General features: G+C 42.7%; 2 pseudogenes; one reads left to right on the top strand and one right to left on the bottom strand.

The window, feature by feature from the left end:
* Positions 1-16,114: 16,114 nt before the first annotated feature.
* Positions 16,115-60,989, top strand: LOC101090513 (annotated as a pseudogene).
* A 5,437-nt stretch (positions 60,990-66,426) lies between these two features.
* On the bottom strand, positions 66,427-66,527 carry LOC111560333 (annotated as a pseudogene).
* Positions 66,528-72,089: the final 5,562 nt, after the last annotated feature.

Raw genomic sequence — 72,089 nt, 5'->3', positions numbered from 1 at the left:
TGTCTCTGTTGTCTCTGGAGACTTCGAAGGTGTTTATACAGCATCACCTCAACTATACAGGGAAGATAACATGCCAGAAAGGGCCTCTTCCTCGTGGGCCAGCTCCTCCTTCCAAGTCTCTTCAAAAAGTCAAGGGATCGGAAACCTAAGAGACAGAACCTGACCGCCGTGCAAAGTGCAGATAGACTGAAGAAAGCGTGCTTTCTTGTTTAAAAAATTTATTCATTATTTTGAGTAGGGATATGAACATGCTCACTGATTTAGAAAGCTTTAAAGGAACATCCAGTGAAAAATAATTCTCTCTTGTACCCCTGCCCCCCACCAAGCCCTGAGTTCCCATATCAGAGGTAAGCATTGTTACCACTTTCCAGAGTATTCTGGAGAGATGCTATGTAGATTATAAACATTCTATACGTGCATATACGTCTCAAAAACACAACTGATTATGCACAACACACATTGTTCTACACTTTGCTTTTTTCACTTAACAATACATCAAAGGGCTCTGTCTTTTTTTTTTTTTTTTTTTTTTTTTTTTTGTGCCTAAAGTGCTATCAGGAGAGAGAAGTCATCCTTCAGTTCAGTGATTTGCATGTGCTTCTGGCTTATCATACTGACAACAAATAAGATGCCAGGTTACACTCTACCTCAGCCTCAGGCCATCTCAGCCTGGAGAAATAGAAATCACATTTAGAACCTTAAAACTCCTAAAGAGTTAAACAACAGGAAGTCTGGGGTGCGTGGAAGAGGAGGGAAAGACGAATTCTGTTCAAAAGAAGGTTGTGTGGCACTGACAGTGGAGCAGAAAGACACTTTGAATGCAATCTTGCAAAACTCAAATCCATTGGTTCCACTGCCTTTGTAAGTAGAACACAAACTTATGCAGTTGTGTCATTTTTGCTAGTTGAGGATCTCTAGAGGCAGCAGAGCATCAATATTCTGGACACAATATGAAAGACTTAGAATCAGACAGACCTGGATGTTAGTACTGGCTAATATGTTAATGATAGTTATTAACTTAAATAAGTTATTTAACCCCACAGAGCCTTGGTTTTCTTTTATGTAAACGAGAAACATGTACCTTACAGAATGGTTATAAGAATTTGTTAAGGGGTGCCTGGGTGGCTCCGTCGGTTGAGCATCCAAGTTCGGCTCAGGTCATGATCTCGCGGTCCGTGAGTTCAAGCCCCGTGTCGGGCTCTGTGCTGACAGCTCAGAGCCTGGAGCCTGCTTCGGATGCTGTGTCTCCCTCTCTCTCTGCCCCTCCCCCGCTCATGCTCTGTCTCTCCCTGTCTCAGAAATAAACAGTTTTAAAAAATTAAGAAACAAGAATTTGTTTTTAAAAAAAGTGAAAAACATCAGCCATCGTAGGCATCCGCTACCACTGTGATGGTGCCACATAACAAACCATCCCCAGTGCTCCATGACTTGAAACAATGTACATCTAGTTCATGTTCATGGGTCTGTCTGCTGTGATTCGGCGGCCCTCAGCTGTGTTTATCTGAACTTGGCTGGACTCGAAGCTTTGGGTCAGGTTCAGGGTGTGTTCCACACGTCTTGGTTGCAGGTCAAAGAGCAAAAATTACCTGGGGGCTTGTTCCCTTCATGGTGGCGGATGGAGCCTCAAGAAGACTGGCAGAACCTCACCAGGTCTCTTATAGCCCCAGCTATAAGTAACTGGCACATTGTTCCTTCTGCCCAGTTCTATTTCCCAAAATACCACAAAGGCCAAAGTCAGTGGAGGAGGAAGAATATTCCACCTACAGTGAACCACAGCAAAGGCAGGCAGGGAAGGAAGAATTGTGAACAAAATGTAGAGGCACCCAGTACAGTCCCAGCCACCTAGAAAGTTCACATAAATGGGAGTTATTATATTTATTCATATTATCTAATAAATATACCTATCATTATTATCATATACTCTTCACATATGAAAGGCATAAGAGATGACATTAAACTTACAATGATTCTAAAATACACCCTAAAGAGTAATGTTTAAAAAAAAAAAATACCTACTTTCAAAAGTCCAACCATTTGTTACCCTGTCATTGATACGCCTGACCAGCACTGGCATTCGCCGGGGCCTCTATGCGAATTTCAAAGAGATGTGTCCCCTCTAAGTAGGTGCGGCCCCAGAGCCAACAGCACGACAAGTACATAACAAAGGGACAAGACACAGCTCTGCCCAAGAGCATGCAGGTTGGCACCTTGGAGAGCTGCCCCCTCGGCCAGGCACAATGTGCAGTGTGGCCTGCACACCACAGACAGCAGCGCTGCTCTAGAAACGGGAAGGCGACTCTGGAATCTCATCATGTACTGGGTTCTGGTTCATTGCCACCATTGCTATAAGCAATTTCCTTGGAGCTTTGATTCACAGCTTCCTTTCTGCTTTTCAGTTCTGACCTGGAAGATAGGAGCTTTGGGAGCCCAGTGGCACCTCTTTCCCAGAGCCCCTAGAGCTTTTCGTGCCTGAACCCAGACCCAGGTGATGTGGCAGCTTGCAGGCGGCTCTAAGGCCCGAAAGCTGGGATCACAGAGAAATGTAGAGACTTACACAACTTAATTTCTTTCATCCTGACTGACAGGATAAGGACAGAAGGGAAGAGGAGAGAAATCTAAAGAAGCTTTATAGGCGCTGACATTCTAAGCTTGTGGGTAGATAAGCTGCTCATCAGGAGTGGGGGTGCAAGGCAGCAAACATGGGGGAGGGGGAGAAGAGTGGGGAGTGGAGGAGAGGGAGAGAGGGAGGGAGGAGAGAGAGAGGGGAGAGGGGAGAGGGATAGGAAGGACGGAGGGAAGACAGGAACTTTGATCCCAGGGTCAAGAGCAGCACCTGACATGGAGGAAGTGCTCCTTAATACCAGAGGGCGTGGGGGAGACAGAAGACAGGAAGGCTTGTGATGTTGACCTTCATGATTTTACTAAAAGCACTGCCCAGCGAATAAAGCGAACATCTGAAGGTCCCACCAATCGATTGTGATATATCTTACGTGGAGAAGCAACGTGCCTCTGTCCAGCATAACTCACCAATCCTCGCCCTGCTTCCTAATCATCTTTCTTGACCTTCTTCTTCTCTCTCCTTCTTGCCCTCCTGCAGACAGAGCAAAGGAAAGCATCCCCCGCTCACTGGCTCGAAGGCTCTCCCTCTCTTCGGTTTTCCTGTTTTCTCTCTTGTAAGAGTCTGTTAGACACTTCCTCTGAGGTTTACTTGCAGTCGGACCTGAGAATCTTGGAAGTAGTCTCTCTCAGGGTCTCTTGCTCCAGTGACATTGTGGGGCCCCCCTCAGCAAGACGTGGGGAACAGCATGGAGATGGTAACAGCCAGGCATTCTCTGCATGCCGACGAGCTGGAGGCTTCTAAAGAGGGCAGAAACACTGAAGGATACTCCTGAGTGAACTCTCCTTGGACACTGGCCAGAATCCAAGCTCGGCTTCCTCTGATCCTTTAAAATGTGGTTGGGCTCTGTTGGGTCTTACCCGCTCAGGAGTGAGTCCCGCCACTGGGCCATCCAGCCTCCTCTCTGGACCTTTCCAAGTCCATTCAGGACCCAGCTGCCGGTGCTGGAATTCAGCATTCGAGGGAGGACGTGTTTATTTCGAAACAATCGTGAGGCTTGATTTGATGTAGTGAAAGAAATTAGTGCTTGCTGAATACGGCCCAATTAGTACTGCATTAATTCATACAGATTAGCAGCTGACATTGGCTGGAAGGCACACATCGGGACATTTCAGTAAGTTTGGCTGAGAGAGCCACCTCTTCATGGTTGCCGAGCCTCCCCTCCCTCACCCCGAAGCTCAGATGATGACTCTATTTGGAATGATTTTCACATCAAGGGTGCATGGTGTCATTTTAGTGTTAGCTGGAAATGGACAAATTGAACCATGGTCAGCAGATGCCCCAAAAGTCAGTCATCAAACTGACACCCTTCTGAGACCTGCTTTCTCCCAAGCCCACATTCTAACCATTAAACAACTCACCCAAGATGGAAGACATTGTCACATGCTACTATGGAAATACAGCAAGGCACCTTGTGGACCATCACACGTGGTATGTGAGTCCACACCTGGTGTGAGCAGCTAAATATGTTCTCACTGCAGTAACAGTGGCTTGAACAAAGACAGGATTATCTGTTCACGGTTACGGGTTGATTGTGTCCCTCCTCCCCCATACGGTGTTGATGCCCTAATCCCTAATACCTCGGAATGTGGCTGCCTTTGAAGATAGGGCCTTTAAAGAGGTGATTAAATTAAAATGGTTCCCTTGGGATGGGCCTGTATGTTAGTCGGGGTTCTCCAGGGAAACCAATCCTGAAGGATATACAGATAGATAGATTTCTTATAAGGCATTGGCTCACAGGATTATGGAGACTGGCAAGTCCCAAGATCTGCAAAGTGAGTCAGCAAGTTGGAGCCCCAGGATGGCTGATGAAGTAGTCCTAGTCTAATCCAAAGACTTGAGACATGATGGTGTAGTTCCAGCAGGAAGCTGGTGGGCCAAAAGCTCAGGAAGAGCTGACGTTTTGGTGGAGCCGGAAGGCAGGAGAAAAGCTGACGTCCTAGTTCAAGGTAGGCAGGGAGAATTCTCTCATCAGGAGGGCCATCTTTTGGGATTCTAGATTCATTCTTTGCTGGTATATTTCCAGGCCCCAAAGACTTACTACCTCAAGGTCCTTCCCTTCATGCATTCGTTCACGTACAAAAGACTATTTCAAATGTTTGGCACGCATTGTGTCCTTGTGCCACTGTGTCACTGAAGTCACCCTGTTGAAAAAAAACCGAGAAGTCCCCCGTGATGTAATTTACAGATTAGAGGAAAGAAACCTGTTCAAGTTATTATAATGAAGTGTGTGCTCAGGATCTGAGAGAGAAGCTCCTAGGAAAGTAGGAACCACACCAGCTGAAAGATCTCATCTATTACCTGTTTGCCAAAACCTTTCCCATTCTACGCGGCCCGGGGCAAATGCTAGCCCTTCACAGCTCAGCCCATGCCTATCAGAACTGCGCCTTTGTGCTTTTATGTACTTAGTAATTTAAAGAGCATTCATGGATGCTAGGCTTTGAGCTAAGTACTAAAGAGAGCTTATATCATTGAGCCTTTACAACAGTCCCATTATGTAAACTATTTCACATTTACAGACAAAGAAACTGAAACTCAGAGACTCAAACTAGCAAACCTTTGCACAAATACGTCCCTCTTCCTAGGATCCTCTTCCTCCAGATGGTCATCTGGCTGCCTCCTTCCCTAGGTCTCAGTTCAAAAGCCACCTCCTCCAAGAAGCCTCCCTTGACTACTCATTCTTAAAGAACTACTGCTCTGAGTCACTCTTACAGATGACTCTTGTTTTTCATAGCCTCTACCAGTCTCTGGAAGCATGGTTTTTGTCTGTTTGTATGCTTATTGTCTGTCTTCCTCCATTAGAATGTGTAAGTTCAAGGAGCCTGGGTGGCTGGTGGACCGTCCGACTTTGGCTCAGGTGACGGTGTTGCAATTCGTGAGTCCGAGCCTCCCGTTGGGCTCGTTGCTGTTGGCGTGAAGCCCGCTTTGCATCCTCTGTCCCCCCACCCCATCTCTGCCCCTCCCCTGCTTGCTCTCTCTCTCTCAAAAATAAACATCTTTTTTTTTTTTTTAATTCTAAGAAAAGAACGTGCAAGTTCTATGGGAGGGAGAATGGCTGCCTCCTCGAGGTTGGGCAACTCTGTACCCTTGGCACTTAGCAGGATACCTGGTGCATAGTAGGCCTCCATTTAATGTTCGCCAGATAATGAATGAATATAACCAAAGTCACAGAGCTAGTAAGGGGTGGAGTTGAGATTTAAACCTAGATGCGTCGTTCCCCAAACTCCGGGATTTCCTTCTTCTTGTAGACTCCCCGCTGTCTCTGCTTCGTGGTTCTGAGGTCAATGCAATCGCATCCTAGACAACTTTGCATCTCTGGTAGCTTCTGCTGGGACACTGCCATGCTCCGTAGACGCTCCACCCGTGTGTGCGCAGATGACTAAGTTTCCATGACAACGCCAGGGGAGGAAGAAGGGCTCTAAGGCCCTGTAGGATTTTCTTTCCTCTCCGCTGAGGTTAGCATCACTGGGAAAGTTCCCTCCTCCGCCCCACTCCAGCCCTATATGTCATTTGCAGCCTTGGGAGGAGGTGGGTCCCGGTGCTGAGCCGACCCGCTCCCCATGGAGGTGCTTTCAACTGAGTGGCCACCTTCAGTGGGCGGAGCTTCCAGCCTAGCCCCCATTTGAGGAGTATGGCCAAGTCCTCAAGTTTCTTAGAAGAGTCTAGTCCTTCTGGCAGAGAAACGTGCTTGTCCCCTGGTACCATGGGCAGGGTTCTTCTCTACCAATGAGAGAGGCTGGGCATTTCAGTGGGCGCAAGGCCATCCTCTCGTGGGTGGGGAGGGGGGTGAATATAGCACAGCACAGAGGCTTCCTGCCTTGAGCCTGATTCAGCTTTTGCAATTTCCCTTCGGTCGAATCTTTTGAAGCTCCCCCTTCAAACCCCTTTATTGGTGCCTATGGAGAGAAAGAGAGTAGTGAAGCCTCTCTCTGGGGTTTGCAAAAAAATTCACTCTGTTGTCATCAGAAAACCCAGAGGAGTAAAGAGGTCAAAGTTGGGCTCCTGTCTGTGCGCAGAGCTGGGCTGGCTACTCTGACTTCAAGGGCGCTCCTGGAACCACATGGCAGGTGTGCCCTAGGTCAGCTCCATGGGGACCAGCTCCAGCCAGGAGAACTGCCTCTCCTTCCCAGTACTTGTGGCTTTAGGAAGGGCTTTAGAAGAGGCAGTCTACTAACTTGGATTAACAGAGAAGACAGCTGCCTATAGGGTATGATTTGACAGCAGTTAGACAAGACTTGATCCTTCACAATAGCTCCCTATTGGGGCATCTGGGTGGTTCAATCAGTTAAGCCTCTGACTCTTGATTTCTACCCAGGTCGTGATCTCATGAGTTGGAGCCCCGCGTTAGGCTCTGTGCTGACAGCATGGATCCCGCGTGGGATTCTGTCTCTTCCTCTCTCTCTGCTCCTCCCCAGCTTGTGAGAGCATGCTCTCCTTCTCTCCCTCTCTCTCTCAAAAAAAAAGCTCCCTATTGCCTGAACTTCTTCCGTTAACATCGTCCCCTTGAGTCTCAGAGTTGGCCTTTATGGAATGCTAATAAAACGCAAACTTCCCTAGAAACACAAATAATCTGCTAGACGGGTGTTGGCAAACTTTCTGCAAAGGATCCGATAGTAGCTACTTTAGGCCATGTGGACCATACAGTCCTTATTGCAACTATTCACCTCTGCAGATATAGCCCCAAACACTGTGTAAGCAGATGGGCATGGCTGCATCCCAGGAACATTCATTTCCAAAACCTGCTGCAGGCTGCACTTGGCCCTTGGGCTGTGATTCCCCAACCCAGCCCTAGGCTGTAAGTCAGTGACATTTCCTGAGCCTCTCTCTGTCCCCAGTGCCTCTCACATGATGCACACAGTGAAGAGATTCAAAATGCTGTTTGTGGAAGTACTTATCAGCTGACAGCAGTTCAAGACAAGTTGTTTGGTGGCCAATTTTACCAGAAGGAGCTTCGGTGTGGGGGAGGGGGGTTACATTCAGAGGCTAAGAATAGAAATCAAACTTGCCAACTTAACAATTTTAACCAAACACATTCCATTAGTTTTAGTCATGAATCTTAAACACAACTGGGCTGAGATTACCGTATCCCCTGTCTGGGGACCAGCAGAAAGTGAAGTTTGGGAGCAATGCAGACCAGTGACAAACAAGGGTCCCTGAGCACAGTCACTCCCTCCAGCTTTGGCTCTGTTGTTATGTTCCTGCACTCAGGAATGGTGTTTCCTCTTATCATTCCAGACAGCGAGCCAAATTCCTACTGTTCTGGCTCAGATAAACCGCTAACACCCCTTGGTAAGGGGTTAGCTGTTCTTTAAACAGCCCTCTCTGCAATCTGGTGTTCTACTTACCTTGTTTTCTCCTCAACCGCAGACACCTCGCTGTGGCAATCAAGGAACCCAAGATGTGCCTGTTGGCCTCCTTCAAGATGGCAGAAGTCATGATGGTGAATCTTAGCATCGATTTTAGGAAATGATAATTACTGTCGCCTTGACTTCAGCTGTTTTCTGGACTACTGTCTTAGTTTCGTAGAGTGTGGAGCACAGAGGCCTGACAGTGTGTATTCGTTGCAATTCTAAACATTCGAAGACCTTATGTCAGCCAGGATAGGTAAGTTTGGGCTGCAATAACAAACAAACTCAAAATTTCAGTTTCTTAACACATCTCAAGCTTATTTCTTGCTGATGTCGCATTTCCAACAAGGGTTTTCAGGCAGGCCGTACTCATAATCATTCGGGGGTGGAGATAATGCCGGCTCCACCATGACACGTGCCTTCATGGTCACCTCATGAGGAGAAAGGGGAGTGATGCGTCATGCCCTGACTCCTTAACTCTCTTCCCAGAAGCGTCATATCCGCTCGCATTTCATTGACCAAACCAGCCCTATGCCAGGGGGCTGGGTAAGTGGAGCAAGAAGGTGGGTAAGTGGACCCTACCAAGTGCCTGAAAGGATGACATAATTGTGAGCAAGCCTAACGACCACTCTAGGACCTGAATAAAGGGCCAGGGGAATCTGTTGGCACGAAGAGTCAACTGTCCCCACCGGAAAGATGCATAATTAGAAGCTGAATGCTGATATGATTCCGAAGGCCCTGGGAACAAGAGTGATTCTGAATATTTTAGATGTGCAGCAGATGAAAACAGCACTCACCAAGGAAAGGCGATTGTCGAGGGCTGAGGTGAAGTAGGCTATGTCAGGACAATGGAATGTTCCGCAACGGGGGAAATAGACCACCTTCTTCCAGGAAGAGGTACCTTTTAATAAGTCTGAGAGAAATACAATGCAGTTATCACGAGATTCTGTATGAGATCAAGGGTTAAGCACAGAGGTGGTTCTGAGAGGGGGTAAGACCGTTGACATGGGAAGAGGAGAGGTCCTCTGATGGAGCAGACAATGGAGACACAAGAAAGAAGCCGGTGTGTCTGCTCCATCCTGACCTGTAAGTAATGCCCTCCCTGGACCACGGTGTCGTCAGTGCCCAAGACAAAAGCAAACCAAACAAACAAAAACAAGCCTCAGAGCATAGCTTGTTCAGTTGTGCAGGTTGGGCAATACACACCTTGAGGGAGGACCCATCACGCTGTGATTTCTGTGAAGGGAGCACATGGGACCTGGCCGTGCATGATGTGAGGCATTCTGGGTGGCAGCCCTGCCTCCAGGCCCTCTGAAGGCAAGATCTTGGACTCGGGGCTCCTGAGCTCATTAGTGTGGTTTCCTGTTTCTGGCATTGCCTTTACCTTCGAATCTGACAACAGACCCGGGTGTTCTGGTCTCAACACTTGGTGTTTACCAGCGCATAGCTTACATATTCCCCAGGAGTGAGGTCACAGGGGGGGAATCCTCAGCCAGGCAAGGTCTGTAATCCTAAAGAGGACAGGGAGAGAAAGACTACTGTCTGCAAGCATGTTGACGCACCCCACAGAACACTTCGAACCGGAAAGAGGGATTAGGATGTGACTGGGATTCCCAGGAACAGAGAAACTAGGGAACTTTTTGTTCCAGTTACTGTCATCCTATGGGGCCACTAACACTGGCCTGACCTGGAAGAATACCCATAACAGAAGTACACTCAGTGTCTAACGCAATTCTGAGCATAAAGGAGGTCCTCGTTACATTTTTGTTGAAAAAAATTCACGAGGATGTATGTTTTTTTAAATTTTATTTATTGTGAGAGGGAGAGAGAGAAAAAGAGAGAATGGGGGGGGAGGGGCAGAGAGAGAGGGGGACAGAGGACCCCAAGCAGGCTCTGCTCTGACAGCAGAGAACCCGACATAGGGCTTGAACTCACAAACCCTGAGATCATGACCTGAGCAGAAGTGAGACCCTTAACCAACTGAGCCAACCAGATGCCCCATGAGTATGTATGTCAAAAGAATATTCAACTTTCTTCTGTCCATAGCCAATAAAGGTGATGAGAATTTGGCCACAACACAAGCTGTTGAAATGTGAAAAAGTCAATCAACCAAAGTGGAGGGAGAGGAGGCGAGTCTTTGTTCTGCAGGAAACTGAGTGACCATCTGGAATTGGATTGATGCTTGGGGACTGTGCCTTGTAGATCCACCTTCCCTTGAGAATTAGTCCTTGTCAGTTCAGCGTGAAAACATTCAATGATGGAGTGAGCTCACAGCTCTTTAAATGCTTGTAAAAACACGAGGCAGGGTTAGTGTTGGATCTGGTAGTGGTACGACCCATTCAAGGCATCACCATCTTGAAAAGTAAACATGAACGATGCTGCCATCACAACGTGAAACGAATAGAGGGAAATCTGCTTAAGTGCTTGGTCCTTTTGAGTAAAAGCAATGCATTTACATACTTCTTCCTCAAAGTAAGCATAAATGTAAATGATAATTGAATGTGTGTAGGTGCAGAATAGCTATTCCTCATGAAATGATACTGCTTAGGGAATTCAGTAGTGATGTTGAGGTCAAGCTGACTTCAGGTGAACATTTGCCTCTAAGTGCATGTAGGACCTCTTCCCTGTTGTCCTTTGTCGTTTTCTTCCGGACAGAGACACAGGTGGACATGTACACATGGTGAAAACCTAACTCACCATCAGTGAGTCTCTTGGCCTGTACAATATCTGTCCTCAAATAAATAGAACATGCCACCTTCAAACAAAGAAGAAAATCTGGAAGAGGGGGAAGGGCAGGACAGAGGGCAGATCTAGATTTTTAGGACACTGTCATCCAATGGATTTTTCTCTGCCAAGATGAGTATTGGCTGTTACAAAACCCATGCTTAACAAAGCTTCCCACCATCACATTTACATAATGCCTTATTCACATGCATAGAATTCCACATAGCATTGCTTCTGACCAAAGAACTCAATTTTCAGGGGGAAAAAAAAATGTGACCTGGGTCCAGGAATCAAAGGTGGAGTGAGAGTGGCTTCTGTCACAATTACACCAAATACCCACTCACAGAACGTTTGCTCTCTGGCTCTGAAATCTACCCCACTGATTTGGGAGTTGCGACTGCCAATCAGCCAGGGGGCGCTCCTCGCCCTGCCGAACTAGCAGGTAGAGGAGGGGTTTCTACACTGGTACTGGCGAAACCTGATAACTAAGGGATGTGGGATTTCTACTATACCAGAAGTCTTTCTGGAACCCAGGGGGCTCTGCACGTTAAGTACCTCCACGTGCAATAGTAAAAGGTAATGGAAATTGGTAGCATCCACAGCCACGGCAAAAAGTTATTATTTTATATGGAATTTCAGATATATTGAGAAAGTGTGTTGAGTAGCTGAGTAGCCAAGGGAGCGAACTGTGCTCAGAAGCTATACCTTGCTATTTTCCGCTCAGTGATGTCTACAGCCCTTTTGACAGTCGACTCTCGGTTATGACCGGCCGGTAGGGGGCACTAGAGCAACGTCAAAAGGCCAGAGCCGAGCTAGGGCCCCGACCAGCAGCTCCTCTTAGCTTTGCCTCACAAGGACCCTTCACCCTGACATTGACTTTCAGCGTTGCCAGGAGTAGTACAAAGGTCGTTCCCCAGAGTGTCTACCTATCAGGAAGACCACCTGCTTGTCTTTGTTCCCTCGGCCCCGAGAGTAGTTGCTACTTCCAGCAGTGGTAGCGTTGATGACTTCAACGGTCGCTTTCTATTCCTTTACCCCCTCTCACCTGTGTAATCAATTCCCCATATTAAACTCCCTCTGTTGATACATCAAGTGTGGGCTTAAAATTTTGTTCTTCCTGAAGGATAGTGGACTCACATGAGTTTCCGGTGTCCCACATAGCGATTCAACACTCCTATACATCGTTCTCTGCTCGCCACAACCGTGGTTTTTGTTTTCCTGACTGGACCCTAACGGACACCCATCATTAGAAGGACACTCAAGATGATTTGACATTTCACTTACTATCAGCTCTTCAGAAAGATCCATTCGGACGCGTAGTTTCAAAACATTAAAAAAAAAAAAGGAGAGAGATAGTTTAAGAAAATTTAATATGGAATGGCTACTTGTCAAATGCCACCATCCAAATAGGAACGGGAGAAATTTCTCTGAATGCTTGCTGGAAAACAAGTTCATTTTGTTAAAAGGTTTCCCTCTTTGTATTTGGAGGTTAAAGAAATGACAGAATTTATTATTCCACCAAACAAACCATTTTGCTTATTTTTGGTAAATTGCACTAAATGTGGTTTAATTACTGTGTCCAGAATAGCATTTCACATCTGTGGCCCCAAAAGCGGTTATTGCAATGGATCTGTGGGATAAAGAAATAGAGCCCTCTTGTGGCTAACTCGAATACTACAACCCCTTGCGGTTCAGCATAGACGGTATTAACCTCCTACCGAGGCCTCAGGATCTTTGGACACAGATCCCTGAGGGACCCTGCCTGGTACTGCAAGAAAACAGACAAGAAGTATACTGTCCAGAGAAGTTATGCCCGTGCTTCTTGGCACTATACAAATACAGGCGTATCTCATTTTATTGCGCTTCGCTTCGCTGTGTTTTTTACAAATGGAAGGTTTGTGACAACCCTGCATCGAGCAAGTCTGTTGGCACCATTTTTCCAAGAGCACTTGCTGACTTCATGTCTCTGAGTCACATTTTGGTAATTCTCACAATATTTCAAACTTGTTCGTTATGATTACATTTGTTGTAGTGATCTGTGATCCGTGATTATGACCCACTGAAAGCTCAAATAGTGGTTAGTATTTTTAGCAATAAAGCGTTGTTAAATGTTTTAATGAAGTAATTTTTAACAATGTACGTTTTTTAATGTTTATTTTTTTTGAGAGAGAGAGAGACAGAGCAAGAGGAGGGGAGGGGCAGAGAGAGAGAGGGAGACACAGAATCTGAAGCAGGCTCCAGGCTCTGAGCTGTCAGCACAGACCCTACACGGGGCTCAAACTCACCAACCGTGAGAGATCATGACATGACCCGAGCCGACGTCAGACGCTTAACCCCCTAAACCATCCAGGCGCCCTCCACCCCAACAATGTACTTTTTAGACATAATGCTACTGCGCACTTAATAGAGTACAGTACGGTGTAAACATAACTTTTATATGCACCGGACAACCAAAAAATTCATTTGACCTTCTTTATTGTGACACTCACTTTAGCACGGTGGTCTGGAACCGAACCTGTAATATCTCCAAAGTGTGCCTGTATAGCATAAACACACTTACAAACCGTGTAAACGAGGTCATTATTAACTACCCAAGTTTTTGAGGTGTACGTAGAGGGCGTGAGAATAGATGTAAGCCAGTCTAGTGTGATCAGTTGAAAGAGACACTTAGATCATCCCTTAGATGGCAGGGGTCTTAACGCAAACCACAATCATTTCTTTCTGAACTGGTTACACACACAGATAAGGTCCCCCAGTGTCACAGCAAGGGAGACTCCATGAATGCACCAAGAGGATGTGCAAGCGGAACGAGCAGGTGGAATGTGTGGAAACGTGCACGTTGATATTTTTGGTCGGCAAAGACAAGATAACCAGCGGAGGGCCGTGTAGAGACTTCACAGGACAACCCGGAGGGAGGGGCTGTGGAAGGGAGAAAGCATTTAAGGATGGCGATTGGATGGTGTTGGGTTCAGATGCCATCTGAGCACATTCCTAGCTGTATGACTTAGGGCAAGTTACCCAACCTCTCTGTTTCTCAGCTTCCTCATCTGTAACATGAATATTACAGCATCTACCTCAAGACAATGTATATAGTGTAGTGGTTGAGGGCACATGCTTCAAGGTCAAGCTACGTGGCTTCCAAACCTGATCCTGCCACTTACTCTGTGACCTTGGGCAAGTTACTCAACCTCACGGTGCCTAATCCATAAAATGGGATAAAATCTACTGACCTTCCTTGGTTGTTTTGAAGATTAAGTGATACATAAAATACTTAGAACAGGAGTCACGGATGAGTTTGCCAACATTACTACTGCTTAAAGAGCCCGACAATGCCTTGTCCATGGTAAACACGCAGTACAGTTACACCTTGGTTTGCGAGCATAATTCGTGCCAGAAACACGCTTGTAATCCAAAGCACGTGTATATCAAAGCGAATTTCCCCATAAGAAATCACGGAAACTCAGATGATTCATTCCACCACTCAAAAATATTCATATAAAAATAATTACAATACTGTAATATAATACAAAATAATAAAGAAAATACAAAATATTTTAAGAAGTAAACAAATTAGCCTACACTTACCTTTGAAAACCTTCATGGCTGGTGTAAGCGAGACAAGAGAGGGGAGGGTTATTATGTAGGACAACTTTCACTATCAGTAACGGAATCACTGCTCTCTATTGGCTCAACGGAATCTTTTTCTGCGTGGGGGCCATTGTATGCGCTCACACAGATGTTGACTGCAGCACAGTATTAAGAAACTCTTGTCATATACTGTGTCTAAGGTAACTGACACTAAGGCAGCAGAGGAAAAGAGTCTATCTGCAGACAGCCTGACCTAGAAGGAAGCAAAGCATTCCTAAGCTTACTCTTGAATGGAAAAGGAAAGGACCGTCCATAGGTGCTTTGAAGTGACAAAAAATATACTAGTGCCAGTTGTGGGCACCTTCCAATGTTCTGAAACATCACTGATTTCTGCCAAACACTGTGGCCTGCGACCAAGCATCCAAGCATGGGAGACGATCACCCACAATCCCACAGGGAGAGAGAGAAGAACCCATTGGCTCAGTTGTGATCATGTGACATTCGGCATCACGTACTACTCGTATTGCAAGACATCACTCATTTATCAAGTTTCAATTTATTAGAGCTGTTTGCGAGTCTTGCGGAACACTTGCGGAACAAGTTACTCGCAATCTGAGGTTTTACTGTGAATATTAGCTTTATTATTGTCTGTAAGTCATCGTGGACACATTTACTTGTCTTTTCCACCTGCTTCATTTTCTCTTAAGGAGAGCCATGTGAAATTGTCATTTTTGTAGCTCAAAAATATTTGAATGAAATAACTTCTTGGCTTAATCTGATACAGACCAATGTTTGTCTCCACATCACATTAAGGGTTGTTGACAAAAGTCTAAGAGGAATAAAATAGAACTTTCTATCCACATTTATGTCAGTGAGCCTAGATCCCCTTTGCCACCTGCAATGACAAATCCCTTGAGCAGTTCAAGTGAGACTAAGTCCGCTGGGAATCCCCTGAGTCCTCCTGTTGGCCCCTAGGAGGCATGGGGAAGCCATGACTGGAGTGTATGTACCAATTAGAGCCTGGTCAGGAAAACAGAACCTATTCCAGGTAGTTCCATAGAGGGAATTTACTATCAAAAACTAGTTACATAGGCACTGGAAAACGTAAAAAGTGGGGGGGGGGGGCACCTGGATGGCTCAGTAGGTTAAACGTCTGACTTCAGGTCATGATAGCACAGTTGGTGAGTTCGAACCCCACGTAGGGCTCTGTGCTGACAGCTCACAGCCTGGAGCCCACTTCAGATTCTGTCTCCCTCTCTCTCTCTGTCCCTCCCCTGCTCATGTTCTCTCTCTCTCTCTCTCTCTCTCTCTCTCTCTCTCTCAATAAATAAATAAATAAATAATTTTAAAAATGAAAGAAAGAAAGAAAGAAAGAAAGAAAGAAAGAAAGAAGAAAGAAAAAGAAAAGGTAAAAATCCATACAGGGGGCATTGAAGCAACCCAGGGATTAGCAACAGCAGAGAGTAGCTACACCCCTGCCTTCTGGAGGGATCAAGGGTAGATGGAGCATTGCCAGAGTCAGTCCCAGGGGCCCCAGCAGGAGAAGGGCCCATGTGGGGCTGCCTGGTCACTCCTAGAACTGCCCCTCACCCTGATAGAGAGGAAGGAGGGGAAATCTCCCTTCCCACTGCTCCCCAATCTGACAGTATCTCCCTTTGGCCGAACCTAATCCTATTCCAGTTGGCAAGGGAGCCTGGGGCACGTAGCTCTCAGGGACTAGCTCCTTGAATGCAGAACATACAGGGGGAAAAAAGGGAAGTAGATTTAAAAGCATGGAGGTAAATGCCTACCCAGGGGAGCAGGAGCTGGGAGGAAAGAGATGGGAAAGGAAAGGGAGATGGCACGACCAAACGGGAAAGCCAGCTGCCGCCATATTGTTTCTCGGGCGCTTGGGAGTATCCTGGACCTTACAGAGGTAGAATCTTGGCACTTAGCTACTCTAGCCAGGTAATTCCAAATGAAGCTGTGAGAACCACACCGATGTCTTTGCTGACTTCATAAGATGGAGAAGGGTGCAGGAAACTCGGATGGGTGGTGCTGGGAACTTCCAGCTGACTGATGACCCTCCAAGAAAGGGAAAGGGGTGTGCTCTGCGCCATCTTGGCCTCTGCCCTTTACTTTGGGCGACAAGTCCAGCAGCCGGGAAGCTGGACTTGGGAAACGATTCCTCATCTTAGAAGTTCTGTCCCGCAAGACTATGGGAACAAAGCAACAGAATGCAGTTTGGGAGCCTGGATTGAATCCTGGAACAGAAAGGGGCAATAGCAGAGACACTGGGTAAAGTCTTAATTTAGTCAATAGGATTGTACCCATGTTAATTTCTTAGGTTTGACAAAATGTGCTATGGATGTTAGAGGTTAACTTTAGAGGAAGCTAGGAGAAGGGTATATGGGAATAGTCTGTATTATTTTCTCTCTAGAAATTTAAATTTATTTCAAAATTATAAAAAGAATTTGTTACCTCCTCTATATTGGTTTCTTCCATTAGCTTCAAGGGGAGGCTCCAGAGGACCTGTGATGCTACTGCCAACCTAATGAGACATCACGCAGGGAAAGCCAACACCTCCCCAAACCACCCTGAAGTCAGTGATCACATCTAGGAGAGGGCCAGAAAGGCCACATCTGGGAAGCGTTTCTGTGGACATTTCATTACTGGTACAAAATACGAATTCATTAACAGTAGCCTACTTACAAAGAAAACGATTAACACTTAGGTTGTCAGCACACCCCTGTCGTTACTCTTATCAATGAGATGTTTGTTACGCCCCTTTGGCTAAAGCAATGAGCTGGCTAATGTTCAAATTTAATGGACAACGTTCACTCTCTAAGGAAGTTCTTTTTTTTTTTTAATTTTTTTTTTAACGTTTATTTATTTTTGAGACAGAGAGAGGCAGAGCATGAACGGTGGAGGGTCAGAGAGAGGGAGACACAGAATCTGAAACAGGCTCCAGGCTCTGAGATGTCAGCACAGAGCCCGACGCGGGGCTCGAACTCACGGACCGCGAGATCGTTACCTGAGCCGAAGTCAGCCACTTAACCGACTGAGCCACCCAGGCGCCCTTCTAAGGAAGTTCTTAACTCAAGATTGGTCAGGGTACTGGTCACAGATGCTCAGAGTTTACATACAATCATCCTTTAAAGTTGGTGGCCTTAAATAATTTTTTTAAAAAAGTAGAGTACAACTATATACACACATATATGCATACGTACATAGATACACATACAGCCAGCAGAGCGAGGAGTCTAACTCATTAGCATCTAAGTGAAAAGTGAGGTTTCTCCCAGTTAGCTGTTCTCATTGTCCTCTGTCAAGGCCCCACTTCCCACTGGGTGGTGACTCCCTTTCAGGCATCTCCATCCAATTCTGTAAACTTTTTATTTACTTTTGGTAATTAAAACAGTGTCATTCTGGCTACCAAGACTCAATCCTGTGTATTTTAAATTTGCAATATTGGGGCACCTGGGTGTCCCAGTCGGTTAAGCATTGACTCTTGATTTCAGCTCAGGTCATGACCTCACAGTTCGTGGGTTCATGAGTTTGAGCCCTGTGCTGACAGCGCAGAGCCTCCTTGGGATTCCCTCTCTCCCTTTCTCTCTGCCCCTCCCCTGCTTGTGCACGCTGTCTCTCTCTTTCTCAAAAACAGATAAATAAGCATTTTAAAAAAGAGAGACATTTGACAACATCAGCTTCTGATCCACAAATGCTGCCCCCCATTCCCATTCCCTTGATAGAACAAGCCTCTTTGGTGGTCCCTCTGGCAGTTCCTGGCAAGCCTGTGCCCCCCCAAGCTCACCTACTACCTTCAGCCCTAATCAAGGGTACAAACTCAGTACACCTTTTGGGACTCAGAAACCAGCACCCAAAATGGTGTTCTTTGACCCTTCTTCCCCATCTGGCTTTGCCCTGCTCAGGTCAGATGAGGTACATCTGGGTGGCCGCTAACCAGGGCAAGGAGCATCTTCCCTCTTTACAGAACCCACAATTCAGTAAGTAATTTGGGGGGTTGCCTTCTCTGGACTTTAGGGATGGGTATCATTCATGCTCACCCTCTCATCCCCCAGAGGGAGAGAAGTGAGGCAATGGCCTCTCTTTATTGTACTCCCCAGTGGAAGTTTGGCCTTGACCTCTACCTTACATCCCCTGACGGTTTAGGACCCCACCCAGTCAGTATCTATTACCTCTGGTACTGGAGAGTCTTACGCCAAAAATTATCTCTTATTTGAATTTGGCACTAGAAAAGGAGAGGCTTCTCCTATTGGGAGACCATCTCCATGGTGTGTAACCTCCAGAGCAGAAAAAGGTCTCAGTTAGGACCTCCCCCCAGACTCCTAGGCACCCATAGGTAAATCTATTCTTAAATGAAACAGTTGACTCCTCCACTGGAGTCAACCTGCTCCCAGATTGACCTCCGCAGCTCCAAGGATACATTCTTTGCGATGGCGGTGTGTGTGCTATAGCTCTGTCCCATCTTGACATTCCTTTGAACTTCATGTGTCCTCTTTGACTCTTTTAACACAATAGTGGCAGGGGACTTGAAAGGTAAACATTACCAGTAGTTGTTTCAAAGCTCCAAGCATCTAAAATCCGGAGCATGCCTCCCTGTGGACCACTCTTTGAGAGAAAGAGAGAGCTGTCTGTGTCAGAGGACAAAGTACTTGGCTAAACTCATCCCAACCACAGCTCCGTATTGGCTGTGTGGAGTGTCTCCGGAGAACTTCCCTCATGTCTCTCTTCCAGGGCCATTTGGATTGATGGCTTACCAGTTAACACCTCTCTGCTGCTCACTTACGTTCTTAGACTATGTTGAAAGGCCATTGCTCCCTGCACTCCATTCCCTTTGCATTGTTCTTCTTAGGGATTTGACTAAAACGGAGCAGTGGAGGCTGAGAGGTGGAAGGAGTCCCTCAAATTCCATCGAGGTGTAATAAATGTTCACAACACTGAACACTCTGTTCTTCGAAACACTTGCGGGTGGCCTACTAAATGCCAAGCGCAAAGTAAGTACTGGGAGATAAAGAAGAGACGTGGTCACAGACTGGCAGCGGAGACAGAGAAAAGCCTTGTTACCTTCTTAACTTGGATAAAGCGTGCCGAGTGTATTCTGGGAGGGACTCGCCTGTCATTCTTGGGTGCCAACATAAGGCTACAGAAAGGAAGCGTCACGTGACTTGGGCTCTTGAAGAATAAGAAACCAGGGGTGGAGATGAAGAGAGGCTTTGCCTGAGGCAAACAGAACAGCTAGGCAGAGGCTTGAGAGCCCATGACATGCGCAGTGGTGGTGCCGTCTGGCAGAGCAAGAGCCAGGAGAGTAGGCCTTTGGGAGCCATTTTCCTAGTAGCCACATGTCAACAGATCCTGAGGGATCAACTGGCTGTCTTGTGTACACGGTGGAGGATTTGGGAACAGAACTGCCCATGGCAGGTCCTTGTTGGGATTCACATTTGTATTAAGCACTTACTCATAGGCCAGACATTCTGCTAAGCATGTGATATGCAGTAAACCTCACTTAATCCTTACAGCTACCCTATGGGTTGGTACTGTGTGTATACACCCCATCTGACAGACGAAGGAACAGGCTTCGCAATTTAAACGATTTATCAAATCATAGAGCAAATATACAAGAGATCCAGGTTTTGAGCCCCAGGGAATATGACTCAAAATCTCATGTTCTAAACTACCTCTCCCTTGCAAGAAGGATGGGGAGATATAGTCTTCCGTTAATGAATCCGAGTATGTGGTTTTACTCAACTGTGTACCCCAAATGGTAGATTGGAGGCCCCAGGACCCTTGCTCCTCAGGATCAGGACATTTTACCCAGTATCACACATGGGATTAACTACCTTAAGCTTAGCACAGGAGCATTTCTCCTAAGAAACAGGAGGATTGAATTTTTTAATTTGGGAGAATGATGTAGGAACTCATACCGGATCAGCAGCGGGTCTCCACGAAGGAGACCTGGACATTGCTTAGAGATCTCCTCCTGTGCCAGCCTCCCCCATTTCTTCTCTCTTCTCATTCAGGCTCTGATCCCTGCTTCAAATGAACAAATGCACATTTTTAAACAAGTCAGGGCTGATCAGGACCTTGGTATAAGGGGGAAAGTCATGTCCCACCTTTAAATGTTACTAGAGCAAGCCAGGAATCTCATTTTGGAAGGCAAACGTATCCTCATTGTCATCAGAATTGCATTCGCCTTTAATTCAAGGTTTTGCCTTCAAATCAGGATTTTTATTATGCTGTCAGATCTTACATAGGGTGGTTAGTTTTGGTAAACACAGCCATTTCAAGACAGGGTATTTTCCTGAGCACAGAAGAAAGCTGAGAGTTTCAAGGAAAAAGATTAGGCTCGCCCTTTCATTTTATTTAGAAAACTGTTTTAACTCATTTATTCATTTCATTGGGCAAATATTGATTGAACGCCCCCATGTGCTAGGTTCAGGGTATACAACGTACTATGAGACCCAGTTTTTGTCCTAGAGGAACCTGCATCTACTGGATGAGAAACAGGTGAGTAGCCCATTGTAATCCTGAATGACAAGAGCTGTGATATACCCGCACCATCCTAAAAAGGCAAAGACGGTGCGACCACCCAGCAGAGAATAGAATTGGAGGAAAGATCGTGGAAGGCTTCTTGGAAGTGGCGAAGTAAATGAGTCCTGAAGGATCAGCCATCAGGAGCATTTTACACACAATCCTCAATTGAAACCAATGAAAGCAAATCATGTGTTAATGCACCCACCTGGACAATAAAAGCATACACAATATGGGTAAGCAAAATCCCAGGTCATGAGCAAATTCAGTTTCAAGGCGAGGATCAAAAGGAAAAATCAACGCAGCTGAGCACACAAAACATACTCTCCTCTCAGCCGACGGCAAAACAAAAAATTAGTGGTCTCTTCCCACATAGCGGTTAACTTCAAAGTTAAACGCTAGGTGGCGTTCTTAGCATAGTTTGCTGTCACATCTCAGGGAAAGAGCCAGCCACGGAAGGTTCACTCTTTCCAGGAAAAACAAAACAAAACAAAACAAAACACACTCTGAGTACAGCCATTATGAAACTGATTTCATAGGAAGAAATAATAGCTTTCTGGTATCCTTTCCCTACAATGAACAATAAATGTACCTTATACTAACAGTAAATGTTTTCCTGTGGTCACATTTTCCTTGCATACTGAGGTGGACCCCTAGCGGGGAAAAATTCTCCCAGGCCCTTTCAGCCCAGCTGTTCTGTAAAGGTAGCAATGCCTCTGTATAATAAAGCCCAAGAGTTCATATTTAAAGGTCCTTCAGGCAACTCTGACCCATCACTCAACTTCATAGTCTCTGGGGAGAAGCTTGCAACTTGGGAAAAGTGGTTAGAAAAACTTCAACACTCAAATCGCCGAGGCTGGGTGATACAGAATGCCTGCCTCCCACTCTGCTAAGGAGAAAAATGCTATATGAGAGGATTAGGGGATACTATGCAAAGCACGTTAAGCTCCTTGAATTAAACAAATTATGAGAACACCAGATGTTAGCAGTAAGTCTCAAAGATGACAAAGATAAGGGGGAGACCTAACCTCTTAAAGCCATTCTCATAAAGCAGCAAGAATCTGATAGCACAAGGAAAAGAAGAACAAAGAGGAAATAATTACAGCTGCAAGTATTTTAGGCAAACAGGTAAATTATAGGGGAGAGGAGTGTAGGTCTCATTGTATGTAAAAGGGATGGGACATTTGTTTAATGCTGCAAACAAGAAGCCAACCAGGCAGAGAATAAATGCAAGACACCAGGCAGAAAATAAAAAAGGAGAACATGTTTTATTCCTGATAATATTTTCGGCAAGCAGGTCAATTCTATGTGGTTTCCAGACATTGGTGTCAGAACCAGTCCTGAACTGTGACAGGGTTTTCACTTGACTGTGATGAAAAGGGATCAAGAAGGACATTGCAAAACGTTTTTTTAAAGACTAAATACTTTATAGGGCTCCTGGGTCGCTCAGTCAGTTGAATGTCCAACTCTTGATTCTGGCTCAGGTTGTGATCCCAGGGTCGTGGGACGGAGCCCCCCCTGGGGCTTTGCAGTGAGCACGGGACCTGCTTGGGATTCTCTTTCTCTCTTTCCCTCTGCCCCTCCCCTACTTGTTCTCTCTCTCTCTTAAAAGACAAAACAAAAAAGCTAAATACACTGAATTTAAATAATGTGCTTTTATTCTTAGATCTTTCCTGTCTTTCTATAATAAAAAAAAAAGTCTTACTTTTATGACGTGGTCATCACAGAGCTGTTTATGTTATTTTATTGGTTTGTAGTTCATCCTCACTCTAAGTTGGGACCATGGGGGCCCTGAAACATATTTTTGGAATTGTTACTGGTCTGAGAAATCTACAAGTCTGAGAACTACTGTGGCAACAACCTGTTTAAGAGAGGAATAGCTAGGTGTTCTTCGTTCATGTATTCAACGAATACTTGCTGAGTCCCTCCTGTGAGTGGGTGTCATCCAGCAAGAAAGGACGAGGCGGGGAGAAGGCTGGAAGTCCCCTGCCAAAGGGAAGGACCATACTAAGGATGATGGGGTCCACAATCCTTGTGGTTGCATGTGGGTTAATTTTTATCATCTTCTGTAAAATTCAGCACTTTATTATTTTTTTTAAGCCAGCTTGGGATGAATGGTGTGTTTTTTTTCTTCCAAAAGGTCGAGTAGGTGAGACCGCCTGGGTGGCTCAGTGAGTTGAGCATCCGACTCTTGATTTCAGCCCAGCTCACGATCCCGGGGTCGTAGGATTCAGTTCCGAATCTGGCTTTGCGCTGAGCGCAGAGCCCACTTAAGATTCTCTCTTGCTGCTCCTCTCCCCTGCTTGCTCTCTCTTTCTCTAAAATAAAAATAAGTAAAAAATAAAAGTTGCATAAGTGAATGTCTTTTACTATTGAATTACTTTAAAAACACATAGCCCTCCCCACCCTGAGCATTGCCAGGGTCTCTGTCCAAGGCGCTGATCGGCTCCCCATGTGTAGTGTACCATAAAATGAAATCGCTCTGAAGACAGAGCTCCAGATAGACTAGGAAAGTTTAGGTGTGGACCAGAAATTCTCCCCCCATCACGGAAAGAGGAAAAGTGTGTTTACAGGATCCATTTCCGATGTGTCTAGGCATCCCTGAAGGAGAAACAGTTCACCTTGATCGCATTGCTTTCCCGGGTGGCATTTCAAGGGTCTCAAGATCACTGGGTTCTATTTGGAGCTCATTCCGGCCACTGCCTGGTCTCCAGTCTTTAACGGTCAAATCAGCAGGAGGATTGTAGATAGAAAAGATTGATAAAATCTGACAGCACTTGCACTGGTTTCCATGGTGATATGCGGAGTACTTACTGGTCCTTAAGACCAACTACATGAATAATTAAAATAAATTATTTCAGGGCTGCCTGGCCTAGATAAAGGGATCTGAGTTAAGAAGAAATGTTAAAGCCTCTGCTTCTGGTACAAAAGTGATAGATATACGACTCTAAAAGGAGGCTCGAAAGGAATATCCAGGCGTGGTTTTGTTTATAGCATAATCAAAATATACAGTGATTGACTCTAAGGATTTGTATATCAGAGGATTGTTTCGATGCATTATCTGGAGCCTTACTTTACAAGACTTTCAGGTCCTTTAGGGAAGTGTTTCAGTACATCTATAACCTTATTAATTCTTTTTACACCTAATTACTTCTCTCAACTGTGCCCCTGTGCACCCAACTTTACATTTTACATTCACTTGGAGTTATTGTTTCTATAATACACCTTTCAGCCTCAGTGTATCTGGCCAGTTTGGGCCCCTCTGCAGCCGCCGTGATTAAGAAGTGCTTTCTGTGCTGCACAGCATCCGCGGAGTTGGCCCCGAGGTGTCTTTCCCGTATCTCTTGACACTTTTCCCAGATCCCACGGATCAACCTTGCACACGTCTCTATCTCAGATCACGCAGGAGCTGCTCTGCTTCTGTCACCTACTTAAATAGGATTTCCAAACTTTGCCCCACTACCTCTCTACACTCGCCTTCTGCTGGACTCTTCTGTGGATAGATCGGCCTCTAATGCCCCTCTTTCAGTTATTTCTTCGACAAACAACTGCCTAGAGGCTGGCCATACGCCTCACTCTGTTTCTCGCTTTTCCACCCAGCGTTCTGGCTTCAAGTTGTCTTCGTGTCGCTACACATCCGTCAAGTCTTGTACAACCGCTTTGTAAATTCCCTGGTAGTAGAAGTACCTCTCTATTCTCTCAGTGGGGGACCCCACATTGCCTCCGCCTCCCTGAAAAACAGTGAACGTCTTCACATAGGTCCCCTTAGAGATTTACGTCAGACTTTCTCTGGGACAGGCACCCAGATACCCTTCCCAACAACAAACCCCTCGACTCCACAGCAGCATGGCTGGTCATAATATCGGCATATTCATAATCTGACCAAATAGGACATTGGCTTTCCAGCACGGGGCACCGTATTTCGCAGTCCACAGGCCCATCAGGAGGGCATGACGATCTTGACACCCCGACCTCTCCACGACACGTGGCCTGAGCTCCAGCTTTGTAATTTGTGCTAATCTCATACGTGGAAAGTCATAATTTTTGTTTTACTTTGCATTCCTTGTAAACCTCAGTGAGTCTGGGCAGCCCATCACTGGCTTGGCACCATTGTAAGTTTTCTCTTTTTATGAGTCAAGTGTTCTTTTCCTGTGGTTATAGTTCTACTTGATAATAATTCCCCATCTGTTCTCTCGGGATTATTTTCACCGAACAGAAAAGCTTATTTGTGATATAATCAAATCCATTTTAGCCTCGGGGTTTGCCCTTTGAGGATCTTGTTTTAGAATTTCATCCCCATCTCTGAGTCACAAAAATATTCTCCTACCTACCCTCTATTAACTTTATGCCTTTACTGTTCATATAGTAGGTCTTAATCCAGCTAGAGACCACTTACGTACGTGGTGGTAGGCAGGAATAATTTTCACTTTGAGTTCCCGGTTGTGTTTCATTGAACTATTTTTCTTTGATCAGAACTGTACTATGTTTATTACTGTTACTCTGTGATAGAGCGAGTCCCTGTTCCCCTACCCTTTGGTCTTCTTTTTCTAAGTTGACTTGGTTCCTAAAGAAGCAGCCTTACATACACGTGTTGAGTTTCTAAAAAGAAAATCTAGCTGGAATTTCAATTGGGATCGCACTGAATTTATAGAATCCACTGAAAGAACTGTCATCTTTATTTTTTTTTAATTTTTTTTAAGGTTTATTTTTGAGACAGAGAGAGACAGAGCATGAATGGGGGAGGGTCAGAGAGAGAGGGAGACACAGAATCGGAAGCAGGATCCAGGCTCTGAGCCATCAGCCTGACGCGGGGCTCGAACCCACGGACCATGAGATCATGACCTGAGCCGAAGTCAGATGCTTAACCGACTGAGCCACCCAGGCGCTCCAACTGTCATCTTTATTATATGAAGTCATCCCATCCAAGAGCATGGAATAATTTTTCATGTATTCATATCTTATCTATATCTCTTAATAGAGTTGCATATTTTCTTCTCTGAGATCTTAAGTCGTTATTTCTTAATCGAATTGTTTCAGTAACTGTTGTTTTAAAATACTTCTTTCTGCTACGTCTAGTTCCCTCTTGTTGTCTTATTTGCTTTCTCTTCAGAATGTTCCTAGCTATTATTTTTTATACTTATTTATTTATACATAACCTCCATATAGAAGAGTGCACTAAATTTTACTTTCACATCTTGATGAATATTCATAAACTGAACCCTACATCGTCATATACCAGAGAGATCATTGCATGTTCTTTGATAAATTAGTCCCCAGGAACTTTTTGGCTTTTGTTTTCATTGTGAAGAGTAACCTATTTTTTAAAAACATATTTAGTAGATAGTTGTCACTGATAGAGCAATGCTACTGCTTGTTTTAAGAAGTATCTGGCTGAACTTACTTGTTCTAATAGTTGGTTGATAATTCTTTTCCTTTACTAAACAGATTCTTTTACCCGTGGAAAATCACAATTATTTCTCTGCCCTTCAAATCCTTTGCCTCTTATTTCGTTTACTTTCTTGCAGTGCACTTGCCCAGGAGCTCCAAAAGTAACATAAGCCATGGCAGGGATGGTGAGTATTCTATCTTGTTCCCAGTCTTAGATGGAATTCTAGAATTTCTCCAGCAAACATATAATGTTTGCTGTAGGTATTTGGCAGATGACCTTTACAAAATTAGGATGTTTCCTTCCACATCTGATTTTCTAAGAATATTTCTTAATTTAATTTTACATGTTTACGTATTCTTGAGAGAGAGAGAGAGAGCATGAGTGGGGGAGGCGCAGAGAGAGAGGGACAGAGGATCAGAAACAAACTCCGCGCTGACAGCAGAGAGCCCAGCGCGGGGCTTGAACCCACGAACCGTGAGATCGCCCCTGAGCCGAAGTTGGACGCTCAACCGGCTGAGCCACCCAGGTGCCCCAAGAGTTTTAATTTTTAATCATAGATAGTTATTGAATTTTGTCAGTACTTTTCCTGATTCTATTACCATAATCATATAGCTTTTCTCCTTTAGTCTATTGGTGTGGTGAGTTACATTAATTGATTTTCTGATATTGAATCATCCTTGCTTTTTGGAGGTAAGAGTTTCTTAATGGTATATTATCATTGTCATAATGTAAATTATTATGATTATTAGTACCATTATTAATAATAATAATATAGTTAGATTGGCCTCACCGATATTCTTCAAAAAAAAAAAATTTGGAGCAGCTTTAGCTTCACAAGAAAACTGAGCAAAAACTACAGAATTCCCATGTATCTCCTCTCTCCACATATGCACAGCTTCCCTCATCCTCAGTGTTCCCCAACCAGAGTAATACATTTGTTGCAACTGATGAACCTACACAGACCCATCATAATCACCCAAAGTCCACGGTTTACATTATAATTCATTCTTGGCGTTGTATATTCTGTGGGTTTGAACAAATGTATAATGACACGTATCCATCATTATAGTATCACACAAGGTATTTTCTTTTTTTTTAATTTAAGTTTATTTATTTATTTTGAGAGAGAGAGAGACAGAGAGTGTCTCTGGGGAGGGGCAGAGAGAGAGAGAGGGAGAGAGAGAGAGAATCCCAAACAGGCCCCTGGCTGTCAGCACAGAGCCCAACTCAGGGTTCAATCTCATGAACCTTAAGACCATGACCTGAGCTGAAATCAAGAGTCAAGTGCTTAACTGACTGAGCCACCCAGGCACCCCTCACACAGGGTATTTTCACTGATCTAAAAATCCCCTATGATCCCCAATTTCCCCCACCCCACAACAACCTCTGAAAACCACTGATCCTTTTACTGTCTCTATAGCTTTGCCTTTTCCAGAATGTCATAAGTTAGAATAATACAGTATGTAGCCTTCTCAGATTTCGATATTCATTTACACTGAGCAATATACATTCCATGGCTTGAAAACACATTTCTTTTTAGTGTTAAATAGTCCATTGTCTGGATATACCACAGTTTATTTATCCATTCACCTTCTGAAAGACATTTTGCTTGCTTCCAAGTTTTGGCCATTATGAATAAAGTTCCTGTAAACATTTGTGTGCAGGTTTCTGTATGGATATTAATTTTCACTTCCTTTAGGGAAATACAAAGAAGTGCAATTGCTAAACTGTATGGTAAGAGTATATTTAATTTCTACGAAACTGCCAAACGATCTTTCCAAGGAGGCTGAATCATTTTGTATTCTACCAGCAACGAATGAGAGTTCCTGTTGCTCTGCACATCCTCACCAACATTTGGTGTTGCCAGTGTTCTGGATTTTGGCCATTCTAATAGGTGTGTGGTAACAATATCTTTTTTGACAAAGGAAATAACACTGCTCCCCTCTTCAAACTCTTCCACTGCCTTCCCATCACAATTATGTCCAAACTCCATAACGAGCGTGGTGGGAACTTGACCATGTAATTTATCTATCCAAGCCAGGCACCTTTGAGACTAACAGAAGGCTCTGCAAGTAATGACATCAGGAAAAGTGACATCACCACTTAAGCCTTCCTTGTTCCCTCAGTTCCAACCACGCTGGCTGTGTTGCTCTTTTTTAATGGTTCCCACATTGAGGCCGTTGCACTAGCAAAAATTCAACAAGGATGTATGAAATGCCTGATATGTATCAGGCACTCTATCTGGGGATATAGTGAACAAAACAAAGTTTCTACTTTAATGGGATTCACATTCTAGATGGTCCTTCTGTCTAGGAGACTCTCCCTGAAGATTCTCACATGGCTCGCTCACTCACATCATTCAGGTATTTGTTCAAATGTCACCTTCTTGGAAACATCTTGCCTGGTTATCGTATCTGCAATAGCCAGCCCCTACCACCGCATCAGTCTCTATCCCCTGGCCCTGATTTATTGTCTTTTATTAGTACTTGAACTTACATTACTATATTGTATGTTCGCTTATAGTTTGTCTCGCCCTAAGAATGCAAGCTTCCAGAAGGCAAGGATTTTGCCTGCCTTCATCACTGCTCTGTCCCCAGCTCTCGGAACACTGCCTGAATCTCAATCAGTATTTGTTTCATAAATAAATAATGAACAGTTCACTGGGGTCATCTAATGTATACAAACCTTTCCTTTGGGAACATTTAACTATATTTTTGAAGAGCATTTAATAACAGTGTCTTCCCCAGGGCTACCTGAAGAGAATATCACTATCACCACCATTTCTCTTGAAAAAAATATTTTCTTACTCATTCACTTAATTGAAATGGCGGTTCTGTCTGCACTAAAAATGGGACTATACACGTAGAATCCACATATAATTCTGAAATCTCTTAGTATCACTGAAACCCAGACTGAGAGCACACACATGAAGGAGTTGGTGAGTCCTTTTTCTGGGGCCTTCCATGGCATATTTATCCACTACTCTCCCTAATGAAATGCTGCACTTTTTAAACTGCAAAGAAAGCCCTAGAAAGGGAACTTTGTCTTTCCTGGATACCTTTAGTGCTGAAGTCTAAGCTGCATGGGCTCCTTAGGGATGTTTCCAGGTCTAGTCAAATCCAACTGACTGGAGTTTTTGCAGGTTGTTGCCTAACTCTCTGTAGATGAATATGTGAACGAGAATAAACTATACAGTTGACACTTGAACCATAAAAGGGTTTGGGGTGCTGACCCCCTCCATGCAGTCAAAAATCTACATATAGGGGCTCCTGGGTGGCTCAGTCGGTTAAGCGTCTGACTTCGGCCCAGGTCACGATCTCCTGGTTTGTGAGTTCGAGCCCCGCGTCGGGCTCTGTGCTGACAGCTCAGAGCCTGGAGCCTGCTTCAGACTCTGTGTCTCCGTCTCTCTCTGCCCCTCCCCCACTTGTGCTCTGTCTCTCTCTGCCTATCAAAAATAAATAAAATGTAAAAAAAATTTTTTTAAATCTACATATAGACTGGACGACTCACTGATAACAGTCAATCAACATGTTTTGTATGTTATATATGTTATACACTGTATTCCTACAATAAAGCAAGCTAGAGAAAAGAAAATGTTATGAAAAAAATAAGGAAGGGAAAATACATTTACAGTACTGTATTTATCGAAAAGAATCTACAAATAAGTGGACTCGCGCAGTTCAAACCCGTGTTGTTCGAGGGTTAACTGTAATTATGAAATAATGAAAACAATTTTTCTGCCGAACTTGCGGATATCATTCCCATGAAGACTGCCAGCCTAGTCAAATGTTTTCTCCTTCGTCCTGCCAAGTGTCTCCGAAATTTAATTAAAAATGGCTTTGGTGGTGTGTATCCAAGGGAAACCAATTCCTGGTTTTAACTAGGGAAGAAATGAATACTTAAAGCAGGTTGCTATGATGGGCTAGGAGAGCACAAGCAGGGTTTCAAGACCCTGAACTGGCTCGCATGCCGCATCCAGCTGACGGCTTTAAGAGCGAGTAAGAAAGGTGGTGGCTCAGAGCAAAGAATATCAAGGAAGCTGGTGATTCGGCAGAATTTTAGAGAGGTGTGGGTCAAGTCCCCCTTGGAAAACAATGGCTTGTACCCCCACCCTCACCCCCCCCCCCCCCCCCCCCCCCCCCCCGGGGCATACTGCTTTGAGCATCCTGAAATCTCCATTTCAATTAGCCTACTCCTTAGAGTGAATTTCATTCCTGTATTGCAATCCATTATAACTGGATTCCTTCTGCTGTCTTTCACATTATTGTCCTGGACTGCAGCTATGTGTTGGTGGAAAGAATGCCGCGTGTGTTCAAATTCGACTTGAACAGGTTTAATTTTTCAATTTAAGGCTTTGGCAAGACGCTTCATCTTTCTGCGGCTCAGTCTCTAAAATGAAGTGAGTGATCCCTACTGTCTCCGGCTGTGTGAGGAGTGAATGTGGTCACACGTGTGAATGTTTGCCCTTCAGTTGCTGTGAGCAAGACCGGGACCAAAGTGAGGGGAGCGAGGAACAAAATTGAAGCCCTCCCCCCCTCCCCCGCACTTCAGCAATCAAGATACATAATATTTTAATGCAATATTTTTTTTATTTTTGAGAGACAGAGAGAGAGAGACAGAGTGTGAGCAGGGTAGGGGCAGAGAGAGAGAGAGAGGGAGACACAGAATCCAAAACAGGCTCCAGGCTCTGAGCTATCAGTACAAAACTCGTCTCGGGGCTCGAACCCATGAGCCGTGAGATCATGACCTGAGCTGAAGTTGGATGCTCAACAGACTGAGCCACCCAGGAGCCCCTTAGTGCAATATGTTTTAAAAGCCAAACCTGATGTAAAAGAAACTCCGTGTGAACATGGGGCACCTGAAAGACTCAGCTCTTGGTCTCCACTCATGTTATGATCTCATGGTTTATGAGTTCAAGCCCTGCGACCGGCTCCATACTGACAGCATGGAACCTGCCTGGGATTCTCTCTCTCCTTCTCTTTCTGCCCCTCCCCTGCTCGTACTTTCTCTATCTCTCTAAAAATAAAGAAGTAAACTTAAAAAAAAAAAATCCGTGTGAACAAAATCTCAAAACTGCTCGCCCTGGGTATGAGAATGTGTTATAATCCTCTATTTGGTAGAGCCATCAAGGACATTGGACCAATGGTCTTTGCACCGTCACACCGTTTTAAGATTGTGTTTTGTTTTCAGCAACGGGTTTTAGAGCCAGGTGGCCATCTGCTTGTGCTTGCTCCCTGCCTGGTCAGCTGGAAGCTGTTCTGAACTTGCCGTGTGCTTGAGCCGGCTCTCTCTTCCCTGTGGTTACACGGTCGCCTTTCTGGCCATTCTTCCCTCCCTCAAGTTTCTCTGCTGTCCTGCAAGGGGCGCTCTGGTTCTTTGAAAAGCCTTTTGTTTTCGCTCAAGATTTGGTGCCAGAGGTTCATTCTTTAAACTTGGTTTTCCCGATGTTAGACTCCTGCACCAAACAGCTGGCTTTTTCTGAGGCTCTCAAGGTGCTGAAATGTTGTCAGAAGAATCGCCTGCTTTAATGTACTCTCACTCTCAGGTGAGTTGTTCACAGAGAGTTATACTCACTGGTCCAGCCAGGTGACTAGTCCATACATACAACTTGCACATTTCATGGAACACAAAAGCTACCAGCGTCTAAATATGCAATGAATGAAGCAAGGTTAGAAGTCTAGGACGTGCATCCCACAGGGAGAATCTACTCAAACTCTCTCCTCCTGAGCAAGCAAGGAGCTATTCACTGATTTATTATTATCACCATCATCAGATTCATATATCTACCGATAATAACTACTCTTTACTGCTTATGTACTAAGTACCGGGTGCTCTTCATACATTATCTCATTCAATCCTTACAACATCCATTTGGAGTAGGAATTAGTGGCCTGTTTATGGATGAAGAAACACAGTCTCAGGTTACTAGAGCTAGCAATAACAGATTCATTCATTTATGTATGCAGCACACACTTACAAATTTCCTGCAATGATTGAGTCCCTGTGTTAGTATCTTTGGAGGCTAAAACAGACTCTGGCTTGAAAAGAGAAAGGGATTCATAAGATTTTTAAGTAGCTCACAGAATCTTGGGGAGATGTGGTTATGCCAACAGGGACAAAGCCTAAAGTCACATCACAGACCGAATCCAGTGAGGAAATTGTCACATGGACTTCACCATCATGGGCAGTGGAAGATGCCACCAACAGCATGACCACTGCTACCCTGGGGACTCAGTCCTGCTGGACTGCCACCTCTGGCAAAGAGAATCTCTCCTGTCCTTGCCAGTTTCTATCATTAGCTGTCCATTCAACGCCTCATTTGGGGCATCTGTTTGGAATAATATGTCACATGTATACATCCTAACTACAAGGAAAGCTGGGGACGTGAGTGTCTGCGAACTTCTACAGTAGAAGGTGGGATAGGTCTTCAACAAAGACTGAATTCTCAAAATAGAGGAAGGGACTTCAGATCCTGGTATATCTAAAACAATAGCGTGTGACCACTACATCGTGTCCTTGACTTCTGGACACTTACAAACTGACGGGAGAAAAGATGCATACAAATGACCACTGTATGTAAAATATGCCACCAAAATGACGAGTGGACAAGGAGTGCCACTCGTGGGGAGAGGTAGGACATCAGTTCTGGCTGGAGATAATGGGACAGACTAGAAGAATTGTCACATTTCTATTGGGTGCTAGAATTGGGATAGATCACAATGGGGGGGTTGGGTCAGATAGGAAAGGCCATTCAGAGACTGAGGCAGCCAAGCAAAAAAAAAAAAAAACCCAAACCCCAGGGGTGTTGGCAAGGATGAGTCCTCAGATTTTGCTGAGAGGGAGAGAGAAGGGGGGCTAAGGCAGAGAGCTTAGCTGCGGGAGGATAAACGTGGCCATGGGGAAGGGAAATAAGGACCAGATTCAGGGGTCATTCTGTAAGAAACAACAACTGAGCTTACTTCTCTCAGCACCTGTATTGGTTAGGACCCCTTATTTGTGTCTGTGATGGTTTAAGTGACGTCTGTCTCCTCTATCAGACAGTGGCCTCCAGGAGGCAGCGATATGTCTGCCATTTCCCCTCCTCACACACCCGGAGCCCTGCCCCGCGCCAGCTAAAGAGGAGCTCAGTGGATATTTACTGAGAGGAAGATAAACAAACAGACTGATGCGTAATTTGATAGAGAAAAGGAAATGAAGATAATAAAGATACTTCTGAGGTTTGGGTCATACAGAAGTCTTATCAGCATACTGAATTTGAGGTTCAAAAGGGATGCCTCAGGGGAAATTTTCCAACAACTTTTGGGAGATGCGGGAAAAATGATTTCTAGTTCTGCGGAATTGGGCAAGTTAAGTCTGTTCTATATAAATGTGTGATGGCTAATGCATCTCAAGCGTGCACTGCCCTGATCACTTATTACATACGCAGCATAAAAAATTGGCTTTGGAAAGAAATGATGTTTGACCGGTATCTTTTATTTCACATTACCCATGCCCCTGCTCATACATTCCCTACTGGTACTAATATTCTGGACCACTGTGTGGTCTGAATGGAGAGCTGAATCTCCTTGGACAAGTTTTGTCCAGCCACCTGTCCTATACCTGCAGTAAGAAACGGAATGAGAGCGAGCATCCAAGCCACGTCAGGGAGAAGAATAAGAATGTATATCAAAGATTCAGCTCCCAAGTCCCCCTGGGTGCAGAGGGTCGCCCCGCCCCCCACCCTACCAGGACATACTTGAGAGTCTTCCTTGGTCTTACACCATAATTCACATCAAGAGCTGATTAATTTTTCACAGCGGGGTTCTTTCTGTGTGTATTTGTTTTTCAGTCTTGCTCTTCTGGGGTTAAGTGACCCAAGTGGGGTTTGGTGGCTAATAGGGGAACAGGATTTAAGGAATTGCACAAACGCCAGAGGGTTTCCACTGAGCTCCCCTGGTAACGCAGCGAGGTGATAGGGTGGTAAGCCCAACATTTTATAAATTAAGCTGCTTTACCCAGAAAAGGAAGCAGAACGGTTGCTTCCTCATAGTTAGCTGTTTCTCTCCGAGTAAGAAGAAAAGTAAATGACATATGTCCATTGTGTCTCCCCCAAATTCAGGTTTAAATAAACCACTGAATCTGGGTCATAGGTATCTCAGAAGAAACTAAATTGTCCTGGCTAGTAAACAGGGGACATGTTTGAAGAAGGGAACAGCAGGTAGTGGACATTTGAGGCTCTGAGCTTCCCAGCAGCCTTTACTTTGGCAACCGAACCACACCTTTCCTTGGACGACGGCACCTCCCTGGTGTCAGCCCAGGCTACCAGGGTGGGCATGTGGCCCAAGTTGCTTCCAGAGATCCAAGAGGACTGCACCGTTGGCTGGCGAGGTTAGTTTAGGGATCGGCACCTTTCTCACCAAGTCAGTGAGAGGAAACCCTGGAGTCTATAGCTGCTATTATTCTAGAGTGGTTTCAGAAATGTCTGAGTCCAGCCTCATAGTTATATCATAAGTGTATCAAAAATTTCTTATGAAAATGAATTTACCCCAAAGCTCTATTGTTCACACTTTATGACAACACTAAACGTAACACTACACTAAAGACCTATGTTATGGACTGAATGCTTGTGTGCACCAGAAGTCAGATGTTGAAATCCTAACCCTGAATGTGATGGTATTGGGGAGAGTTGAGCTTTGGGAGGTGATTGGGAGGTTGGAGTCCTCATGAACGAGATTAGTGCCCTTATATAAGAAGAGACAGGAGAGTTTGCTCCCTCTCTGTGCTCTCCGCCATGTGAGGATACAACGAGAAGATGGCCCTCTGCAAACCAGAAAGAAGGTCCTCACCAGACACTGGATCTGTCACTGTCCTGTTCATGGACTTACCAACCTTCAGGACTGTGAGACATAAATGTCTGTTGTATAAGCCACCCAGCCTATGGCATTCTGTTTAACAACCCAAACCCACTAAGACAACAAGCTCCTTTGTATGAGAATTATTCATGTGTTTATGTGCCCCCCCTCACTGGGCTATGGATGCAGGGGTCAAAGACCACATCTCTCTCTCTCTCTCTCTCTCTCTTTTAAATCTTATATTCCCAGAGCATGTTGCACACATGACACCTTTAGATACATTTAACAAAATGTGTAAACCTCAGCTCTGCCTGAACATGGGTGATGGATCCCCTAAAATAGATCAACACCACGGTAAACTAGTCTGAGAGATTCTACAGCTACCCAAGGTTTCATTTCATGGATACATCCTAAATCGATAACTTTATGAAAGTCGTACTTCATTTTCTGAAGCCTCCCATGAAACATCTTCAGAACTAAAGGCAAAATGCTTTGCCTCTTGAGGAAAGAGCATTTTTTCCTAGTGGATAATAATATCTTTGCAAATGATCAGCTTTCCTTCTTTGCTTTGGCCATCAGGACACCGAAGCAAATGTATTGCTCAATTGTCGTAACTCTGTAAGATCTTTTTAGTTCTCTCATCTTCATTTTGAACTTGTTCTAATTTACATTTCTCTGGCCCCGCTATTCAATTTTAAACTTGTATTTTATTGTGTATCTTTCCTATACTGTTTCTTGGACAAGGTACGGGATATTAATAAGCCAATTCTAGCTCAAATAACACAAGTTTTTCAAAGTATGTAGATGCTAGAGGTAACAGCACTGAGTGTCTATTGACACTTGACTCTTACCAGGTGGAATGCTTTGTTTTCACAGAATGGGACTCCTGTTCTGAGGGTGGTACTAATGGGTCTTTGCTGGGCTTCTGCGCTTACCCGAGCAACAAGAAGTGATTCAACCTTGACAGGTTCGCCTTTCTAATATGGGGTTAGCATTGCTTATTGTTCAGCTCCATTGGGATCAGTGGGTTAATGTCTGCAATCATTCTGAATGTGAAAAATTCTGGGTCATTCCTATTTGAGTTGCAGTGTCGATCCTTCTCTTTGTGACAGATGAGTGAGTTTAAAGTCCTTCAGTTCTATGAAACCATTTCCTTTTTAAGTCTGCTGAAGTCACCAGCAGAAAAATTAGGTAGAGCCAGCTATCGGCAAAAAGGAACCCAATCTGGACATCTGAATATGACTCAGAGACACCAAACAAGGGACATAGAAAGAGGTTGGGGCAAGAATCTAGGACTCACAGGGACACCGGACCATCAAGATTTCTAGGAGAAGTTACGGAAACATCTGCAAGGTCAGAGCAGGAAGTCCAGGGCTGCTTCTCAGAGACGGAAGTGCCTTTCTTGGGATCGATGTGGCAGCGCTGAGATGCTGCCTAGCCCGGGGCCCGGGAGGCCTGCTGAAGACCAGGGAGTAGATGCCAGGAAGGACCAAGAGTCCATCAATCCGACCCCAAGCCCTTCATCCACACAGAGGGGAGGACAAGCCTCAGGATTTGGGGACCCAGGGAATTGCATTATCAGGGCCAAGACGTAGCTCACCATTAAATGAATTATAGTGAAGAATCTGTGTTCAGGAAATCTCTTGACTGCTTTTGCTTCTGTTCCCCAATCATGGCTCTGCAAAGGGCTAACCAAAGGATAAAGCAAACAAAGGTCGAGTTACAATCAAACAATTGTGAAACGTTGCAATTTGGGGGCTTGAAAAATACAAAGTCTACAGAATGTCAGCTGAATAACAGATAATTGGCCAGAAACATACATCCAGGAGGGGCTTGGACTGCTTTGGGTGTGTAAGGAATGTCTCCCTTCAGCACCACGGGGTGTGGTGAGGTAGGACTGGGCGGGAGCTGGACAACTGGGGACTCACTTCAAGTCCTGCCAGCTCAGCAAGGAGTCTCCTGCTTCTCTGGGCTGGCTCACCCTGTCCACATCCCACCCTTCCCTGCTTCGTGTGCAACCTTTCACACTGTTCCCCAGAAGAGCTCACTTTCGGCCTGACCACTTAGGATCACCACCTTTGTGACCCTCACCCTTTGCATCAGTCTAGCATTGTTCAGCCTGACAGATGACCCAGCCTCCTGGTTTTCTTTAAATAATGGGAGAGCATTTGCTCTCGGGAAATATCAGGCTGCATCCAAATTTAAAAAAGAAAAATTGGAGAGGAAAGCATTCAAACAAAACTCTTGGAACTGGGCTCCTGCGGTAACATACCGAATAAAGGAAAACAGGAAAGCAATTGCAATATTAAAAATAGATGACTTCCTGCTTGTAAATTCTTCACTGACCTTGTTGATTGGAGTGTGGTCAATGTTTGCTGGCCTGCCACCCCCTGACTTCATGAGGGTTCATGCCAAGGGACAGTTCTCCAGGGTTCAGAAATCCCCCCTCCCCATTTTAAAAGCATTTGTTTATAAATTTGGCTATTGGCATCAAACTTTTTCTCCTTGGTTCTCAATGCCTATCAGAGATCAAGTCCTTATCCTTTGTTTCACTGCTGTGTCTAAAGAGAATTCACTGAATATTGAGAATCATTCAGAGAAGCCTGGAGTACAGATGGTACCTGGGCATAACACCATTCCCCTTGAAATCTGCATCCACGGCCAACATGGTGTGAAAGAAGCAATGGAAAAAGTCATCCAGCCGAGAGAGCATTCCTCCACTCAGTGAGTATTTAATGAGCACCTCCTACATGCCAGGCACTGCTCTACACACTTGGGGCGTATCTGTGCCCTCAGTGAGCTTATACTGTAGTTAGATAAAACAGACAATAAACAATAAGTATAGTAAATCAGTAAATGACATAGCATATTATAAGACAGATGTATAGCAAAAAAAGGACAAGGGAGGTAGGGCAAGGAGGATTGGCAGGTGGGTGCTTTTAAATTAGGTAAAGTGGGCCTTGGTAAGAAGGTAATATAGAAACAAAGGCAAGTGGCTAGGTAGATCTCTCAAGAAGGGTCCAGGCTGACACAACAGCCCAAGCAAAGGTCCTGAGGCAGAACCATTGTGATTAGTCACCCTGAATTCCCTCTCTTCTATTGTCAGGGAGGCCTCAGACAAGACAGTTATTCTCCATGGGCAGCAGAAGGGATGATTTTGAAGCAGTAGGAACAATAATGAAGATGGCTTTAACAGGGGCAGTTCTTTGGAACTGGGGTGTGCATGGGTGAAAAGGAGGAGTAAGAAGTTTAAAAAAAAAAATGAGCCTGTTCCAAGATTCCACTCCCTGAGTGGAGAGTAAGAACTAGAATCTAAAGGGCACACCCAAAACAAATAAGCAGGAGACAAGGAGCCCCAGTCTCAGGGTTTTGATTCCTCATGCAGTTACAAGTCCTGCTTGGTGTCTTCTGAAGCACTCGTGGAATTTGGCCTTGGATCACAGAATTTGAGGACTGAGTTGTTTCTTCCTGGCTGTGCTTATTCCCTAATCCCTTTCTCTGCATCGCCTTGGTCCCTGGAGTTCTCTTAATCATTTTCTGTTCAGGGCCACTCTTGAAACTAGATCTAGCCATCGGATGATCAGTAGCTCTTAAGACTTCCCCCTCCTCTTTCTATGAAGGCAGATTAATTTACTGTAATCTGAGGTCCTGGGGGGGGGGGGGAGGATTCATACCCATGGTTAAAGAGGCATGAGAGTGGCCAGGGCCTGGGAACTCAGGTATTTATCAAAAAGCATTTGATTTTCTCCCATAGCCATTCCAGTTCAAGGATGAGAGAGAGAGGGAGAGAGAGATGAAACTAGAACTATGTGTATTTAAAACCCTCCCAGCTATCCATGATTCTTGGAAGAAAGTTCACAATCCTTAACAGTCTTTATGATTCTATAGTTTATCTTTCAGAGTCCTCCTCTTCTAACTGAATATCTTGACACTTCCCTGAGGGGCCCTGCTTTCTACTGTCTCCAGGTATGTGTACCTTCTACCCCAGAAGACTCTTCGAGCCCCGTCTTCACCTGGCTAAAGCCTACTCATGACTCAAGTGCCAGCTGAGTCAATCCTTCCTTGGGGAAAGATTTCCTAGTCCCTAAACTAGAATGGGCCCCCGTCCTTCCAGAATTTAACACAACACCTGGCCCATAGTAAGTGCTCAATAAAGATTGCTACCTATGACTTCATTTGATGGATGAATGAATGAGAAAATGATCAGAAAGAGAAGCTAAGATCAATGTGAATTTTTTAAAAATTGAGGACCAGGAGGACAAAGAGAAAGAATGGAAAATCAAAGAAAAAGAAGTCTTTAGGTCTGAAGTGCTTTTGCGTAAGGCAATATTCAGGTTAGGTCAATGAGGTCAATCACCAGAGAAAGCAATGGGGATTTGTTCTAGGACATTCATTTTCTGGCTTTCTGTCAAAAGTAACATTGTTAGCCATGTTAGCTGACACTGAAAATGAGCTGGATCCCCCCTGGGGCTGAGGGGGTAACACAAGGGCACAACCAGGAAAGTTAAACACATCCAGTTTGCAGGGGTAAAGAAACTAAATTACAAGAACATAATTTCAACTTTTTGCTCTGTCTTTGATCCACCGTGGTGGTGATCTTGGGTAAGTCACTTAACTTTTTGAATTACACTTTTATTGTGCAAAAAAAATAAACTTGAGGCCATTTGGGGGGAAAAAAGGGTATTAGCCAAGCTTATGTATGACCAAAGGCCCCACACAATAGTGGTATTATTAATGATCACCGATGCTATCCCCAGCTGTTCCCTGTAAGGTTTTATTAGTCCCACTGCTGTTTCCTGATTCGTTTCCATTCAGGAAGCTTTGAAATAATGGTTAGCAGAGGGGCACGTTGCAAAAATAAAAATTTTCACTCTTTTAACTTTTCCATCTACTTTAATCCCACTGCCCATCCTTCCTCCCTCTCCAGCTTCAGTTGGAGTCCTGCCATTCCTGTGATCAATCATGCACTGGAGGGAATCTTACTCGTTGTGGGGGTGGGAAGGTAGGGGCAGGGGGAACTCTGGGCCAGCATGACTGTTGAGTGTGATGTACTTTTGTGGTGCCCTCAAAAACAGAAGTGAGGAAACAGGCCATCATTTATCATGTGGCTTTGTAATGGATGCTGATAATGCAAAACAGCCAAGCAGCTCTTGAGGTCGCTCCCGTAAAGTACTGAGTCAGCTGTTGGGGGCCAAGTCGGAAAGGGAGGTTCCCTGTGTGGCTTGCCCTTCTGCCAGGGATCTCCCCACAGTGACAACTGCCCGCTTGCTGATGGAACCTGCCATTTGCCCTCGGAAGGCACACAGCCTCCTGTCTTATGCACATTGACAGGTTGGGGCCGCTAGGGGGAGCTAAAGATTTCTCTCCTTTCTAGCCACTCCCTCCTCTGCGCCCCATGCCCCGTCCACCCCAAGCCAAGCACACTATTGGATTCAGTAGCTAGAAGGTGGAGCTTTTGGCATGATGACGGCTGCTGGCGTTGAACCAATCACGGTGACAGAGGAAAGGTAGCATTCTGATTGGCCAAGCCTAAGTCACCTGCCCACTATTGGTTGGAGGTGAGGCAACCTAAGCCATATGCACGCCACAGTGACGCATGATTCCAGCATGAGGGGAGAGGTCACTGTAGTGACCCCTGGAGTCAGATCTCCCATTTCTCTGCATTCCCATGCTTTTGCCCAAAGGCAGGCTCCATCGACATGAGTTTATGAGTTTACTGGCAAGAAAACCCTTGAATCCACAAATGAACACATGATAAAAGTCATGCAAAGGCAGAACTCCATGAAAGCATTTTATTTATTTATTTTTTTAAGCACTTTTTCTCCACCAGGTACCCACCTAAGAAGATGTCAAGCCAAGAAAATGGAATTACTAAAATGGACTGGTCCAGCCTCTCAAACGCACTCAGCTACATTCTCTCCTTCTGACCTTTGCTGCTCTTCAAGGTCACAATGGTCTCCGTGTTCCTACCGCCAGTGCTTATTTCTCAGTTATCTGACTTGCCGTAGCAACAGGACCAAGTTGATAATTTTCTTCTCCTTGAAACCTTTTCAGATAACGTCAATCCTCTGCTTAAAAAACAAAGTGTCCTCAGAGGAAAACCTAAGTTCTTATTATTACCTGTAGGTCTACCTACGTTATCTGCCTCTACGTTATCTTGCTTACTATATCGTTGTTAATCTCACCCTTGTTATACCCTGTACTCAAGCCACTCAACCACCTTTGCACTTGTACTTCCCTCTTCCTAGAAAGCTCTTCTTCCACACAGCTTTCTCCTTAATCTCTTTAAGTCTTTACTCAAAAGTCATCTTTTGGGGCATCTGGGTGGCTCAGGAAGTTAAGCATCTGACGTCGGTTCAGGTCATGATCTCACAATTCGTGAGTTTGAGTCCCACGTCAGGCTCTGAGCCTACTTCAGATTCTGTGTCACCCTGTCTCTCTGCCCTTCCCCTGCTCCCCCTCTGTCTCTCTGCTTCTCAAAGAATAAACCATAAAAAAATTTAAAAACCAAAAACAAAAGTCATCTTCTTAGAGAAGTCTGCTCTGGAAACCCTGTCCAAAATTCAACACCTTCACTGTTCTTGTCCCCCTTCCCTTCTTTTTTTTTTTCTCCCTTTCTTTCACTATCTATCTATCTATCTATCTATCACTATCTAACATTCATACATTATTTTTACTTATTTTGTCTTGTGCATTATGTTTTCTCCCACTAGATTGTTAGTTCCCTGAGGACAGAGCTACTTTTGTTTGATTTTATCGTTAATATCTTCTTAGGACCTACCACAATGCTTTTACATGAAAAAGGAAAGTAAATAAAATAACATCACTGTACCACGAAGATTTGAGACCCTTGAAACCGCGCTGTATATTTGGGCTTGGCTTTTAATTAAATTCCGTTTGGGGGCAGGATTGGTTTCCAAGTCTCCAGGCCCATTCTTGATCTAGAGGAAGCCAGGAAGGTTTTTTATTCATGTCATTTACCAGTTCAAAAGTTCTCAATAGCTTCCCCACTGCCTTAGGGATCAAATTCATCCCTCTACCGGCTGTGCTTTTCCAAGGTTATCTCCTGTGTCAGCACTACATTTGTCTTCTGCAGCCAAACTGGTATATTCACCATTTCCCCAGATGCTCTTCCTCTATTGTTTCTCCTCCTTTTCTCTCATCTGAAACACCCTCCTTCTTTTCCATCCATCCATGCAGACCCACCCCATCCTTCATGACCTCATTCCTTCTCTACCTGCTGACATGCAACTCATTTATTCAACTCACATGGTGCCCGCTTTATAGTCTTCCTTGAATACTCCAGATGGGATGAAATGCTCCTTATCTAGTAATTTTACGGTATTTTTTTTCCCTAAGCTCACTTCAGCTGGTTTCACAGTACCATAGTGAAGGAGTGAAGTAAGGGTCCACAGCAGTCTAGAGCGTAAGTGCTTTGATTCAAACCCAGATCGTGCCACTAACTGGTTGTATGACCTTGGGCAAGTAAAAGAACCTCTCTGTGCCTCCGTTCTTTCTTTGTAAAACGAGGACAGTAATTACCTATCTTACAGAGTTTTATGTGAGAAGCTTGAAGCTTGAAGATTAGCTTGAAGATTAAGTGCACAAATATGTAAAAAAAAAAAAACCAAACAAACCTTGGAATAGGGTCTCTACTGAGTGTTTGCTATTGTGGTGGTGGTTGTGGTGGTTAGCAATCCATTTTCAGTCCACTTGACTTTTGGGGGTTGGGGTGAAACGTAACAGCTGGATTTACTTCCAGTTCCTTAAAACATATACCTTAATTTTAGTAAGTAATGAAGGTGTCATTGTTTTTCTGCTCTTTCCAGTTTGAAGGTACAGGTGAATTAATTGCATTGTAGGGAATTCTTGGTACTATAAACAATTTCATTGATTTTTTTTTTCCATGCATACACCATGTACAGCCACGATGCAAGTATGACATTGAGTTGAACTGATTTCATACTATATGGTGCTTTTATTTCTATTTTAAGATTTCAGCTTTCCTCGATTTCTCAGTGATAGCTTTTTTATAATTTTGAATCCAGGATGCATTCATTTGTTTGAATCCATTTCTTGCTTTAACGTGGGAACACAAGACATTAGTTGTAGTCCACTACTGTCTACTTAATGAAATTGTTTTTGAAACCCTGCCCGTTAACCTTTAACCCTGCCGCCTGTGCATAGTTTCCGTATTCAAATAAATGATTAACTCACTTACCAGTGGTGTTTATGAGTTCTTGGCTTACCCTGGACCTGCCTGGTCTAGTTCAGAGACTGAGGAGGTTCCAGAATAATCTCCCCAGGCTTCTCCTGAGGCACATCTCTAGCTGCCCCATTTGTCTTCCTTTTCCTTGTCATCCCCCATGCTATTCTCCCACCCCTCTTCCCTCCATCAGGAGGTACAATGCATCTGGTCCTCATTGTGGTGATCATTCAACTCTGCAGTCATTTTTATAGATGTTTAATCAGGTGTACAGGTGAAGAGATGAAAAGTGAAGGGTGCATCTTTCTAAATATTTATTCAAGAAACAAATCCAGCAGTATTCAATCCAACCTCTTGTCTTCTCCGGCGGCACTGTGTCAATAGCCTCTTGTACAACAGTGGCCTGAGATACTTGGTCCCAGAAGGTGAATCCTGGAACTACTGCTTAATACCCATGAAATTAATTCCTTTTTTCACACTGAATAGTGTCCTCACTCTCAGCTCTGGATAAACAGGCTTGGAAATGGTTTATAGGCCATGTTGTTTTCCTTCTGAAAAATGATCCTTAAAGTAACTTCAGAAAACAGAGGGGCAACTCCAGAGATTAAAAAAAAAAAAAAAAAAAAGGAGGCCATGATTGTGTTAAAAGCCTTTCAGTAGGCTATCGTGCTGTTTGCAGAAATTGTAAAATAATTTTCCACCGATTATTAATGTTAAAGTAATTTAGAGCAGTAGGACTTGGAAGGAAAGATGCCCAGAAGGATAGTACCTTCAGTCATTTTTCTAAAGGTAGTTAAGATAAAACAAAGTACCCTATAGTCTGACACAGGTCACTTTAGGATATAGAATACTAAGTATTTCACTCTTGAAAGGGACAGAGAGCTATCAAACAATGGCATGAATGAGACAGGTTGTGGTAATGGCTCATTTTCCTGGAAAATCGACAAGACTGGCCAAAGATAACGGTTCTTCCCTATTGCTTTGGAAATCCTCCAATACATAAGTTTCACCTTTATCGTATCTCTGAGGTCCGAGGTCAGGGATTGTGAGTCAGCCTTCCCAAGTGTACTCAATGCCCTTGGTCCTAGACTAACAACGACAAAGGGAAGGAGCCACATAATTTAAGAATCCAGCTTGAAGAACCTGAATAGAGAATATGAGAACCACTGAAATTCATCTGAGAACGTTTGGAAGACTGGTTTTCTCAACGAGGCCAACCAAACCATGACCACAAGTGTTTTGGTGGACAGAGCCCTACCTTTTATCAACAAAATGGCTATACCATTTACAAAAGATTAGAGGAATCCACAGAAGTCCCCAAACCAAGAACTATTGAGAGGATGTAAAGTTCAATCAATCAGCACAGGGATAAATAAAAGAGGAATTTGAAATCGCAAGTCTCAAAGAGATGAATGAGATAGACAAGACCTTCATGATCCGAAAGAGAAACAGAGGCAGCAGTGATCACTGTCCGTGGTGCTCAGAAAAACGAAGTTGCATCAGACAAAACTGAACTATCAGAGGATTTGAATGCAGTTTCCAAGGTCCACATAAAAGGGGGAAGGAATCCATCTGTTTTGTTAAATGTTTTCCTGGAACTTCATCAAAGTGAAAGAGGATCCTGTTTAATTAGTCAGAGCCTGTCAGATATACACCTGAAAAGAAGCTAAAACCAACACTCATTAAAATGAAGGTAAGGTTCTTGGACCCCAGTGAAAAGCACTGGAAACTTTGCCAGAAGGTGGTACATTGGTGCTCTTTTGTGGGGGGAAATAAGGTCCCTGGATGACAACCTGACATCAAAATCATAAAAGTACCAGTCAATTAAAATAAAGAAAGCCAGCTGTGTCAAATGTTTTTATATTATCTTCTAATCTTCTCAACAATATGTGAGGTTATTGAGGAAATGGAGGCTCAGAGAAGCGAAGCAGTTTTACCAGTTTTACCTAGTTAGTAAGTTTCTCCCCACAATTTAGATCTAAATTGAACGTTTCTAGAGTCCCTGTTTTTTTCATAACATGCTGCCTCCATATGGGGCAATAGCCTGTGTGGATGAAAGAGGAAGAAGACCAGCATAGTGCTTTGAAGAGAACATGAGGCCTTTTCTGTTACTGAATAGGAAGATGATCCCCGGGGGAACGAATGTTCCGGGGGTAAGCCATTCCGCATGTAGGTACTAATGAGATCACTTTGATATGTCAGCTTTTGCTGGCTCCAGAGCCCCATCAGCTGAACATCAGGGCATATCAACCTCAGCTGAACATCTACTTCTTCTCCATTAAGATTCTCTCCCCCTTTAGAATCTCCAGGAATCCCCAGGGTGTCATGGGCACCGCAGACTGACGCTATCCTTTAGTAAGACCACTGCTATTCCTCAGGTCCCAGCAGCCTCAGGGCTCCATCAGCAGCACTGCTGTCTCTCAGCTGTCTTGCCTACACTGCAGGTTTTTGAGCTACTTCTCCACTCCTCCCTCCTCTGACTACCTTCTCTGGCCTCCAAACACCTTTCAGACATCCCAACAGGATGTCCTAGAGACATCTCAAACACAACACATTGGAAAGAGAAACTGTCTTCTCCAAAGATCTTCTTTGCCTCTCGTGGGCTGAATTTTGATGGATCAATAACAGCAGCACTCAGAATGACTCAAGCCAGAAACCTAGAATTGCCCAGTGGTTTTTCCAACCAGATACCAAGTATTATCAGGTCTACCTTCCTCACAACTGTCCTGTCATTCCTCTCTATTCCCTGAGGGGTGAATGGGTAAACCAAGAGCTCATGGGTGAGGCGACACCTACATTTCTACTCACCTTGTTCTGGGCCTCCTCATTTTCCTCCTCTTTACTGTCTTCTAGGTTTCTAGGTTTCTTACTTCATGCAAAGTCCTTACTTTGGCATTTAAAGACTTTCATGATTTTCCCTCTGCTCAGTTTTCCACCCAAAATTAAATCGTTGGCCCATTTCTACTTCCTTAAATCTACTGACTCCAGAACAGCATGGAGAGATGATACACGCTGGAGTTCAGATGTAGACAGTGAATAATAGGGTCACATTTTCCAAGAACAAGAAAGTTAGATTGTGCATACCTGATATGTCCAAGAAGAAACAAAGGATGGCTTGCTATTTGAAATGAGCAACAATATAGGGGATAGAAAATACTGAACTTCAACAACTTTCTTAATCGTATCTGTTCTCCTGTGTTCCATGTTCCAACTAATGAAAGAATAATCAAAGCAAACAGCTTTGGAATGAAAATAACTTTATGAAGAATGTATGGACTGAATGTAATCTGTGTAAGAGGCATGAGTGAAAGAATACCAGTGGAGGTCAGAAACATGATTGATGGTTTGATAAAGACTCAATGAAGACTCAGAAAAAGATGAAAATAATTAACACTGAGAGATAAAAACAGCCTACTGCAGCATCTGGGAGAAATTTCTACTAACCGTAAGGTGAATGGAAGTGTATTGGGAAAACAAAACTGTATTCTGCCTGTGCATTCCCACATGAAACAGAGAAATCCTAGCAACCTGAGAGAAGGTAGCAAGACACTCACATTCCTTTCTCTTACACACAGACACAGAGTCATATTTAAGACTTACTTGGGGCGCCTGGGTGGCTCAGTCGGTTAAGCGTCCGACTTCGGCTCAGGTCATGATCTCGCGGTCCGTGAGTTCAAACCCCGCGTCGGGCTCTATGCTGACCGCTCAGAGCCTGGAGCCTGTTTCAGATTCTGTGTCTCCCTCTCTCTCTGACCCTCCCCCGTTCATGCTGTCTCTCCCTGTCTCAAAAATAAATAAATGTTAAAAAAAATTAAAAAAGAAAAAAAGACTTACTTAAAACTTACTTTAAGTCATATTCTAGATGGACTTGTAGACTACTAACCTCTAAAACAACTCAATGTGTGTGTGTGTGTGTGTGTGTGTGTGTGAAATGCATCCTTGTGCAGGTGATTCTTTATAAGTAGAGCAGTAAGTAGAGGAATAAAGATGTTAGTGGAAAGCAAAAGAGTCCATGCTAAGAATTATGGTCTTTTTAATAAAAAGAAGAGGGGTAAGAAGGAAAACATTTTATAGCACTTAATATGCTAGACATTCATTCAAGTGCTTTTTATATAGTAATTAGTGTTTAGAACAACCCTTCATTAGTCAGAATAGCATAAGCTGTGTTGTGGCAAAAATAAAATAAATAACTCCAAAATCTCCATCTTTGGCACAGCACAAGTTTATTTCTTGCTCACTCAAAGTTTGATTTGGGTAAGCAGAGACTCTCCTTCATCTGGGAACTCAAGGATTCAGGATCCCTCCATCTAGAGATACCACTCAAGGGCACTGTGGTAGAGAAGGAGAAGGACGCAGAAGGCAAACTAGCTCTCACCTGCTGCAGTCTTGAAATAACACGTAACCTTTCCACTCCCAGGCCATTAGCCATAACTAGTCACATGACCCCAATAATAGCAAGGGAGGCTGGGAAATGTTGAAGAGCCCATGGATATCCCACTGAACACTCTTTTACCTACAAGCCTTATGTGAAAGGCAATAGCACAATCCCCATGATTTTTACAGATGAGGGACACTGACAAACAAGTAAAAGCAATTTATCCAAATTCACGGTTAGTAAGTGGTAGACCTAATACTTTCACCAGACAATATGATTCCAGAATCCGTGCTTCTAAAAACTATATTCTAATGCCTTTCAGAAGTAATCAAAATTTCATAAATGGTTTACATAAGTGAAACAAACTGTGGATGGAGATAGGAATCCCAGAGCCAGGTTATATGAGCACCATCTGGACACTGGGAATTAGGCCTAAAATGTACAATCACTTTTTTGTAGACCTGCGAAAGGACTCAACCAGAAGGCTGGTGTTCAGCAAGGACAATCAAAGGAAATCCCTGCATCCTGCTAATGGGCAAACACATAGTCTGGAGACATTTGTCTTACTGAGGATGAGCAGCATGAAAAAAATCAACTCAAGACATAGGAGAAAAGTATTGAAAATCCAAGATCAAGGGAACAGGAGATTAACAGTACAGGAGTCTATTATCTAGAGCAGGGGTGAACAAACTTTTTTGTAAAGGTCCAGATGGAAATTTTTCTTTAGGTTTTGCAGACCATACTGTTTCTGTGACAATTACTCAACTCTGCAAAAAGGCACAAAAGCAGCCACAGACAACACGTATGTGAAAGGGGTGTGGCTGTGTCCCAATAAAATTCTGCTTACGAAAACAGACCGAGGACAAGATTTGGCCCATGGACTGTAGTTTGCCAACCCCTGCTCTAAAAGAAAAGGAAATTAAGAAATATAAATGATCAATAAACATTTGAAAAATATTCAATTTACCAGGAATCCAAGAATTACGAATCTAAACAGTGATGTAATCGTTTATCAACAAACAACTGACAAACATTTCTTAAGAGGTTATTGTTAGAAGAGGTTCAATGGGATGATTTTATATACTTCAGATAAGAGTGTGAATAGGTGAAATTTAGCTTGAAATTAATCTGTAGGAAATTATGTATATATGTGTATAATCTATACATACATATTATGCTCAGTAAAATACGTTAGAGAAAGACAATATTTTATGATATCATTTACATGTGGAATTAAAAAGCCAAACTCATAAACAGAAAGTAGAGGGGCACCAGTCGCTTAAGGGTCCAATTCTTGATTTCAGTTCAGGTCATAAACTCACAATTTCATGAGACTGAACCTCATGACAGCTTGGAGCCTGCTTGGGATTCTCTCTCTCTCCCTCTCTCTCTGCCCCTCCCCTGCTCATGTGTGCACCCTCTTTCTCTCTTCTCTCAAAATAGATAAACTTAAAAAAAAAAAAAAAGAAATAGAAAGTAGAATGGTAGCTGCCAGGAGATGAGGATTGGGGTAAATGGAAAGATGTTGGTCATAGGGTACAAACTTCCAGTTATAAGATGAATAAGTTCTGGGGGTCTAACGACTAGTATATTAACAATAGACTTTGTATACTTAATAAGAAGGTAGAACTTAAATATTTTCACCAAAACTTTTGTACAAAAAACGATAATTATGTGAGGTGATAGATGTGCTAACTTACATTGTTTTGGTAATCACTTTGCAATATATATGTGTATCAAGTTATCACATTATATACCCTAAACTTACACAAGATTATACGTGTGTGTATTATTATATGTATCTCAAGCTGGAAAAATATATACACACACTTACATGTGCTAATTTTGTAAATATATATATTTAAGACTGTGTAAGATAAAGTCGAACACAAACCATAAAATGTTAATAGTAAGTTAGGATGTAGTGTATCTTTGTTTTTCTGTAATCTTTCAGTTTTTCTACATAAACATTTCATAATCAGAAAAAAATAATTTATAAAATACAAAAGAAATATTGTGTTCTTGTTGAGTCAGACTTGATTTGGGCTTTTGAATCAGACTTGAATGAATTCTCAGCTAGATACTAGCTGGTGATCTTAGCCAAATTATTTTATACCCCTGATCTTTAATTTTCTCATTAAAAAAGTAGACATAATCACATTTACTTCTCATGATTTTTTCAAGGATTAAATGAGTTTATATATATGAATATATATGTATATATAGTACATAGCATATTAGAATCTCAATACATATTGGTTACACTTTTAGAAAGACATACAATGGTCATTGTTAAAGCTTTGAAAGTTGAGGAGAGACAGTTAAAGTGAACTTATGCATGTGTTGGAGGGAGAAGAGAAGGGGAGAGAGACGGAGAGCTAGAGAGAAGGAGACAGAGGGGAGAGAGGTTGGGAAGAGAAAGAGAAAGAGAAAATGAAAGAAGGAGGGAGATTGACGTTGTTGCAGAGATATTTCTGTGAATGGTGGATTATGGATGCTTTTCTTAGCCAGGATTCAGGTCACTGTAAAACAGTTTTAGTCAGAAGTTGAGAGACAGAACTGGGATATAGGGAAAAAAAACACTGGTTTCTTTTCTGAACACAGAAGCTTAAAGAAAAACCTTCTTTAAAGAAATGTTTATTTATTTATTTTGAGAGGGAAGAGAGAGCGTGCGCACCCACAAGTAGCAGAGGGCAGAGAGAGAGGGAGAGAAAGAATGCCAAGCAGGCTTGGCAGGGCTCGAACTGGCAAACTGTGAGATCATGACCTGAGCCGAAATAAAGAGTCAGACGCTTAAACAGTCAGCCCCCCAGGCACCCTAAAAAAACCCTTCTTTTATATCATTATTTTTTTAATGTTTATTTATTTTTGAGACAGAGAGAGACCGAGCACGAGCAGGGGAGGGGCAGAGAGAGAGGGAGACACAGATTCTGAAACAGGCTCCAGGCTCTGAGCTGTCGGCACAGAGCCCAACACACGAGCCCACAAATGGTGAGATCAGACCTGATCTGCGGTTTCCTTAGAGCCCCACGTGGCAGCAAACTCCTCGACATAGCACAGAACTGCAGTAGAAACATTTCGGGAAGTAAAGGAGGAGGAGGAGAAAAGAGAAGAAACAAATACCAAGGAGACGAAGTGAAAAAAGGACTTAGCTCTCACAGTGGGTCTTCAGAGAAGAGGGATCCTCCACACTGCTGCTGGGCAGGTCACCAGGGAATCTCCAATAGGCAACAGAACCCCCTCACAAGCCACCAGAGAGGTGAGGCACCAAGCACTTGGGCAAAGAGTTCCTCAAACATCCCTTGCTCTTCTCACCTCCGAGTACCACTGCATAACATGTATCTCCACACCAGAAGCATTTGCCAAATGCTCCTTCTCTCGTCTCTTCCTCACCTTCCCACCCCCGCTTTATATCCCACTGAACACACAGGGGCACGTGCACGCATGGGCACACGTGTCAGCCCCTTTGGTCGACTCCTTATTCACACCTTTATCTCTGAGCATGGACGTTCCTATCTCTGGCCTCCCCAGAGGGTAGGCTGTGGCTCCTAGAATCTTACATAAAGGCTGTGTGGCACTGCCCGTGTGCTGGTCTGTCTCATGTAGTGAACCATGGTGAGCAATTTGAGGACAGAGGTGCTGTCTCGTGGCCGTCATTCCTAGGCTCACATTGTTCCTAGGCATCGGCACACAAATGTGGCTGGGCTCTTCTTATCGTCACTCTTCAGCACCACCCTCAGCAGAGCTCCTTGAGTGTAGGACCCAACTTCAGGCACACGAGACAAAGTGATCTCAAGAATGCTGGAGTGAGAAGCGAAGAGGCACTATAGGTGACAGAGACCTGTTCACAATGGGGGATGATGGACCTGGGCTGCAGCAACAGACAGGACCAGGGCTGCAAAACAATGGCGTAATTTCAACTTCTCTCACCTTCTGAAGGTCTTCCCCTTTATTTGATATTTTTTGCGATATTGCATAGTGTTTGCCAAAGACTGGGCAGCGGTGAGTGGAGGGAATCAGTCTACCAGCTTCCAGGTGGACTTGTCATTCTTACTCTCCATAAAAACTTAAACCTAAATATGTAGTCTCTCTCTTCTTGGCAATCAGTTAGCAACCTATTCTTGGTAAAACCTCAGACATGATGCCCTTGTTAGCAAGGAAATCAGAATGGCGTGCCTTACTTTACTTATTGAGCACTTACTCTAAGCCATGCCCCATGCTAGGTGCTTTATATACGTTTCACTTAGTCCTCACAAGAAACCTTTGAGGTGAACACTATTGTCCAGTTTTGCCCATGAAGAAGTTATTGAAGGTTGAGTCATTTGCCCAAGGCCATATCTTTAAAAAGTGTTAGAGTGAGGATTTGATACATGTCTTTCTGTCCTGTCCAAACTGTATTGCCAAGCATTATGGATATAAAGTTCTCATTAGCGATCATTCAGCAAAAGTTTAGGGAGGGAAGACCCCAATATCAAATTCTATGTTCAACTATAATGGTAAGTGACTTATCTAAAAGACCAGGGATTGGGTTAGACTACTGATAAGTATGCAGCCTTTAAGAGACTTAGGCTGTAGTGGTAGCAATCAGACCTCAAAAGCGTGTTGGAAGTTGACCCCAATTAACACCACTGGGCATACTCGGTTTAGCTGTAATATCATGTAACTTCTACAACATCCTTAAAACTCCAGGTTCTGTTTTCCAGGGTCATTGATGACAGTTTTGTTTTCAGAACAAACAGCTAGAGTGGGATAAGGATTCCCAGTGGATATTTAGTCTCTAGCAATGTCTATGACCCACACTTTAAGCCCTAGAAATAAACACAGTCCACTTGCCAAAAGGTCTGTCCATCATGTTGGTTCAGAAAAAGATAAACCCAATTAGGTATAATGAAGAAAGTGAAGAAAATTGCTGAGTAGAGGAAAACTCCACACCATTAAAAAGACAGCAAGACAAATCTACTTTTCTAAGGGTTTAAGAATGCCAGGGTAACTGGATTAACTCTGACATCCGTGCTCAGGTTTGAACCTTTGGTGGAAGAAAAGCTTATAGCTTAATTTTGCAAGACCCGGCATGGAAACTTTGTTGGCCAGTAGGGAGATGGGGTATGAGAAAATTGGATTAGAACTCCTGATAGAAGGGCTTGAACAATCAAGAGGAAAGTGCAATTATAAGCAGTTGTACCAGACAAGTCTTTCCTCTGTGTGATGTTTCAATTCCAGAAAAGATCACAAGTGGATAACCAAACCATTACTGATTTGTTCCATCTAGCAAGTGGCTAAACTTGAACTGCAACAGCTTTCGTACTGGTAACTGTAAAGAATAAATCTTTTTCGGGGTGCCTGGGTGGCTCAGTTGGTTGAGCGTCCGACTTCGGCTCAGGTCATGATCTCACGGTCTGTGGGTTCGAGCCCCACGTCGGGCTCTGCGCTGACAGCTCGGAGCCTGGAGCCTGCTTTGGATTCTGTCTCCCTCTCCCTCTGCCCCTCCCCCACTTATGCTCTGTCTCTCTCTCTCTCTCTCTCTCTCTCTCTCTGTCAAAAATAAATAAACATTAAAAATTTTTTTTCAAAAAAGAATAAATCTTTTTCAAAAGCAGTAGTTTTAAGTTATTATTTCCCTCCCTTTTTTAGAGAAAAAAAAGCCAGCTCCTAAAAGACTGTTCCACCTTTACTTGCTATTGATGTTCCTCCCTCTATCTTACCACCCATTTCAATCAGCAGCCACTTTCCCTTTTCCCACCCCAAACTCTACATGAGCTGCTCTCAGTGGTGATGCCCCTCCCAATGTTCTCGTAATCCCTATCATTTAACTCACCGCAATATATTATAATTATTTATATGTCTTCCCATATGAGAACGTAAGCTTTTCGTCTTATTCATTTTTGTATGTCAGTACCTAGCACAGTGTCGTGCCCAAGGAAAATTCTCAGGAAAGGCTTACTGAACGAATTCACAAATGGGTGGATGGATGTATTGATAAATGAGTAAATTCTTGACTTACAGGATCCCCTGAAGGCCTGCTCTAAGAAGATATTCCTGGATGATCTTTCAGAACATTCCAGCTCCTTCTGTGTCCTTCTGATGAGTTACTTAACATCATTGAGATTTAGTTTTCCTATTTATAAATGAAAGCAGTGCTACCCACTTCATTAGGTTTTTGAAGCTCCAAATAAGTAACTTATGCTGGGTGCTTATCCACAAACCAGACACTGTTCGCTATCATTCTCTCTATATTTAGTCTGTCTTCTATGGCACAAGTTGTCCAGGGTTGCACTGGGACAGTAGCAACCTTGCTATAATAGGGTACAATGATAACTTGGCCCCAAAAGCTAAGGTATTTGTGTCTGATGTGTTCAGAAGATTTTTTATTGAGGCAGGAGGAGAACTTTATCAATTCCTCAATTCAGCTTACTTTGTAATAGAAACTTTGTGAATTAGAGTATTTAAGAATACTGTCCAAACTTCCACTTCCCACAGTATTAGGGAATAAATATCATGAAGAATCCCCCTCGTTTACAATGCCTAAAAATGCTGGATAAAAAATGTAAAATGCTTAAATGAGCTGTCAGGAAAAATAATTGAAATCATCGAAGCTAAAAATACAAGAAAGCGCAAGTTTTCAGAGGTAACCACTGGAAGCAATGGGACCCTGAAGACATTTACTTATTCCTGGTGGCCTAGAGTCTTTATTTTAATATAAACCAAGCAGGAGTAAAGATGCAATCCTTAGGCTCTCAACAAGGTGAAGAGAGGAAAAAAAATCTCTAAATAGGCCAGGACCCAGAAGGTGACATTTTTAATGCAAGGGTAAATCAAAAGAAGAAAGTCTTTCCCACAAAGGAAAATAGTAAAGAAGTATTTTCGTCTCAATCTTGATTCTGTGTAGAGTCTAAAATTCCTATTCACAAATGGTTCTCATGAGGGTTTAGAATGAGAATCTAGAATTCACACTACATATGTGGTCCCCAAATACCTAACTTAAAATTTAATTTAAAGTAATTCAAGATCACTAATGCTTTCACAGGTATATACACACACCTTAAACTGAAGCCTCAAGTATTTTCCTCAGGTAATTATAAATGCGTTGAAATATAAAAATATAAAATACAAGAGGAAACAAGTCATTTAAATGAGAATAAGTAGAAATAACGAACGACAGGATATAGCTACAAAAAATGACTGATGCTGGAATTATCAATTAAGAAATATAAAATAAATAAGTTTGATACACTTATTTTTTAAAAAGAATATTTGAAGTATAACAAGGTGTGAAAACTATGAAATATGATCAGATAGCTTTGATAAAAGAACCAAATAGAACTTCCACAAGAAAAAAAAAAAAAGCACATAATGAATGAAATGAAAAACTCAGTAGACAAATACAGCATTAGATACAATGGAAGAGAGAATTAATGAACTGGAAGAAAGAATTGGAGAGTTACTCAATGAGCAGAAGAGGGAAAGCAAAATTGAAAAAAAATTAACTGGAAGTTAAACCATGGAGAGGGGAGGGTAACAGTGGACATCTGAACACTGCTATTGCCCATGGCTTTGGTGTTTCACTGAGAAGCTCCTGATCAGAGGTGCCATTGGGCAGTCATTATAATTTGAAAAGAACAGATTGTGAAATACACAGGCCACTACACAAGTTGTTTTAGATGTTTCCAACACATGAATAACATGTTTGGAAATGGACTCACTTGCCTCTGAAGGCTCTAGGTTCTTGACATATACAGCTGGGTTCTGACTGATTGATCTTGGAAACTTAAATGAAAATAAGATGAATAATGGAATATTTTATTCTCTAGAACATACGGATTTAAAGGGCACCCAAAAGAGACCTAAATCAGATCTGGAACTTCAAATGAAAACATGGGTGTTCATTTCAATACCTATACATCCAGAAAGTAGACCACATCTTTGCCAAAAAATTCTTTAAAGATTTGCCAAGAGCCTTAGACATTCTTGTTGATATAATAAAAAAAAAAAAAAGTACATTCGGAGAAACAGAGATTGAACGTAAGTATGGAAGGACGTGAAAGCAAATTTATAAGAACTTGTTTTTTTATTATCTACATGTCGCAACTTATCAAAATACTGCACTTGGATGGGCAATTTGGGGACCAATGGAAATATCAAACCTAAAAATCATAAAGACTTAGTGAACTATGTAACCACATATTATAAAGGGCCAAGAATAGTCCTTGCTGTAACTGGAGGATTTTCCCATGATGAACAGCTTGAGTTAGCAAAGTTTCATTTTGGTGACTTTTTGTCTACACACAAAAGAGAAATACAAAGTCTGCCTACTTTCAAATTCATAGGAAGTAAGAATTGAATGAGGAACAATAAGATTGGCTTTGGCACATCTTGCAAGAGCTGTTTCTGAAGCTGTTGGTTGGGCACATCCAGATACAATCTCTTTCATAGTTGTAAATACGCTGATTGGCAACTAAGAATTGCCATTGCAGAGAAGGAATAAATTTATCTGGCCAGCCAGCCAAGTTCATCTGTCATGGCAAATTCTGCCATAGCTTCCAGTCTTTCCATACTTCCTACACAGATATAGGATTGTGGGGCATCTATGTGAGTTGTGAATCAGCCATTGTTACAGACATGTTATGTATTGTTCAAAAAGAATTAGATGTGACTGTGTATACATATCGCTGAAAGTAAAATTGCACAAGCCAAAATTATTCTAAAAACAAACATGTTGTTGCAAATCTAATGTTCAAGTCCAATTTGTAAAGATATTGGTAGGTAAATGTTATGCTATAATGGAAGAATTCCCATCCCTGAGCTTGAAGTTGGACCCAATGCAAAGGTATACCAAAAGAAAATCTGGACTCAATGCTGCAGATGCTGAGAAAGTTCAAGAAGTGTGCACCAAATACATTTAGGGTAAGAGCCCAACTATTGCTGCCGTTGGTTCCATTGTGCAAGATTTTAACTGGATTTGCAGTAACATATGCTCGTTTGTGATTAAAATGCTCTTAATCAGGGGCACCTGGGTGGCGCAGTCGGTTAAGCGTCCGACTTCAGCCAGGTCACGATCTCGCGGTCCGTGAGTTCAAGCCCTGCGTCAGGCTCTGGGCTGATGGCTCGGAGCCTGGAGCCTGTTTCCGATTCTGTGTCTCCCTCTCTCTGCCCCTCCCCCGTTCATGCTCTGTCTCTCTCTGTCCCAAAAATAAATAAACATTGAAAAAAAAAATTAAAAAAATAAAATAAAATAAAATGCTCTTAATCAAAAATATTTGAGTACATTTACTTATAAGACTAACATAAATCTGAAATTTTTAGGCTATTAAACTTTAAAGAAAAAAATTAAAATGGACTTGTATATTCAAGAAAGAAGACATGGAGACTATAATTAAGATATCTAACATTATCGAATCAAAGCACAAGAAATAAATAATAGAGAAAATGTAGAAGAAGGCAGTACTCAAAGAGATGTTGACTAAGAATTTTTATGAATTTACAAAAGACAGAAAACCTCAGGTGAATCAATGAATCCCATGCAAAATGAATAAAAAGAAATAAAAGTTTCTTATATTTCTTATATAAAAATAAACTTATATTTACATTGTAATGATACTACAGAGCATCAAAGGAAGGAAGGAAGGAAGGAAGGAAGGAAGGAAGGAAGGGAAAGGAAAGAAAGGAAAGGAAAGAGAAGAGAGAGAGAGGAAAAGGAAGGAAAAAGAATAAAAGAAAATGAAAAAGAAAGAAAAAGAAAGAAAATCTTAAAAGCAGCTGACAAAGGAACAAGTTAGATTGACATCTGATTTCCAAACAGGTACAATGAAAAATCTGAACATAATGGAATTTTTTAAGCAGAAAGGAAATAACCATCAAGAATGATATTACCATAGAAATTGTCCATCAATAACAAGAATAAAATCAAGACATTTTCAGAAAATAAAAATTGAAAGACCTTTTCAAAAGGAATTTCTAGGAGATGTACACAAGAAAGAATAATGAGCCCCAGGGAAGTCTGAGATGCAAGAAGAAATGCTGAGACAAGAAAATGTTAAGTAAGTGGGTAAATCTAAAACAACATTGTAATTTGAGAGGTTAATGACTGGAAGAAGTAAAGTATTGGATAATTATAGTAAATACTCTTAAGTTGGGAAAGGTTAATCCAAATTAAAGCATTTTAGGTTGTTTATATCATTTGAGAAACGAATAGATGAATGAATGAAATTTAGACTTGCTAAATTAAAATCCATTCTATAATTTCTAGGGAATCATTTAAAAATAAAAATAGAGATATAATTTCCAATTATTTAAGGGAAAATTAAATGAGGAAAAAAAACTAAATCCAAAATAACATGATAAAAAAGAAAGGACATATAAACAGGTAAAGAGAAAACACAATATAAGTGGCAAAATAAATTCAAATATACCAGTAATCACAATAAAGGTAAATGCATAAATTCTTTAATTAAAAGTCAAAGACTGTCAGACTGGATAAAGAAACAAATCCACCTATATGTTATTTACAAGACACCCAACTAAAAGTTAGGGACTCAGGGGCACCTGGGTGGCTCAGTCAGTTAAGTATCCGACTCTTGACTTTGGCCCAGGTCATGATCTCATGGTTTGTGAGATCAAGCTCTGCATCAGAGCCTGCTTGGGATCTTCTCTCTCTGTCCCTCCCCTACCTGTATGCACTTTCTCTCTCAAAATAAATAAATAAACGTTTTTAAAAAATAAAAATTAGGGACACAAAAAGGTTCAAAGTAAAAGAATGAAAGAACATTATGAAAATATTAAATAAAAGCTAAGTCAACATCAGATAAAATCAACGTTGAGGCACAAAACAATATTAAAGACAAAGAGTTACTACATAATTTTTTTAAAAATTAAATTTATTAGCAAGGTGTAGTAACTATAAAATTAACAAACGTATCAGCCCAATGAGAAATTTTAATATATCTTTCTCTGTAAGTGGGAGACCAGATAGACAAAAGAATCAGTAAAAATATGAACTTGAGCAATATCATTAACAGTCTTGATCTAATGGACATCTATAGAACAATACATATAAATTTTGGAAAACTTACATTATTTTCAAATATACACAGAATACATATGAAAATTGGCCACGTGGAAGATCATAAAATAAATCTCAATAAATTTCAAGGAATCAGAATTTATATAAAACAGTTATCTGAATAAAATATAATTATGTCACAAACTAAGAACACAAACCTCTTTTGGTTTTGAAATTTAAAAACATTCTCCTAAATAACTTTAGTCAAAAACATTATAAGGAAAAATGTTAAATAAATGACAAGTTAATGAAACCTGTGTGAGATAGTCACAGCAAAACTTAGAGGGAAATTTAGAAACTTAAATGCTTTTCTAAAATAGAAAGACTGAAAAGTTAACTAGCTAAGCACATAACCTAGGAACATGGTAATAGAAAAACATAAAATATGTAAAGTGGAAAGCAAGAGGTAGTAACTGTACAAGCTTAAGTTAATTAAATAAAAAAGAGAATATTATCAAAGCAAAAGTTGACTCTTTCAAAACACTAACGAATCAACAAACCTCTGACTAAACTGAGAAGAGAAAAAAAAAGACTTAATTAACGATGTTTAAAATAACTAAGTGAATGTAATTACTAATGCAGAATAGATTGGCAGGTTAACAGAGAATATCAATAACAAGTAAATTTGAAAACATAGATAACAAGAACAAATTTAAAGGAAAAAAAGAAAATAACTCCAGAAGATATAGATAACTTAAGTACTCCTACATTTATTAAAGAAATAAAATCAATAATTTTAAATCTCTTCACAAAGTAAAAATTAGTCCTTGAACATTTTACTTGAGCATTCTACAAACATTCAAAGAACAGATAATGGCCATCTTGCTCAGACTCAGAGAACAAGAAAGAAAGAAAAACTACTCACATCATTTCATGAAACTATTATAATCTGATACCAAAACCAGACAAAGATAGTGTAACACTATCTTTGTATAAGATAGTATAAGGAAATAAATCTTAGAAATTAAAAGTAGGAGAGCAGAAATAAAAAATTAATGAAACATCTGAAAATACAATTGAGAAAAATATTTCAAAAGACACAAAGTTATAAAATACGAGAGAGACGATAAGAAAAGATTTGAAAACAAAAGAGAATTAAAAGGGTAAGAAATAGAAAATCAAAAGAGTACGTTCAATATCCCACAAATAGAAGTTCCAAAAAAGAAAACAGAGAAAATAGAGGGAAATCAATTATGAAATAAATAAAATAAGAAAGTTTCTAGAACTAAAGAAAGAAGTTTCCAGATTGAAAAAGCCCATTGAGTATCCATTATGATAAATGAAGACCACACCACATGTCAAATACCAAGTTATGCTTACTGCTGTATCCCTAGTGACTAGAACAAGTGCCTGTGCTGTTTGTGTACTATGCCAATTACATACAGGGAATCAGGAACTATAATGATATAGGACTTCTCAACATAGATCCAGCTGCTGTGATCCTTTTTTTGTTGTTGTGTTTTGCTTTTGCAGTGTGATGGTTTAAAGAGAGAACCAAACAAAAAAATAGCATGTGACCTTCTTATCTCTGGATGAAAAAAGGGACTTTCTATCAACTTCCTTACCATGTCTATAAAGGTGACCCTCTGCTTCTTCCAAGCTAGTTTGTATTCTAGTATGCTTTTTCCCATTCTATGAACATTGGGAAATAGAAAAGAAGGCAGAGATTCACCAATCCATTCAACTAAAACCCATTCACTGTTTCTAGTTCCAGGACAAAATGGAGTAGACACACTTCTCCCTATTGTTCCCACTAAATAGAGTTAAAACCACTGAACATTATATATAAAAGAAATATAAGAAGACTTGAACTTTAGAGAAAAGGCAGACTGTCTAAGGACCTCATGACCCAAGGAATGACACAGGGGTAAATTTCCAGGGTTTTCTTTTTCCTGTTTATGGTGGATGGTGGAGAAGCTGACAACCAGGAAGTGCTAGTGGGCACCGACAAAAAATGTCCTCCCAAAGTCTATTCTCTCTACAAAGGAGCAGGAAAGGGACAACCTAACAAGATAGTAAATGTTTAGACAATAACTACTGTACACTAGGGAAACACCTTGGAAAAAACTGTGGTCCCACCACCATTATCAAAGGCCAAGTGGAACAATATCAAGGTGCCCCTTCGGCTCCCAGCCAACTTGGAGGCCTGGTAAGGAGTCTGATCTCCTACCTTTACCCAGCAGTAATGAGAGACCATGCTTCTCGGTGTCCACAGAGGTCAAGAGGAAAACCTGGTCTTCTTCCCACCAGATAGCAGTGGGACAGTGTCCACTTTCCTCTACCAGCGCTATATCAGAGGCAGCCTGTTAAAAGAGAAGATTTAAATAATATTGCATCTGATAACCTAATATTCAAAATATCCAAGATAAAATTTAAAAAATAACTACTTAGTATACTAAAAACCAGGGAGGGGAAAAAAGCAGGGAAATCACAACTTGAATGAGAAAATACAAACATCAGATGCCAACACAGAAATTACATAAATGTTGACATTATCTGACAAAGATTTTAGAGCAGTTATCACAAAAATGCTTCAAAAAGCAATTACAAACATACCTGAAAAAATGAAAAACATGAAGTTGCAGTAAAGAAATAAAAAATATAAAGAAGAATCAAATAGAAATTTAGAACTAAAGAAAATAATAATCTATATTAAAAAACTCATTGGATGGGGAACCTGGGTGGCTCAGTTAGTTGAGTGTCCAACTCTTGATCTCGGCTCAGGTCATGGTCTCAGGGTCATGGGGTCGAGCCCTGTGTCAGGCTCCATGCTGAGCATGGAGCTTGCTTGAGCTTCTCTCTCTCTCTCTCTCTCTCTCTCTCTCTGTACCCTTCCCCCGACTCATGCTCTTGCTAGCTCTCTCTTAAAATAAAATAAAATAAAATAAAATAAAACTCATTGGATGGGGTCAATGACAGAATAGAGAGGACAGACGAAAGAATTAGTGCTTAGAGATAGAACAATTACAATCGGAACAACAGAAAGAAAATAGAATAAAAACATAAAATTTAAAATAAAAACATAACTTAAACCCTAACATATCAATAATAACATTAAATATAAGTGGTCTGAATACACCAAATAAAAGACAGAGGCTGGCAGAGTCAATTAAAAAGCATGACTTAACTCTATGGTCAAGGTCACTTTGCTGAGTGAAAAAAAGCCAATCTCAAAAGGTGATATACCAAACGATTCCATTTATATAACCTAAAAATGCCAAAATTATGAAAATACAAAGCAGATTAGCTGCTGCCGGGGGTTAGGGATGGTGGAGAGGGACTGGGTATGACTATAAAGGGAGATCTTTACGATGATGCCACAGTTCTGCGTCTTGACTCTGATGGTGGTTACATGAATCTACACTCATGATAAAATGACATTCGACTGTATACACACATTGCAGCAATGTCAGTTTCCTAGTTTTGACATTGTTCCATAGTTATGTAAGGTATAATCACTGAGTAAAGGGTATCTGAGATTTCTGTGTACTATTTTTGCAACTTCCTGTGCATTTTTAATTTTTTTCAAAATAAAAAACCTATTAAGCACTTGTTTTGCCAAGTTTTGACATCAAGGACGAACAAAATACGGATTTAGAAAATCCTGCCACTTTATAATCCTTTTAAGGGAGTGGGTAAGACTCAAATATGTTAAAGATACAAATAGCAACAAAAAAGGGTTGCAGCTATATGAGTAGTTCTGGGGTTGCAAAGTCCGGGAGCACCAAGCCCCAAGTATTGAGTCTTTAGAATAACAATTCAAAATGATAACTATTGAAAAACACAGCCTTAGTTCAATGTCAAATTTATGCAGTCAAGGTGAAAAGCAGAGTATACCCACTAGTGGATCAAAAGGGCTTGCTCCACCCAGAACAGCCCTCAGTTTTCTGCATGAAAAATTATCTAAAATAGATCTCACCACATACAACACTCATCTGCTAAGTGGCAAGTCTTTTCCATAACTGATCACCACTTGTCCACCCAGGCCACTTGCCAACCTGAATAATAGGGTGTAAGCCTGGGCACAGGCCCTAGTCACAAGGCCAGCTGCCCATGTTCTGGGAGGACCTCCAGGGGCACACACATTAGGCAGACCCTCCCTGACACAGAGCAATCCATCACTTCCCAAATGACCTTCCTCCCGTATTTTAGTGAGACTGATGTTACCAAGATCTCATTTTTCCTGGCCCTGAGCCAGTAGAAACTTTTGTTCTTTGTTTACCCATGTTTGTTTGTTTGTTTTTTACAAATTAAAAGCAATTTATTATGTAATATTCTGTGCCTGCAATGGAATATGTGCAATATACATAAGCCCACCGGCAAACACAAGATCCCAACATTGACAATATAATTGAAATTAGTTGTGCCCTCCTCCCCAATATCCATTCTCCTGCCTTCTCCTCAAACATAACCACTTTCCTGAATTTTGTCTTTATCATACCCTGTTTTTGTTTCTTTTTTAAATGTTTATTTTGAGAGAGCACGCAAGAGAGTGCGAGTGGAGAGGGACAGAGAGGGAGAGGGAGAGAATCTCAAGGAGGCTCTGCACTGTTAGCCCAGGGACAGCACAAGGCTCGATCCTATGAACTGTGAGATCATGACCTGAGCCGAAATCCAGAATCAGACGTTTAACAAACTGAGCCCCCCAGGAGCCCCTATCATACCCTTGTTTTTTAAAAACAGTTGACTGCAGTGTAGTTTTCCCCAAACAATATTTGCTCAGTTCTGCTTCGGACAGTGCTTTTATGAACAGTCTTATACATGTCTCCGATGCACACTTGCAAGAGTTTCTTGAGGGTACACACCCAGGAGTGGGACTGCTGGGCCACAGAAATGTCATCATTACCTGTGCTACACATGCTAAGTTATTTTCCAATGAAACTGTGCTATGTTACAGTCCCACTAGCAGTACGCAAGATTCTGTTTTCCCACATCCACGCCAACATTTGGTATTATCAGACTTCATAATTTTTTGTCCATCTAGTGGATTTAAAATGATATCTCACTATGATCTTAATTTGTATTTCCCCGATTACTAACAATGTAGAGAATCTTTTAGTATCTTGAATTGTCATCTATATTTATTTTTGTGAATTACATCATGTTTTCTGGACCTTTTTTTTTTAATAGGTTGCAGGCATGCATTATATATTCTGGATCCTATTTCTTTGTCAGATGTGGTGTCAAGATTTTCTCAGAGTTTGTGGCTGATCTTTTTACTGTCTTTATGATGTTTCCAGTAAGCAAAACTTATTAATTTTAATGAAGTGAAACTTATTCATCTTTTCCTTTTTAGTTTGTGCTTTTTGTCTTTCATCCCCATAGAGAAGGAAGAATTCATTGTGAAAGGGAAAGCTTGAAATCGTTTAGAAGAAAAAATGGCAGAATGGCCTTTGTGACCTTTGGGGAGAGAATGATTTCTTCAACAAGACCCCGAAAGTGCTTATCATAAGTCACTGCTGTGTTAACACACGTTTTTAAGGATTGTTAGAATAAATCAGGAAGATAAGCTGAGCCCTCGCCACTTTTATTTTCCCCGGAGAACCACAGCCATGTGCACTGCTGTTGAAGGGGTGGTCTCAGAGCAAAGGGCTGTTGGTGCAGCCCCGAGGACTGGCCTCTGTCCCATCCCTGCCGCCTCGAGGCCACCGCCTTCCCAGAAGGGAGGCACAGGGATCTGCGGCACTTTCTTCACCTTTAGTTCTTTTTTGTTACTAGTGCTGATGGGGGTCTGTTTCCGCTAATCTTAACTGTGGCAAAATGCTCCAGGATGTCTATTCTTCTGGTTACATATGGAATTTCCTGGACTTCAGTTGATTGCTTGGGATGGGGGCTGATTAGATGCAGCTATTTCCAGGCATCCTTGCCTTTTCTTTCCTGAAAAACCATTGTGTTTGTAACATATTTTTAGGTGGGGCTACATTATTCACATACATTTTCTTTTCTTTTTCGCTAGTTTCCAATCGAAGTTTTCTTCCAGATAAAAACCACACTAGCATCGAGGGCTACTTTCAACAGTCCTATTCTTTGTAATACTATTTCTATAGTCCTTGTAATACTGTACTTTAACATACTTGTGATTTTAAGGCCCATTTTTTTCCTGCGTGATCTCATAAGGCTTCCCTCATCCCCCTCATCACCCCCTGCTCCGTTCCCATATATCTATTTATGGGTCATTATCCTCTCTTCTCCATCAACATCTTCTCAGCATAGCTGAATGCTCCAGGGAGACTGGGCTGGTGTGAGGTTCTGCCATGATGAATGGGTTTCTTTTCACTCTTTGGTAATGAGCTGGCTTCTACTAAGGGCACCTAATTTCTTGGTAGCTACTTCGAGTAAGTAGATTAGGTTACCAGTGTTACTGCTTATCTCATTCTAGAATCAATGATGCAATTCACAGGCTCACCACCTATAAATCTGGGGAAACTATTACACAGAAGTCCTAGTAATTGATTAGTGGGCATTTTCTGAAATGAATCATTTACAAGACAAAGCCTTGGTTCCCAGCCTATTTCTGAGGCAATTAGGACCTAATGAGTTGCTTATTTGTTGACTGTTTGATCAGGGCCATTGATTCTGGTATAATATCTGAACCTTGTACCTCGTTTCTCAGGGTTTTGACCACCAGCTCTTCCTCATTTCTTTTTCCTGTACTTCTTTCTGAAGCCTTCTCATAGAGATGCTCCCGTCTGTGGCACAGTAGATCCTTAATTTCCATCTATCTGTTCATTTTGATGGCACTGAGATGTCATGGCCATTGGGATCCTTGAAAGAAATCACAGCCAGGATGTGCCTCCTTTTGCTTATCTTCCCAGGACCAGCTGACCATATCAGAGAAAAAGGCTGAAGGGAGGCATAGGCAGAGAACACACAGAATGCCCTGCCCCTCCTTCCAAGACCTGTATGGTAATGCAGCCAACAGAGAACTGCTGTTCTCCACCATCAGGGAGATGGCCATGAGGCCGAAATCCTTGTTTTTCCAATCAGATAAGCATACGGTATTTACACTTTTGTGTATGCCAGGCGCTAAATTATAGACCGTGCCTTACAATCTGAGTGGGACAGGAAGTCAGATCGTTGCTGCCATACACTGGAGCACTTTCTGGGAACGAGGCCATTTGCACTAAGAGTTTCACCTACACCATCTTATTTAATCTTATTAGCATCATCTGTCCTCGGTGTTATCATCCGTATGAGAAACCCGAGGCAGAGAAAGGTTGGGTACATTTTCTAGGTCGTTCAACTAATAAGTGAAGCGATTCAATTCAAACATAGACTTAGCTAACTCAAGAGGGTGCTTTTCACCACTACACCACACTGTCTCCCTCTTTAAAAAAGAAATGATAGGCCAGAACTACATGACACTAAGTAAAAGGAGGTTTCTCACAGAAAGGAGAGTTCTCTGTAGGCTAGAGTAGTCACGGGCTATCGAGTAGAAGGGAGGTGTCCATAGAGAACATCTAACCCCAGATTTCTCAAACACTTTTTTAAATCTTTTTTTTTTTAACGCTTATTTAATTTTGAGACAGAGAGAGACAGAGCATGAACGGGGGAGGGTCAGAGAGAGAGAGGGAGGCACAGAATCCGAAACAGGCTCCAGGCTCTGAGCTGTTAGCACAGAGCCCGACGCGGGGTTCGCACTCATGGACCGCGAGATCATGGCCTGAGCCGAAGTCAGATGCTTAACCGATTGAGCCACCCAGGCGCCCCTCTCAAACATTTTTAAAAAATTGTGGTGAAAAAAAAATCACATAACATAAAGAAAGATGGAAATGTTTCATGAATTGGCATGGCATCCTGGTGGAGAGGCCATGCTAATCTTCTCATTTCAGCTTTAGTATATATGCTGCTGAAGCAAGCACTCTCAAACTTTTTAACTTCCAACCCACAACATGAGACATATTTTACATCGTGACCCAGTAAACACATGCATAAATAACTGAAATGAAATTTTACTTCACAATACTTGCCATACTCTATGTTTTTCTACTATGTTTTATATCTTTCTTTTAAAATAATTCTGGTTATGGCCTGTTAAGTAGACTTTATGACCTAGAGATACTGATCTAGAAACCTCAACAGATGGGGAAGTTGAGACCTAGAGATGCCTGGGGTACCCAGCACAGTGTCTTGCAAATAGTAATTCTAAGTGTCTTTGTTGTATTTCCTTATGTGACTCAGCACACCCACGCAGCACCTCAGTGGCAGAGCTGGGATGGAGCCCAGATTTCCTGATTCCCAATCCAGAGTTTTTCTCTCAAGGAAAGTTTGTCAAAGAGGGACTCTCCCATGGCAGAGTTTCTTCACAGGTGTGGGTAGAAGTAGGGGGAAATAAACAGTGAAGTTGTCAAAGACCCACGCTGCTCTGCTCCCCAGTGGCCCTTGCCCAAGATCACCAGGTGCTACGACGGAGCTGTCTAAGTCCAAAGCTGGTGCTCTTTCTCTGGTTGTCTATCCTGATTGCTCAGTGAAATCACCTAGGAGCTCTGGACTTATGTCCAGCCTACACTCAGATCAATTTCATCCAATTAGTTAAGGGTAGGGTATGTTCTAAAAGCTCCTCAGCTGATTTGAATGCAGAGTGCCCACCTCAATGCAGGGTAGAAGATATCCCTTAAAACTATTCCTGCTTCCCCTTCAAGCTCCAACCAAAATGCCTCCCTCCTTGCCCGACAGCATCCTGACTCAAATTCAGAGTCCAAAATAACTGCCTTCCCATTATTGTATTCATCCAGCACTCCTAGAGCTTTTTATCCTGTGTTTATCTCCCCTCCTAGACGATGCATTTACTGAGTGCAGGGCTTATGCCTTACTCATCTCTGTATCCAAGCATGCAATAAATATTTACAGAATGCCCTTTGCTCAGATGGCTCTTCTTCCCCAAACCACCCAGACCTCCTAAATCTACCGTGATACAGCTATAACTCCTAATGAGGGTGATGAAATTTCTCCCCAGGATGAGTTCTACCAAGGACAAGAGGGACACTCTCTGTTGCAGCTGCAAAATCCTGACCAGGGAAGACAGAGTCACTAAAGGCAGTGAGACTGCAGCAACGCTTCTTGTGTGTCTGGGTTTTCTCTCCCAGTATTTCCCCTCCAGTGTCTTTCAGATTTTGGACCAGGCAGTGGCCCAGTTTGCAGAACCCTGGACAGGAAGTGGGGAAGAAGGACTTCCTGTCCTTATCATGACCATGAGCGCGTTGTGCAGAACTCACTTTTCCCTTTTGTTAGCTGGGAATGACAGCATTCCTAATTCAGTTGTCACCCTCTTCTTTCCCCCTTGGGGATTAAATAAGAACTCATATATGAAAACAAGCTTCGTTTGGGTCCTTGAGCTTTTCTGAGGACAGCTTTGTATAAATATAAGATACCTTTTGTTATTGTTTATAGCCCAAGGGATTTGCGGAAAGAAGTTGAGAGCCAGCGATGCTCTTTTTTATAGGCAGAAAATAGCTGCTGGAAAAACAACCTGGTGTGTAAGAGCACAATGTTCTTATCGAGCAGACAGAATTATCTTTCCCAGGCAGCCATGAACGCGAAACACCTGGTACACACGTTTCCTGCCCCTTCACATATTTTGAAAGAAAGGGACCTTTACCCTGACCTGTCAAGCAGTGATTTTCATGAACTTCTGTCCACAGACTCTGTGCCAGTTATCTTGGCTTGCTGCTATGGATTTCAATGGTAAACATAGCTGATTGTCACTTAAGGGGCATCTTCTTCTCCAGATAACATTCAGATCTTATCAGATCCACACAAATGCATTTCTTTTTCCTTAAAATGCAGCCACTGGATTGGTTAAGAGCCAGGGGCTTCCTACCACATCCACCCAGCACGGGATTGGGTGCTGCTGAGAAAAACAGGGACCTTGAAGACTTGATCCTGACCTGGCGATTGTTTACAATCTTTGGTGAAAGAAAACAAAACAAAGTCACGGAGAACATTTAGTGAACAGTACATATCTATTCATAATAGGATTCGCTTTCTACATTAAAAACTCAAAGGTGTTTAAAGAATGTAGAAATCCAGGGGCGCCTGGGTGGCGCAGTCGGTTAAGCGTCCGACTTAAGCCAGGTCACGATCTCGCGGTCCGTGAGTTCGAGCCCCGCGTCGGGCTCTGGGCTGACGGCTCAGAGCCTGGAGCCTGTTTCCGATTCTGTGTCTCCCTCTCTCTCTGCCCCTGCCCCGTTCATGCTCTGTCTCTCTCTGTCCCAAAAAATAAATAAATGTTGAAAAAAAAATTAAAAAAAAAAAAAAGAATGTAGAAATCCATGTGGGGAAGCTCTATGGAGGACAAGGACACAATACACACAGAAGGTGCCCAATAATGTCAGTTAAGTAAATGAAAGAAACTCGAGTTGGGCCTTGAAAGACAAAAAGCATTTGAAACGGCGGAAGAAGGCGCAGATAGCCATGGCTGGAAAAGCCACGTAGCACAGTAGTTTAAGTACTGACTGTGGAGTGAGGCGGGTTGACCCGGGTATGCCACACCCCAGCTGTGTTTCTGAGCAAGTTCAGTAACATCCCTAAGCTTTAATTTCCTCTTCCATGATAAGTGAGTACTAAGAACACCTCCAGCATTGGTTTGGGGGAGAATTGAATGAGGTAAATACAGTCAAAGCTCTTAGCACATTGCTGAGCCTGTAGTGCTGCTCAAACAATACTTGTTGTTGCTGTTGTTGTTACCATCAGGAAAAAATGCGAACAAAGGCAGGAATCACTTAGTCTGTAATAAAATAATCAATATACTTGGTCTCAAGTGTGATTCATATGAATTCAAGCAGACAGAACTTGCCCACTGGAAGGAAGAAAAATGTATATTACCTCCTCAAGCTCTAATTTCCTTCTTTCAGCACCTCCCCCACCCCCCACTGCCTCCATATCCCCACTGTGCCACAGAGAGCGCATCATCCCTCTTCTTTGCCCTCCCTCCCCACTGATTTCCCCTGCCCCCTTGCCCAGGGCTGGACGAGAGCCTGGTGAGTCATAAGGAAGGACTCTGCAATTTTAGCCTTTCTGGCAACAATGACAGTGTAAGGGGTCTGGGGAAAGAGATTCTCTTGGATGTTTCTTGATCCTATCAGGTCATAAATAGATAGCCAACCTCCTCTAACATAAGGAGCACTCAGAAGGAAAATTATGAGTTCCTTCACAGACCAAACTTTGAGGAGTTTCAAAGTTTCAGGAGAACTGAAAGAATTCTTCGTTTTTTCCCTGGCAGTGACACCCCTTGGGCCACAGGCACCACAGCGAAACCATGATGTCACAGGCCATTAGACTGTTGTGCAGTTTGGGCACCACACACAAAAGCCTGATGTAGGCATCTGCTTGTCCAGCTGTGAGCTCCAACCTTCTTCCTGCTCAACTCACCCTATATATGACAATTATATTCCTTATGGCCATATCCCTAGGTTCATAAGGTTCTCTTGGCAAATTACCTACAGAATAAAACCCAAACTCCTTAACCTGGCAGATAAAGGTCTTCACATCCATCCCTGTCTTCTCTGCCTCCTACTCACCTCCTGCCACAATAAACTTCTCCTCGGTTCTCCCAAACACCACACTCTTTCAGGACATTTTCCTTCAATCTGAACATCTTCCCTAACCTTCACCGGGAAACTCCTGCTCACTCTACCAGAACAACTCCGATATCACTTCCAAACTAAAAATGATCAGATGGTCTCCAACCTTTGGACTCCACGGTCCTTTGTTCCAGGTTGTCTAGATCCCAAAAGTTTGACACACAACAGATGCTTAAGAAATATTTCTTGGGGGCGCCTGGATGGCTGGGTTGGTTGGGCATCCGACTTCGGCTCAGGTCTGATCTCACCATTTGTGGGCTCGTGTGTTGGGCTCTGTGCTGACAGCTCAGAGCCTGGAGCCTGCTTCAGATTCTGTGTCTCCCTCTTTCTCTGACCCTCCCCCACTCACATTCTGTGTCTCTCTCTCTCTCAAAAATGAATTAACACTTAAAAAATTTTTTAAAAAAAGAAATATTTCTTGAATGAATGAATGAGTTCTGACTTCAATAACAGCATTCATTGCAATATGTGGTAACTGTCCTACTTACTTGTTGGTTTCATCCAACAGTGAACTTCTCAGAAGGGTGAGGTAAAAAGAAATTGTGTGTTTTATATCTGGTGTCTCCGACCCTAGCCCAGTGACTCATAAGGTAGGCTTCAAGTCAAAGTTTGACAAATTAGTGAATTTCTAATATATCTTCTGGGGAAGTTATTTTTTTTCTCATTATGCCTTCTTTATTGCATGATTAGCCTGTCCTCAATTAGTGTTGGGTGGAGGGAAGGGACAGGAAAGAGATCGGAAATCTTCTGTTACCTTACCTATCCAGCGTATAGCTGAGAATATGAAAAGCAGGAGCAGGGGGAGCCTGTCTCAGATTACAGTCCCTGGAATAAGGCTGAGACAGCGATCTTGGGCAAATTCTCACCGCAAGACCTTGTAAGGGAGTGGGGGAAGAAAGGGCGTGTGAGAAGCGAAGTGAGGACATGGGTTCAGCTGTATTCCACCCTTAACTCAATCCCATGGGAAATTCTGGGACAAGGGTGGCTTCATGGAACCGTCCCACCTGGAGGCAAAGGGGCTGGGCTTTAATATTGCTTCGTCAGTAGTTGTCTGCAAGCTACACCCAGAGGTCAGGGGACAACCTGCAGGCAGTTTTGGGTGGAGCAGCTCCCATGGGCCAAGAGCAAGTCTTCAGGGAAGGGTGCAGCTGTAAGCCATTGGTCACCAACACTCAGAGCAGCTGAGTGGCAAGAGAACTAGTCTGGTGAAAGGATCTGAACAGCACAGCAAAAGCCCTTACCACACCCCTAAAAATAAAGAGAGTAGACAGTGTTTACTCCTAGAAGGATTATCCAAGACTTTATTTAAAACCTATCTACTCCTACTTGGTCAACAAGTCTCTTTGGACTGGAGCCTCACTCTTTAACAGATTAGAAACAGCAAGAGAGAAGAGAGTGCAGAAACTCTTAAAGGTAAATACACCAATTGAGAAGCAAAAAATGAACAGGAACTCCAAAAAACATCGCAGTCTGGAACCTTACAGTGTAAAGCCCTGGGAGGGTTGTAAATTAAAGTCCAAAAACATTGAGATTTACAATGATGCCCTAAGTCAACAAGAAAAGGTTAAATAAGCTATGTTTGGCATTCTACGTTGAAGAACACAGGGTGATGTGCAATGTAATTTTAGAAGATTTCATTTGAAATGTGGAAGCTTTAGGTATGTGAACAATTACATAGACATTTTGTTTTTGCAGAATCTCTCCTTCCCTGCCAGCCCTAGATAAGTGATGTGTCACTGGAATACACCGTGGACAACATCTGACCCCCAGGAGCCTGTTGAAACTTCTTAGACAGTAGCATAACCTCAGCCTTTTTCTTTATTTATTTTTATTTATTTGTTT

This window comes from Felis catus, chromosome B1 (assembly GCF_018350175.1).
Source record: "Felis catus isolate Fca126 chromosome B1, F.catus_Fca126_mat1.0, whole genome shotgun sequence".
In the NCBI taxonomy this organism is placed as follows: domain Eukaryota; kingdom Metazoa; phylum Chordata; class Mammalia; order Carnivora; family Felidae; genus Felis; species Felis catus.
Note: the sequence above shows the minus strand (reverse complement) of the source record. Positions and strands in the feature narration are given on the sequence as shown.